Raw genomic sequence first — 66,698 nt, forward strand, 5'->3', positions numbered from 1 at the left:
AGAGTTATTATAAAGTCCAGCTATAGAGTTAGCATACTGCCCAGCTATAGAGTTACCATAAAGCCCAGCTATAGAGTTACCATAAAGCCCAGCTATAGGCCCCACTGAGGTGAACTGAGTTACCATAAAGCCCAGCTACAGAGTTACCATAATGCCCAGCTATAGAGTTACCATAATGCCCAGCTATAGAGTTACCATAATGCCCAGCTATAGAGTTACCATAATGCCCAGCTATAGAGTTACCATAATGCCCAGCTATAGAGTTACCATACTGCCCAGCTATAGAGTTACCATAATGCCCAGCTATAGAGTTACCATAATGCCCAGCTATAGAGTTACCATAAAGCCCAGCTATAGAGTTACCATAAAGCCCAGCTATAAGCCCCACTGAGGTGAACTGAGTTACCATAAAGCCCAGCTATAGAGTTACCATAATGCCCAGCTATAGAGTTACCATAATGCCCAGCTATAGAGTTACCATAATGCCCAGCTATAGAGTTACCATAATGCCCAGCTATAGTTACCATAATGCCCAGCTATAGTTACCATAATGCCCAGCTATAGAGTTACCATAATGCCCAGCTATAGAGTTACCATACTGCCCAGCTATAGAGTTACCATAATGCCCAGCTATAGAGTTACCATAATGCCCAGCTATAGAGTTACCATAAAGCCCAGCTATAGGCCCCACTGAGGTGAACTGAGTTACCATAAACCAGCTATAGAGTTACCATAAAGCCCAGCTATAGAGTTACCATAAAGCCCAGCTATAGAGTTACCATAATGCCCAGCTATAGAGTTACCATAATGCCCAGCTATAGAGTTACCATAATGCCCAGCTATAGAGTTACCATAAAGCCCAGCTATAGGCCCCACTGAGGTGAACTGAGTTACCATAAAGCCCAGCTATAGAGTTACCATAAAGCCCAGCTATAGAGTTACCATAAAGCCCCGCTATAGAGTTACCATAAAGCCCCACTATAGAGTTACCATAATGCCCAGCTATAGGCCCCACTGGGGTGAACTGAGTTACCATAAAGCCCAGCTATAGAGTTACCATAAAGCCCAGCTATAGGCCCCACTGAGGTGAACTGAGTTACCATTCTGCCCAGCTATAGAGTTACCATAATGCCCAGCTATAGAGTTACCATAATGCCCAGCTATAGAGTTACCATAATGCCCAGCTATAGAGTTACCATAATGCCCAGCTATAGAGTTACCATACTGCCCAGCTATAGAGTTACCATAATGCCCAGCTATAGAGTTACCATAATGCCCAGCTATAGAGTTACCATAAAGCCCAGCTATAGGCCCCACTGAGGTGAACTGAGTTACCATAAAGCCCAGCTATAGAGTTACCATAATGCCCAGCTATAGAGTTACCATAAAGCCCAGCTATAGAGTTACCATAAAGTCCAGCTATAGAGTTACCATACTGCCCAGCTATAGAGTTACCATAAAGCCCAGCTATAGAGTTACCATAAAGCCCAGCTATAGGCCCCACTGAGGTGAACTGAGTTACCATAAAGCCCAGCTACAGAGTTACCATAATGCCCAGCTATAGAGTTACCATAATGCCCAGCTATAGAGTTACCATAATGCCCAGCTATAGAGTTACCATAAAGCCCAGCTATAGAGTTACCATAAAGCCCAGCTATAGAGCTACCACAAAGCTCAACTATAGAGTTACCATAAAGCCCAGCTATAGAGTTACCATAAAGCCCAGCTATAGGCCCCACTGAGGTGAACTGAGTTACCATAAAGCCCAGCTATAGAGTTACCATAAAGCCCAGCTATAGAGTTACCATAAAGCCCAGCTATAGAGTTACCATAAAGCCCAGCTATAGGCCCCACTGAGGTGAACTGAGTTACCATAAAGCCCAGCTATAGAGTTACCATAAAGCCCAGCCCCCACTATAGAGTTACCATAAAGCCCAGCTATAGAGTTACCATACTGCCCAGCTATAGAGTTACCATAATGCCCAGCTATAGGTACCATAATGCCCAGCTATAGAGTTACCATAAAGCCCAGCTATAGAGTTACCATACTGCCCAGCTATAGAGTTACCATAATGCCCAGCTATAGAGTTACCATAATGCCCAGCTATAGAGTTACCATAAAGCCCAGCTATAGAGTTACCATACTGCCCAGCTATAGAGTTACCATAATGCCCAGCTATAGAGTTACCATAATGCCCAGCTATAGAGTTACCATACTGCCCAGCTATAGAGTTACCATAATGCCCAGCTATAGAGTTACCATAATGCCCAGCTATAGAGTTACCATAAAGCCCAGCTATAGAGCTACCACAAAGGTCAACTATAGAGTTACCATAAAGCCCAGCTATAGAGTTACCATAAAGCCCAGCTATAGAGTTACCATAAAGCCCAGCTATAGAGTTACCATAAAGCCCCACTATAGAGTTACCATAAAGCCCCACTATAGAGTTACCATAATGCCCAGCTATAGGCCCCACTGGGGTGAACTGAGTTACCATAAAGCCCAGCTATAGAGTTACCATAAAGCCCAGCTATAGGCCCCACTGAGGTGAACTGAGTTACCATAAAGCCCAGCTATAGAGTTACCATAAAGCCCAGCTATAGAGTTACCATAAAGCCCAGCTATAGAGTTACCATACTGCCCAGCTATAGAGTTACCATAATGCCCAGCTATAGAGTTACCATAATGCCCAGCTATAGAGTTACCATAATGCCCAGCTATAGAGTTACCATAATGCCCAGCTATAGAGTTACCATAATGCCCAGCTATAGAGTTACCATAATGCCCAGCTATAGAGTTACCATACTGCCCAGCTATAGAGTTACCATACTGCCCAGCTATAGAGTTACCATAATGCCCAGCTATAGAGTTACCATAATGCCCAGCTATAGAGTTACCATAAAGCCCAGCTATAGAGTTACCATAATGCCCAGCTATAGAGTTACCATAATGCCCAGCTATAGAGTTACCATAAAGCCCAGCTATAGGCCCCACTGAGGTGAACTGAGTTACCATAAAGCCCAGCTATAGAGTTACCATAAAGCCCAGCTATAGAGTTACCATAAAGCCCAGCTATAGAGTTACCATAAAGCCCCGCTATAGAGTTACCATAAAGCCCCACTATAGAGTTACCATAATGCCCAGCTATAGAGTTACCATAATGCCCAGCTATAGAGTTACCATAATGCCCAGCTATAGAGTTACCATACTGCCCAGCTATAGAGTTACCATAATGCCCAGCTATAGAGTTACCATAATGCCCAGCTATAGAGTTACCATAAAGCCCAGCTATAGGCCCCACTGAGGTGAACTGAGTTACCATAAAGCCCAGCTATAGAGTTACCATACTGCCCAGCTATAGAGTTACCATAAAGTCCAGCTATAGAGTTAGCATACTGCCCAACTATAGAGTTACCATAAAGCCCAGCTATAGAGTTACCATAAAGCCCAGCTATAGGCCCCACTGAGGTGAACTGAGTTACCATAAAACCCAGCTACAGAGTTACCATAATTCCCAGCTATAGAGTTACCATAATGCCCAGCTAGAGTTACCATAATGCCCAGCTATAGAGTTACCATAATGCCCAGCTATAGAGTTACCATAATGCCCAGCTATAGAGTTACCATAATGCCCAGCAATAGAGTTATCATACTGCCCAGCTATAGAGTTAGCATAATGCCCAGCTATAGAGTTACCATAATGCCCAGCTATAGAGTTACCATAAAGCCCAGCTATAGAGTTACCATAAAGCCCAGCTATAGAGTTACCATAATGCCCAGCTATAGAGTTACCATAATGCCCAGCTATAGAGTTACCATAAAGCTCAACTATTGAGTTACCATACAGCCCAGCTATAGAGTTACCATACTGCCCAGCTATAGAGTTACCATAAAGTCCAGCTATAGAGTTACCATACTGCCCAGCTATAGAGTTACCATAATGCCCAGCTATAGAGTTACCATAAAGCCCAGCTATAGAGTTACCATACTGCCCAGCTATAGTTACCATACTGCCCAGCTATAGTTACCATACTGCCCAGCTATAGAGTTACCATAATGCCCAGCTACAGAGTTACCATAAAGCCCAGCTATAGAGTTACCATACTGCCCAGCTATAGAGTTACCATACTGCCCAGCTACAGAGTTACCATAAAGCCCAGCTATAGAGTTACCATAATGCCCAGCTATAGAGTTACCATACTGCCCAGCTATAGAGTTACCATAATGCCCAGCTATAGAGTTACCATACTGCCCAGCTATAGAGTTACCATAATGCCCAGCTATAGAGTTACCATAATGCCCAGCTATAGAGTTACCATAATGCCCAGCTATAGAGTTACCATAATGCCCAGCTATAGAGTTACCATACTGCCCAGCTACAGAGTTACCATACTGCCCAGCTATAGAGTTACCATACTGCCCAGCTATAGAGTTACCATACTGCCCAGCTATAGAGTTACCATAATGCCCAGCTATAGAGTTACCATAATGCCCAGCTACAGAGTTACCATAATGCCCAGCTACAGAGTTACCATACTGCCCAGCTATAGAGTTACCATAATGCCCAGCTATAGAGTTACCATAATGCCCAGCTACAGAGTTACCATACTGCCCAGCTATAGAGTTACCATACTGCCCAGCTATAGAGTTACCATAATGCCCAGCTACAGAGTTACCATAAAGCCCAGCTATAGAGTTACCATACTGCCCAGCTATAGAGTTACCATACTGCCCAGCTATAGAGTTACCATAAAGCCCAGCTATAGAGTTACCATACTGCCCAGCTATAGAGTTACCATAATGCCCAGCTATAGAGTTACCATAAAGCCCAGCTATAGAGTTACCATAATGCCCAGCTATAGAGTTAACATACTGCCCAGCTATAGAGTTACCATACTGCCCAGCTATAGAGTTACCATAATGCCCAGCTACAGAGTTACCATAATGCCCAGCTATAGAGTTACCATAATGCCCAGCTATAGAGTTACCATAATGCCCAGCTATAGTTACCATAATGCCCAGCTATAGTTACCATAATGCCCAGCTACAGAGTTACCATAATGCCCAGCTACAGAGTTACCATAAAGCCCAGCTATAGAGTTACCATAATGCCCAGCTACAGAGTTACCATGCTATACTGCATAATTCCAAGCCCATCTCCTTACCTTGATTTTAAACTCCAGTTGGGAGTTGATGGTATACATCATCTCTGTTCTCTCCATGGTACGGGCCCCTTCGTTACACTGACGCACCACCTAACACACACACACACACACACACACACACACACACACACACACACACACACACACACACACACACACACACACACACACACACACACACACACACACACACACACACACACACACACACACACACACACACACAGCATGTGACTGTACTTACATGCAGGCTCACATACATAGACCAAAGGGAAACACAGGCTCTTCATGGAGCTCATGTTGAGATGGGCTTTGACATGGCATCAGTTTGGGTTTGACCCCCCAGTTGACCTCTTACCTTGCTGACTGATTGGAGGGCTTTCTTACAGGTCTCATACTGGGCAGAGTCCTTAGGAGCCTTCTGACAAATGACCTGGAACAGAGAGAGGGGTCAGGGGTCAGAGCAGATCACACACCCAGGAAAGAGTGTACTTTATCAAATGTAATAAAGTATTCTGTGTACACAGAGTATGATGAAGAAAGGCTGTGAGACAAGCTAGGGTTAACCACTTCGTTAATCTTGGGAGAGGCTTCTAGAACACATCTCTCTCACGCTAATGTCACGCACAAGTACACACACACATAGTGTGGTTGGAAGCAGTAAGTATCAACAAAACTTTCTCAGGACTCAAAAGCCCCCTACTTCATGGCCTAATATCCTGCCTTAAACCTCAGCCTCAAGGGAACATCTAAACTAGAGAACTAGAGAGAAGAGCAGAGAGATAGAACTGTAAGTGAAACCAACAACAACAAAGTAATTCTCCTTCCACAATAACTATAAATGAAGGCTAGTACAGTAGATGAAGGCTATTATAAATTAAGGCTACAGTAGTGTGTGTGTGTGTGTGTGTGTGTGTGTGTGTGTGTGTGTGTGTGTGTGTGTGTGTGTGTGTGTGTGTGTGTGTGTGTGTGTGTGTGTGTGTGTGTGTGTGTGTGTGTGTGTGTGTGTGTGTGTGTGTGTGTGTGTATGTTTGTGTGTGTGTGTGTGTGTGTGTGTGTGTGTGTGTGTGTGTGTGTGTGTGTGTGTGTGTGTGTGTGTGTGTGTGTGTGTGTGTGTGTGTGTGTGTGTGTGTGTGTGTGTGAGCTATAATAAAACGTATTAAAAGATTAGAGATCAGTAACACATGACAAGCTATTCCAGTTCAGCAAGACTGGAGGAGAGAGAGGAGAGGGGGAGAGAGAGGAGAGAGCAGTGGGAGGAGAGAGGAGAGGGAGGAGGAGAGAGAGAGAGGGAGGAGAGAGAGAGAGGGAGGAGAGAGAGAGAGAGGAGACGGTGGAGAGAGAGGAGACGGTGGAGAGAGAGAGAGGAGAGAGGAGAGGGAGGAGAGAGGGTGAGAGAGAGAGGGAGGAAGAGAGGGAGAGAGGGGGAGAGAGGAGAGAGAGTAGAGAGAGGAGAGACAGAGATGAGATAGAGGAGAGGGAGGGGAGAGAGAGGAGAGGGGGAGAGAGAGGAGAGGGAGGGGGGAGAGGAGAGGGGGAGAGAGAGGGGGAGAGAGGAGAGAGAGGAGAGAGGAGAGAGAGAGAGAGAGAGAGAGAGAGAGGAGAATGAGAGAGAGAGAGGAGAGAGAGGAGAGGAGAGGAGAGGAGGAGAGAGAGGAGAGGGAGGAGAGCGAGAGAGGAGAGAGAGAGCAGAGGGGGACTAACAGTGTGAGAACGAAAGTAATAGAAATAATAAACGCATGAGAGAATGAAGGGGGAGGGAGAAAGGAGGAAACAAGAGGCTGGTTTAGTGTAATCAATCTTCAGTGTTATGTAAGAGACAAAGTCCTTCAGAGAGTGAGAGTCATAAACAGACAAGGTGTGTGTGTATGTTCCTGCATGGTTATATACAGTACATTCAGACAGTATTCTGACCCCTCGACCTTTTCACACATTTTGTTACATTACAGCCTTATTCTAAAATGGATTATATTGCTTTTTTCCCCCTCCTCAATCTACACACAATACCTCATAATAACAAAGCAATAACCATGTTTTTTGAATTGTTCACCTCCCTGACCAAGGCCCTTCTCCCCTGATTTCTCTGTTTGGCCGGGTGGCCAGCTCTAGGAAGAGACTTGGTGGTTCCAAACTTCTTCCATTTAAGAATGATGGAGGACACTGTGTTCTTGGGGACCTTCAATGCTGCAGAAATGTTTTGGTACCCTTCCCCAGATCTGTGCCTCAACACAATCCTGTCTCAGAGCTCTACTGACAATTCCTTCTACCTCATGGCTTGGTTTTTGCTCTGACATGCACTGTCAACTGTGGGACCTCATATAGACAGGTGTGTGCCTTTACAAATCATGTCCAATAAAATTAATTTTACCACAGGTGAACTCCAATCAAGTTGTAGAAACATCTCAAGGATGATCAATGGAGACAGGATGGACCTGAGCTCAATTTAGAGTCTCATAGCAAAAGGTCTGAATACTTACATACATAAGGTATTTGTTTTATTATATTTAATATATTTGCAAAGTGTTCAGTATATGAGTGTCCAGTATATGAGTGTCCAGTATATGAGTGTCCAGTATATGAGTGTCCAGTATATGAGTGTTCAGTATATGAGTGTCCAGTATATGAGTGTTCCGTATATGAGTGTTCAGTATATGAGTGTTCAGTATATGAGTGTTCAGTATATGAGTGTCCAGTATATGAGTGTGTTAGATGAGTGTCCAGTATATGAGCATTAGATGTGTCCAGTATACGAGTGTTAAATGAGTGTCCCATATACAAATGTTCAGTATACGAGTGTTAAATGAGTGTCCCAAAAATGAGTGTCCAGTATACGAGTGTTAAATGAGTGTCCCATAGATGAGTGTCCAGTATGAGTGCATTAAATGTGTCCAGCATATGAGTGTCCAGCATATGAGTGTGTTAGATGTGCGTCTAGTGTATGAGTGTCCAGTATATGAGTGTCCAGGATATGAGTGTCCAGGATATGAGTGTCCAGTATATGAGTGTCCAGTATATGAGTGTCCAGTATATGAGTGTCCAGTGTATGAGTGTCCAGTGTATGAGTGTCCAGTGTATGAGTGTCCAGTATATGAGTGCCCAGGATATGAGTGTCCAGTATATGAGTGCTGTCTTACGTCCATCAGCAGAGGCAGGCGTGTGACTCTCTGCATCGGCAGGATCAGGAAGGAAATCATTGGGAGGTTCCTGCAGTCTGGGTGGCCCTCAATACGAGTCAACACCTCCTTAAACACTGGACTCTTACTACTTCTGCGACACACAGACAGAGAGACATAGAGAGAGACAGGCAGACACAGTGAGACAGACAGAGAGACAGAGGTCAGTCAGTCACAGTTCAAAGTTGACTTGTGTGTGCACGCATGCATGCGTATACAGTGGGGCAAAAAATTATTTAGTCAGCCACCAATTGTGCAAGTTCTCCCACTTAAAAAGATGAGAGGCCTGTAATTTCCATCATAGGTACACTTCAACTATGACAGACAAAATGAGGAAATGAGGAAAAAAATCCAGAAAATCACAATGTAGGATTTTTAATGAATTTATTTGCAAATTATGGTGGAAAATAAGTATTTGGTCAAACAACAAACTACAAACAAGCAGGATTTCAAGCAGGATTTCTGGCTCTCACAGACCTGTAACTTCTTCTTTAAGAGGCTCCGCTGTCTTCCACTCTTTACCTGTATTAATGTCACCTGTTTGAACTTGTTATCAGTATAAAAGACACCTGTCCACAACCTCAAACAGTCACACTACAAACTCCAATATGACCAAGACCAAAGAGCTATCAAAGGACACCAGAAACAAAATTGTAGACCTGCACCAGGCTGGAAGACTGAATATGCAATAGGTAATCAGCTTGGTTTGAAGAAATCAACTGTGGGAGCAATTATTAGGAAATGAAAGACATACAAGACCACTGATAATCTTCCCCGATCTGGGGCTCCACGCAAGATCTCACCCCGTGGGGTCAAAATGATCACAAGAACGGTGAGCAAAAATCTCAGAATCACACGGGGGGACCTAGTGAATGACCTGCAGAGAGCTGTGACCAAAGTAACAAAGCCTACCATCAGTAACACACTACGCCGCCAGGGACTCAAATCCTGGGGTGCCAGACGTGTCCCCCTGCTTAAGCCAGTACATGTCCAAGGCCGTCTGAAGTTTGCTAGAGTGCATTTGGATGATCCAGAAGAAGATTGGGAGAATGTCATATGGTCAGATGAAACCAAAATATAACTTTTTGGTAAAAACTTTGGAGGACAAAGAATGCTGAGTTGCATCCAAAGAACACCATACCTACTGTGAAGCATGGGGGTGGAAACATCATGCTTTGGGGCTGTTTTTCTGCAAAGGGACCAGGACGACTGATCCATGTAAAGGAAAGAATGAATGGGGCCATGTATTGTGAGATTTTGAGTGAAAACCTCCTTCCATCAGCAAGGGCATTGAAGATGAAACGTGGCTGGGTCTTTCAGCATGACAATGATCCCAAACACACCACCCGGGCAACGAAGGAGTGGCTTCGTAAGAAGCATTTCAAGGTCCTGGAGTGGCCTAGCCAGTCTCCAGATCTCAACCCCATAGAAAATCTTTGGAGGGAGTTGAAAGTCTGTGTTGCCCAGCAACAGCCCCAAAACATCACTGCTCTAGAGGAGATCTGCATGGAGGAATGGGCCAAAATACCAGCAACAGTGTGTGAAAACCGTGTGAAGACTTACAGAAAACGTTTGACCTCTGTCATTGCCAACAAAGGGTATATAACAAAGTATTGAGATAAACTTTTGTTATTGACCAAATACTTATTTTCCACCATAATTTGCAAATCAATTCATAAAAAATCCTACAATGTGATTTTCTGGATGTTTTCTCTCATTTTGTCTGTCATAGTTGAAGTGTACCTATGATGAAAATTACAGGCCGCTCTCATCTTTTTAAGTGGGAGAACTTGCACAATTGGTGGCTGACTAAATACTTTTTTGCCCCACTGTATATATATATATATATATATATATATAAAAACAATGCCCCACTGTATGTATATATGTATGTATGTATGTATATATATATATATATATATATATATATATGATGTGTGTGTGTGTGTGTGTACACTCACACTAGCTTCTGTAGGGTCCTCTGCTGATAAACCTCATTGGAGCAGTAGGTGATGTAGGGGTCAAAGTTGGACTGGGCGTGTCTGAACACGACGTCACTGATGTCATCTATAACAATGTTCTGCTGGTGTATATCCTCTAACTCTTTAAAGAACCTAACGAGGGAGAGGGAGAGGGACAGAGAGAGACAGAGACAGAAAGGGAGAGTGATAAAGTGGAAGATGGAGGCGGGGAGAGATCGAGATTGAGTTTTGATAAGGCTTTGTGCAATCAAAGAGGTTTATTCTCATGTACACAGAGATCAGTGGGAAATCAACAAGCACACTAGACCAGGGTTGTCAAACTCATTCCATGAAGGGCCTAATGTCTGCTGGTTTTTGTTTTTTCCTTTCAATTAAGACCTAGACCACCAGGTGAGGGGAGCTCCTTACTAATTAATCAATCAAGTCCACTGGAGGAGTGAAAACCTGCAGACACTCTGTAGAATGAGTTGGATTCCTGATCTAGAGCAATGCTTTACAAACAGGTTTTTTTTAAGGAACTCAGTCCAGCTTTAAACTTACTCTTGAAAGTTGTAATAGTAGAATGCATGGCAAAATGTATAGAATTGCACAAAAATTTGCTTCAAAACTGAAAAATGTTATCTGGATGATCTGCCTGTTTTAGTCATCTCATACACTCTCACAAACACAAACACACGCACAAAGGCAGGAAGTGTCTCTGACACCTGTCCCAGCCTCACCATATCATCACAGGAGAGAAACTCCCGGACTGCCTAAATTAGCTCGGTGGAATCATTAGCAGGTAACACACAGGGCTTCCTCTTCCTGTCAGCCTGGGGCAGATGGCCTCTAACAGCAGACCTGGTTTCCACGGTGATACACAGGAAACTGTCATACAGCCACAGGAAGTTGACCTCAACCAGTTAGCCCTTGTTTCAACTCATCTGCAGATCCACCTACAGTGACCTACCCCAGCCGCTGACACATTTCACACACACGATAGGCATCTGAAATAATTTCACTATTCAAATAATCCCATGACATTTTATTGGATATCCAGATCATCGAAATACATGCAAAAACAAATAACTTGGTTTAAACTTGGGTACAGCCTGCCCTGCAGCCGGACCGGGGAGGGGGCCGGTCCGTGTGACACAAGGGAGGGGGCCGGTCCGTGTTCCAGAGGGGAGGGGGCCGGTCTGTGTGACACAAGGGAGGGGGCCGGTCTGTGTGACACAGGGGAGGGGGCCGGTCTGTGTGACACAAGTGAGGGGGCCGGTCTGTGTGACACAGGGGAGGGGCCGGTCCGTGTGCCACAGGGGAGGGGGCCGGTCTGTGTGACACAAGTGAGGGGGCCGGTCCGTGTGCCACAGGGGAGGGGGCCGGTCTGTGTGACACAAGTGAGGGGGCCGGTCTGTGTGACACAGGAGAGGGGGCCGGTCTGTGTGACACAGGAGAGGGGGCCGGTCTGTGTTCCAGAGGGGAGGGGGCCAGTCTGTGTGATACAGGGGAGGGGGCCGGTCTGTGTGACACAAGGGAGGGGGAGTAGCGCTGACTCGGACTAGTTAGACAAACTTGTAGATGCCAGAGGTTATCAAATCAAATCAAATTTTATTTGTCACATACACATGGTTAGCAGATGTTAATGCGAGTGTAGCGAAATGCTTGTGCTTCTAGTTCCGACAATGCAGTAATAACAAGTAATCTAGCTAACAATTCCAAAACTACTGTCTTGTACACAGTTTAAGGGGATAAAGAATATGTACATAAGGATATATGAATGAGTGATGGTACAGAGCAGCATAGGCAGGATACAGTAGATGGTATCGAGTACAGTATGTACAAATGAGATGAGTATGTAAACAAAGTGGCATAGTTTAAAGTGGCTAGTGATACATGTATTACATAAGGATACAGTCGATGATATAGAGTACAGTATATACGTATGCATATGAGATGAATAATGTAGGGTAAGTAACATTATATAAGGTAGCATTGTTTAAAGTGGCTAGTGATATATTTACATCATTTCCCATCAATTCCCATTATTAAAGTGGCTGGAGTTGAGTCAGTGTCAGTGTGTTGGCAGCAGCCACTCAGTGTTAGTGGTGGCTGTTTAACAGTCTGATGGCCTTGAGATAGAAGCTGTTTTTCAGTCTATCGGTCCCAGCTTTGATGCACCTGTACTGACCTCGCCTTCTGGATGATAGCGGGGTGAACAGGCAGTGGCTCGGGTGGTTGATGTCCTTGATGATCTTTATGGCCTTCCTGTGACATCGGGTGGTGTAGGTGTCCTGGAGGGCAGGTAGTTTGCCCCCGGTGATGCGTTGTGCAGACCTCACTACCCTCTGGAGAGCCTTACGGTTGAGGGCGGTGCAGTTGCCATACCAGGCGGTGATACAGCCCGCCAGGATGCTCTCGATTGTGCATCTGTAGAAGTTTGTGAGTGCTTTTGGTGACAAGCCGAATTTCTTCAGCCTCCTGAGGTTGAAGAGGCGCTGCTGCGCCTTCTTCACGATGCTGTCTGTGTGAGTGGACCAATTCAGTTTGTCTGTGATGTGTATGCCGAGGAACTTAAAACTTGCTACCCTCTCCACTACTGTTCCATCGATGTGGATAGGGGGGTGTTCCCTCTGCTGTTTCCTGAAGTCCACAATCATCTCCTTAGTTTTGTTAATGTTGAGTGTGAGGTTATTTTCCTGACACCACACTCCGAGGGCCCTCACCTCCTCCCTGTAGGCCGTCTCGTCGTTGTTGGTAATCAAGCCTACCACTGTTGTGTCGTCCGCAAACTTGATGATTGAGTTGGAGGCGTGCGTGGCCACGCAGTCGTGGGTGAACAGGGAGTACAGGAGAGGGCTCAGAACGCACCCTTGTGGGGCCCCAGTGTTGAGGATCAGCGGGGAGGAGATGTTGTTGCCTACCCTCACCACCTGGGGGCGGCCCGTCAGGAAGTCCAGTACCCAGTTGCACAGGGCGGGGTCGAGACCCAGGGTCTCGAGCTTGATGACGAGCTTGGAGGGTACTATGGTGTTGAATGCCGAGCTGTAGTCGATGAACAGCATTCTCACATAGGTATTCCTCTTGTCCAGATGGGTTAGGGCAGTGTGCAGTGTGGTTGAGATTGCATCGTCTGTGGACCTATTTGGGCGGTAAGCAAATTGGAGTGGGTCTAGGGTGTCAGGTAGGGTGGAGGTGATATGGTCCTTGACTAGTCTCTCAAAGCACTTCATGATGACGGATGTGAGTGCTACGGGGCGGTAGTCGTTTAGCTCAGTTACCTTAGCTTTCTTGGGAACAGGAACAATGGTGGCCCTCTTGAAGCATGTGGGAACAGCAGACTGGTATAGGGATTGATTGAATATGTCCGTAAACACACCGGCCAGCTGGTCTGCGCATGCTCTGAGGGCGCGGCTGGGGATGCCGTCTGGGCCTGCAGCCTTGCGAGGGTTAACACGTTTAAATGTCTTACTCACCTCGGCTGCAGTGAAGGAGAGACTGCATGTTTTCGTTGCAGGCCGTGTCAGTGGCACTGTATTGTCCTCAAAGCGGGCAAAAAAGTTATTTAGTCTGCCTGGGAGCAAGACATCCTGGTCCGTGACTGGGCTGGATTTCTTCCTGTAGTCCGTGATTGACTGTAGACCCTGTCACATGCCTCTTGTGTCTGAGCCGTTGAATTGAGATTCTACTTTGTCTCTGTACTGGCGCTTAGCTTGTTTGATAGCCTTGCGGAGGGAATAGCTGCACTGTTTGTATTCGGTCATGTTACCAGACACCTTGCCCTGATTAAAAGCAGTGGTTCGCGCTTTCAGTTTCACACGAATGCTGCCATCAATCCACGGTTTCTGGTTAGGGAATGTTTTAATCGTTGCTATGGGAACGACATCTTCAACGCACGTTCTAATGAACTCGCACACCGAATCAGCGTATTCGTCAATGATGTTATCTGACGCAATACGAAACATCTCCCAGTCCACGTGATGGAAGCAGTCTTGGAGTGTGGAGTCAGCTTGGTCGGACCAGCGTTGGACAGACCTCAGCGTGGGAGCCTCTTGTTTTAGTTTCTGTCTGTAGGCAGGGATCAACAAAATGGAGTCGTGGTCAGCTTTTCCGAAAGGGGGGCGGGGCAGGGCCTTATATGCGTTGCGGAAGTTAGAGTAACAATGATCCAAGGTCTTTCCACCCCTGGTTGCGCAATCGATATGCTGATAAAATTTAGGGAGTCTTGTTTTCAGATTAGCCTTGTTAAAATCCCCAGCTACAATGAATGCAGCCTCCGGATAAATCGTTTCCAGTTTGCAGAGAGTTAAATAAAGTTCGTTCAGAGCCATCGATGTGTCTGCTTGTGGGGGGATATATACGGCTGTGATTATAATCGAAGAGAATTCTCTTGGTAGATAATGCGGTCTACATTTGATTGTGAGGAATTCTAAATCAGGTGAACAGAAGGATTTGAGTTCCTGTATGTTTCTTTCATCACACCATGTCACGTTGGCCATGAGGCATACGCCCCCGCCCCTCTTATTAATCATCCCATCTGGTTGTGCCGGTCTGCTTGCTAAGACAGCCGGCTAGCAAGGCTAGTTCTGCTCTCCCCGTCCTCGTCTACAACAAGGCTAGCTTAGGCTGTGTTGCTGTGCTCCCCGTCCTCGTCTACAACAAGGCTAGTTCAGGCTGTGTTGCTGCGCTCCCCGTCCTCGTCTACAAGGCTAGTTCAGGCTGTGTTGCTGCGCTCCCCGTCCTCGTCTACAACAAGGCTAGTTCAGGCTGTGTTGCTGCGCTCCCCGTCCTCGTCTACAACAAGGCTAGTTCAGGCTGTGTTGCTGCGCTCCCCGTCCTCGTCTACAACAAGGCTAGTTCAGGCTGTGTTGCTGCGCTCCCCGTCCTCGTCAACAACAAGGCTAGTTCAGGCTGTGTTGCTGCGCTCCCAGTCCTAGTCTACAACAAGGCTAGTTCAGGCTGTGTTGCTGCGCTCCCCGTCCTCGTCTACAACAAGGCTAGTTCAGGCTGTGTTTCTGTGCTCCCTGTCCTCGTCTACAACAAGGCCAGTTCAGGCTGTGTTGCTGTGCTCCCCGTCCTCGTCTACAACAAGGCTAGTTCAGGCTGTGTTGCTGCACTACCCGTCCTCGTCTACAACAAGGCTAGTTCAGGCTGTGTTGCTGCGCTCCCCATCCTCGTCTACAACAAGGCTAGTTCAGGCTGTGTTGCTGCGCTCCCAGTCCTCGTCTACAACAAGGTTAGTTCAGGCTGTGTTGCTGCGCTCCCAGTCCTCGTCTACAACAAGGCTAGTTCAGGCTGTGTTGCTGCGCTCCCAGTCCTCGTATACAACAAGGCTAATTCAGGCTGTGTTGCTGCGCTCCCCGTCCTCATCTACAACAAGGCTAGTTCAGGCTGTGTTGCTGTGCTCCCCGTCCTCGTCTACAACAAGGCTAGTTCAGGCTGTGTTGCTGTGCTCCCCGTCCTCGTCTACAACAAGGCTAGTTCAGGCTGTGTTGCTGCGCTCCCCGTCCTCGTCTACAACAACTCCATTTAGATGAAACAACAGTCTACCTGTTGGTGGGTGTTGTCTAGTCCTTCTCATTAAGGTAATGTCATTCTGTCATTTTAATTCCATTTTGCATTGATTACAAACATCCCAGTTCACCTGCTGGGCTGTGGAGCCTCTGACTGTAGTGCCACTTTGATTGGCCGACAACAACAAGCTCCACGCGTGTGGAGGCTATGTATGGTACGTATTTTTATTGGGCCGCATGGAAAAAAAATAAATAACACAAAAAAAGACATTCAAAAGTTTGTTGTTTTATTAAATTAAGAATTTCAAATGTCATGGTATGTTGTAATTGATAAAATAGACCTATAATATACATTTCTTCAGAAAAAGTAGTCGACTAATCGAATACTAACGTCCGTTCAGATATTGGAATAAAGAAACATCTGAATAACCACAGCCATCCCTATACGCCTCTCTAACACAGCCATCCCTATACGCCTCTCTAACACAGCCATCCCTATACGCCTCTCTAACACAGCCATCCCTATACGCCTCTCTAACACAGCCATCCCTATACGCCTCTCTAACACAGCCATCCCTATACGCCTCTCTAACACAGCCATCCCTATACGCCTCTCTAACACAGCCATCCCTATACGCCTCTCTAACACAGCCATCCCTATACGCCTCTCTAACACAGCCATCCCTATACGCCTCTCTAACACAGCCATCCCTATACGCCTCTCTAACACAGCCATCCCTATACGCCTCTCTAACACAGCCATCCCTATACGCCTCTCTAACACAGCCATCCCTATACGCCTCTCTAACACAGCCATCCCTATACGCCTCTCTAACACAGCCATCCCTATACGCCTCTCTAACACAGCCATCCCTATACGCCTCTCTAACACAGCCATCCCTATACGCCTCTCTAACACAGCCATCCCTATACGCCTCTCTAACACAGCCATCCCTATACGCCTCTCTAACACAGCCATCCCTATACGCCTCTCTAACACAGCCATCCCTATACGCCTCTCTAACACAGCCATCCCTATACGCCTCTCTAACACAGCCATCCCTATACGCCTCTCTAACACAGCCATCCCTATACGCCTCTCTAACACAGCCATCCCTATACGCCTCTCTAACACAGCCATCCCTATACGCCTCTCTAACACAGCCATCCCTATACGCCTCTCTAACACAGCCATCCCTATACGCCTCTCTAACACAGCCATCCCTATACGCCTCTCTAACACAGCCATCCCTATACGCCTCTCTAACACAGCCATCCCTATACGCCTCTCTAACACAGCCATCCCTATACGCCTCTCTAACACAGCCATCCCTATACGCCTCTCTAACACAGCCATCCCTATACGCCTCTCTAACACAGCCATCCCTATACGCCTCTCTAACACAGCCATCCCTATACGCCTCTCTAACACAGCCATCCCTATACGCCTCTCTAACACAGCCATCCCTATACGCCTCTCTAACACAGCCATCCCTATACGCCTCTCTAACACAGCCATCCCTATACGCCTCTCTAACACAGCCATCCCTATACGCCTCATCTAACACAGCCATCCCTATACGCCTCTCTAACACAGTATTCTGAGACCTGACTATTTCTAGCAAACATTGCTATGGTGGAAATGATGACGACCCTCATCAGGATAAAACCCAGGCACTATAACCCTTCCCAAACCCAGGCACTATAACCCTTCCCTAAACCCAGGCACTATAACCCTTCCCTAAACCCAGGCACTATAACCCTTCCCTAAACCCAGGCACTATAACCCTTCCCTAAACCCAGGCACTATAACCCTTCCCTAAACCCAGGCACTATAACCCTTCCCTAAACCCAGGCACTATAACCCTTCCCTAAACCCAGGCACTATAACCCTTCCCTAAACCCAGGCACTATAACCCTTCCCTAAACCCAGGCACTATAACCCTTCCCTAAACCCAGGCACTATAACCCTTCCCTAAACCCAGGCACTATAACCCTTCCCTAAACCCAGGCACTATAACCCTTCCCTAAACCCAGGCACTATAACCCTTCCCTAAACCCAGGCACTATAACCCTTCCCTAAACCCAGGCACTATAACCCTTCCCTAAACCCAGGCACTATAACCCTTCCCTAAACCCAGGCACTATAACCCTTCCCTAAACCCAGGCACTATAACCATTCCCTAAAGCCAGGCACTATAACCCTTCCCTAAAGCTGTCCTCTGCCCCACACTCTTCTCAATTTACATCAACAACATAGCTCAGGCCGTAGAAAGCTCTCTCATCCATTTATATGCAGATGATACAGTCTTATAATCAGCTGGCGCCTCCCCGGATTTTGTGTTAAATGATCTACAACAAAGCTTTCTTAGTGTCCAACAAGCTTTCTCTACCCTTAACCTTGTTCTGAATACCTCCAAAACAAATCATGTGATGTGGTTTGGTAAGAAGAATGCCCCTCCTCCCACAGGTGTGATTACTACCTCTGAGGGTTTAGAGCTTGAGGTAGTCAGCAGGCAAGGGTGCTCTCGAGCGACTAGATGTTCTTTACCATTCGGGCCATTAGATTTTCCACCAATGCTCCTTATAGGACACATCATTGCACTCTATACTCCTCTGTAGACTGGCCATCTCTGTATACCCGTCACAAGACCCACTGGTTGATGCTTATTTATAAAACCCTGTTAGGCCTCACTCCCCCCTATCTGAGATATCTACTGCAGCCCTCATCCTCCACATACAACACCCGTTCTGCCAGTCACATTCTGTTAAAGGTCCCCAATCACAGACATCTCTGAATCGCTCCTCTTTTCAGTTCGCTGCAGCTTGCGACTGGAACGAGCTGCAACAAACACTCAAACTGGACAGTTTTATCTCAGGCTCTTCACTCAAAGACTCAATCATGGACACTCTTACTGACAGTTGTGGCTGCTTTGCGTGACGTATTGTTGTCTCTACCTTCTTGCCTTTTGTGCTGTTGTCTGTGCTCAATGTTTGTACCATGTTTTTTGCTGCTACCATGTTGTGTTGCTACCATGTTGTTGCCATGTGGTGTCGTTACCATGCTGTTGTCATTTTGAGGTGCTACCATGTTGCCATGTTGAGGTGCTACCATGTTGTTGCCATGTTGTGGTGCTACCATGTTGTTGCCATGTTGTGTTGCTACCATGTTGTTGCCATGTTGTGTTGCTACCATGTTGTTGCCATGTTGTGTTGCTACCATGTTGTTGTCAAGTTGTGTTGCTACCATGTTGTTGCCATGTTGTGTTGCTACCATGTTGTTGCCATGTGTTGCTACCATGTTGTTGCCATGTTGTGTTGCTACCATGTTGTTGTCAAGTTGTGTTGCTACCATGTTGTTGTCATGTTGAGTTGCTACCATGTTGTTGTCAAGTTGTGTTGCTACCATGTTGTTGCCATGTTGAGGTGCTACCATGTTGTTGTCAAGTTGTGTTGCTACCATGTTGTTGTCAAGTTGTGTTGCTACCATGTTGTTGTCAAGTTGTGTTGCTACCATGTTGTTACCATGTTGAGTTGCTACCATGTTGTTGTCAAGTTGTGTTGCTACCATGTTGTTGCCATGTTGAGTTGCTACCATGTTGTTGCCATGTTGAGTTGCTACCATGTTGTTGCCAAGTTGTGTTGCTACCATGTTGTTGCCATGTTGAGTTGCTACCATGTTGTTGCCATGTTGAGTTGCTACCATGTTGTTGTCATGTTGAGTTGCTACCATGTTGTTGTCAAGTTGTGTTGCTACCATGTTGTTGCCATGTTGTGTTGCTACCATGTTGTTGCCATGTTGAGTTGCTACCATGTTGTTGTCAAGTTGTGTTGCTACCATGTTGTTGCCATGTTGTGTTGCTACCATGTTGTTGCCATGTTGAGTTGCTACCATGTTGTTGTCAAGTTGTGTTGCTACCATGTTGTTGCCTTGTTGAGTTGCTACCATGTTGTTGTCAAGTTGTGTTGCTACTAGGGCTGGGCGATATGATATATATTGTGTGACGATAGACGTTTTTCTATCGTTTCATATTATGCTCATATTGTTTATTTCATTGTGTTGCAAATCACACTCTTTATGGCAAAATGTTTAGTCAATTGGACAACGCTTTGCAACACAAACCAACGTGGAAGAGAGTGAGAGTGTCACGACATGGAGCTCCTACCTAAAAGAGGGGCTACTTCGGTCGCATGGACGTGGTTAAGGTTTGAAGTCTGACACCGACCAGAAAACCGTCCTCTGTAAAACATGCCGCAGGCCGGTCCAGACAACACGCTCAAACACCACTAACTCTTTTACCACCTACGCAGGAGTCATGTGGAACAGGCCGGTCCTGACAACAGGCTCAAACACCACTAACTCTTTTACCACCTACGCAAGAATCATGTGGAACAGGCCGGTCCCGACAACAGGCTCAAACATCACTAACTCTTTTACCACCTACGCAAGAATCATGTGGAACAGGCCGGTCCCGACAACAGGCTCAAACATCACAAACTATTTTACCACCTACGCAAGAATCATGTGGAACAGGCCGGTCCCGACAACACGCTCAAACACCACTAACTCTTTTACCACCTACACAAGAATCATGTGGAACAGGCCGGTCCCGACAACACGCTCAAACACCACTAACTCTTTTACCACCTACGCAGGAGTCATGTGGAACAGTACGGAGAGAGTCTACGGGTGAGACCCAAAAAAGTAGAGTCGAGTGCTCAAAACAAACCCCCGACTCAGACGTTGAAGAGGCTTTTGTCCTTGTCACAGTATATAGGAGGGTCAAAGAACCATGAAGATGGAAGGAGATATATGGCAAAGAACCATGAAGATGGAAGGAGATAACAGCTGCAGTTACAACTTACATCTGCAAAGACATGGCCCCAATTTACACGGTCCAGAAACAGGGGTTTCGTGAGATGGTCCTAACACTCGACCCAAGGTACCAAATGCAAATTGACATGTGTATTAATGGCAAAATAACATGAAAAACAGGCAAGCCCCCCTAAAATATATATATTTCAAGGCCTATATTTATTTTGTTTGAAACTTTAGTTGAAGTGTTTTACATTTACCTTTAGGTTCTATAGATTAACATTTTATATTTTGTTACATGCTTAATTTAACATTTGCACAGGTTCTAAACAAAATAAATAATCAAATATGAGTAAACACTTTTTAATTTGTTGAGTATAATTAAAACTGTAATAAGAAATAGGCCTTTACATAAACTATTTATTCATTGAATTTACAAACAAATGTGTATATCGTGATATGTATCGCTATCGGGGATCTCAAGTGGTGCAGCGGTCTAAGACACTGCATCCCAGTGCAAAAGCTGTCCCTCCTAAAGATGTCCCCTGTCCCTCCTAAAGATATAAAGCTGTCCCCTGCCCCTCCTAAAGCTGTCCCCTGCCCCTCCTAAAGCTGTCCCCTGCCCCTCCTAAAGATGTCCCCTGTCCCTCCTAAAGATGTCCCCTGCCCCTCCTAAAGCTGTCCCCTGCCCCTCCTAAAGCTGCCCCCTGCCCCTCCTAAAGCTGTCCCCTGCCCCTCCTAAAGCTGTCCCCTGCCCCTCCTACTAAAGCTGTCCCCTGCCCCTCCTACTAAAGCTGTCCCCTGCCCCTCCTACTAAAGCTGTCCCCTGCCCATCCTACTAAAGCTGTCCCCTGCCCCTCCTACTAAAGCTGTCCCCTGCCCCCCCTACTAAAGCTGTCCCCTGCCCCTCTTACTAAAGCTGTCCCCTGCCCATCCTACTAAAGCTGTCCCCTGCCCCTCCTCCTAAAGATGTCCCCTGCCCCTCCTAAAGATGTCCCCTGCCCCTCCTAAAGATGTCCCCTGCCCCTCCTAAAGATGTCCCCTGACCCTCCTAAAGATGTCCCCTGACCCTCCTAAAGATGTCCCCTGACCCTCCTAAAGATGTCCCCTGCCCCTCCTAAAGATGTCCCCTGACCCTCCTAAAGATGTCCCCTGACCCTCCTAAAGATGTCCCCTGACCCTCCTAAAGATGTCCCCTGACCCCCCTAAAGCTGTCCCCTGCCCCTCCTAAAGATGTCCCCTGCCCCTCCTAACGATGTCCCCCGTCATTCCTAAAGCTGTCCCCTGCCCCTCCTACTAAAGCTGTCCCCTGCCCCTCCTAAAGCTGTCCCCCGTCATTCCTAAAGCTGTCCCCTGACAACTGGCCTGCCAGGACACACCAGTTACCAGGTTCAGATCACACACACTGTACTGGAGGACACTGCTGCAGGGGACGGTCTGACTGACCCAGATAAACACCAATCAGAGAGGAGACTGTGCTGCAGGGGACGGTCTGACTGACCCAGATAAACACCAATCAGAGAGGAGACTGTGATGCAGGGGACGGTCTGACTGACCCAGATAAACACCAATCAGAGAGGAGACTGTGCTGCAGGGGACGGTCTGCCTGACCCAGATAAACACCAGTCAGAGAGAACACTGTGGTGAAGAACAGGGGGAAGGGGTGATGAGGGAAGAGGAAGGAGAGGAGAGGGTGGAGGACAAGGTTTCCACTGGAGCCAGAGAGAGAGAGAGCCCAGAACAGAGAAGAGCTCATGGTTAGAGGTCAATTTGTTTTGTTTGTTTGAGTGCATGGAGAAGAGACATTAATATTGTTCAACCAGAGAGAGAAGACTGGTGGATCGAGGCAGGTTTAAACATTCTGTTCAACCAGAGAGAAGACTGGTGGATCGAGGCAGGTTTAAACACCCTGTTCAACCAGAGAGAAGACTGGTGGATCGAGGCAGGTTTAAACATCCTGTTCAACCAGAGAGAGAAGACTGGTGGATTGAGGCAGGTTTAAACACCCTGTTCAACCAGAGAGAAGACTGATGGATCGAGGCAGGTTTAAACATCCTGTTCAACCAGAGAGAGAAGACTGGTGGATCGAGGCAGGTTTAAACATCCTGTTCAACCAGAGAGAGAAGACTGGAGGATCGAGGCAGGTTTAAACATCCTGTTCAACCAGAGAGAAGACTGGTGGATCGAGGCAGGTTTAAACATCCTGTTCAACCAGAGAGAAGACTGGTGGATCGAGGCAGGTTTAAACATCCTGTTCAACCAGAGAGAAGACTGGTGGATCGAGGCAGGTTTAAACATCCTGTTCAACCAGAGAGAGAAGACTGGTGGATCGAGGCAGGTTTAAACATCCTGTTCAACCAGAGAGAAGACTGGAGGATCGAGGCAGGTTTAAACATCCTGTTCAACCAGAGAGAGAAGACTGGTGGATCGAGGCAGGTTTAAACATCCTGTTCAACCAGAGAGAGAAGACTGGTGGATCGAGGCAGGTTTAAACATCCTGTTCAACCAGAGAGAAGACTGGAGGATCGAGGCAGGTTTAAACATCCTGTTCAACCAGAGAGAAGACTGGTGGATCGAGGCAGGTTTAAACATCCTGTTCAACCAGAGAGAAGACTGGTGGATCGAGGCAGGTTTAAACATCCTGTTCAACCAGAGAGAAGACTGGTGGATCGAGGCAGGTTTAAACATCCTGTTCAACCAGAGAGAGAAGACTGGTGGATCGAGGCAGGTTTAAACATCCTGTTCAACCAGAGAGAGAAGACTGGTGGATCGAGGCAGGTTTAAACATCCTGTTCAACCAGAGAGAAGACTGGAGGATCGAGGCAGGTTTAAACATCCTGTTCAACCAGAGAGAGAAGACTGGTGGATCGAGGCAGGTTTAAACATCCTGTTCAACCAGAGAGAAGACTGGAGGATCGAGGCAGGTTTAAACATCCTGTTCAACCAGAGAGAAGACTGGTGGATCGAGGCAGGTTTAAACATCCTGTTCAACCAGAGAGAAGACTGGTGGATCGAGGCAGGTTTAAACATCCTGTTCAACCAGAGAGAAGACTGGTGGATCGAGGCAGGTTTAAACATCCTGTTCAACCAGAGAGAGAAGACTGGTGGATCGAGGCAGGTTTAAACATCCTGTTCAACCAGAGAGAAGACTGGTGGATCGAGGCAGGTTTAAACATCCTGTTCAACCAGAGAGAAGACTGGTGGATCGAGGCAGGTTTAAACATCCTGTTCAACCAGAGAGAAGACTGGTGGATCGAGGCAGGTTTAAACATCCTGTTCAACCAGAGAGAAGACTGGTGGATCGAGGCAGGTTTAAACATCCTGTTCAACCAGAGAGAGAAGACTGGTGGATCGAGGCAGGTTTAAACATCCTGTTCAACCAGAGAGAGAAGACTGGTGGATCGAGGCAGGTTTAAACATCCTGTTCAACCAGAGAGAGAAGACTGGTGGATCGAGGCAGGTTTAAACATCCTGTTCAACCAGAGAGAGAAGACTGGTGGATCGAGGCAGGTTTAAACATCCTGTTCAACCAGAGAGAAGACTGGTGGATCGAGGCAGGTTTAAACATCCTGTTCAACCAGAGAGAAGACTGGTGGATCGAGGCAGGTTTAAACATCCTGTTCAACCAGAGAGAAGACGGGTGGATCGAGGCAGGTTTAAACATCCTGTTCAACCAGAGAGAAGACTGATGGATCGAGGCAGGTTTAAACATTCTGTTCAACCAGAGAGAAGACTGGTGGATCGAGGCAGGTTTAAACATCCTGTTCAACCAGAGAGAGAAGACTGGTGGATCGAGGCAGGTTTAAACATTCTGTTCAACCAGAGAGAGAAGACTGGTGGATCGAGGCAGGTTTAAACATCCTGTTCAACCAGAGAGAAGACTGGTGGATCGAGGCAGGTTTAAACATCCTGTTCAACCAGAGAGAGAAGACTGGTGGATTGAGGCAGGTTTAAACATCCTGTTCAACCAGAGAGAGAAGACTGGTGGATCGAGGCAGGTTTAAACATCCTGTTCAACCAGAGAGAAGACTGGTGGATTGAGGCAGGTTTAAACATCCTGTTCAACCAGAGAGAGAAGACTGGTGGATCGAGGCAGGTTTAAACATCCTGTTCAACCAGAGAGAAGACTGGTGGATCGAGGCAGGTTTAAACATCCTGTTCAACCAGAGAGAGAAGACTGGTGGATCGAGGCAGGTTTAAACATCCTGTTCAACCAGAGAGAAGACTGGTGGATTGAGGCAGGTTTAAACATCCTGTTCAACCAGAGAGAGAAGACTGGTGGATCGAGGCAGGTTTAAACATCCTGTTCAACCAGAGAGAAGACTGGTGGATTACTTTTGTTTCTCTCAGTCACCTTCCTCTAGACCAGGGGTGTCAAACTCATTCCATGAAGGGCCTAGTGTCTGCTAGTTTTTCCTTTCAATTAAGACCTAGACCACCAGGTGAGGGGAGTTCCTTACCAATTAGTGACATTAATTAATCAATCAAGTCCAATGGAGGAGTGAAAACCTGCAGGCACTCGGCCCTCCATAGAATGAGTTTGACACCTGTGCTCTAGATCCTTCAAACGCAACTCTGGACCACCAAGCCAGTTCCACTGCATTGTTTCATTGTTCCCCTCTAACAAGGGACTGATTTAGTCTTGGGACACCAGGTTTCCCTCTAATCAGGGACTGATTTAGGCCTGGGACACCAGGTTTCCCTCTAATCAGGGACTGATTTAGACCTGGGACACCAGGTTCCCCTCTAATCAGGGACTGATTTAGACCTGGGATACCAGGTGGGTGCAATTATCAGGTAGAACAGAGAAACAGCAGGCTTTGGACCTCGTAGGGTAACAGGTGAATACCCATGTTCCAGACACTCAACACACCTGACACGTGAGATATGCAGTTTTAATAAAGGTTCTGTACTGATGTACTCCAAATACTAATGTGGTGGGGTTACCTGTAGGGTGGGGTTACCTGTAGGGGTTACCTGTAGGGTGGGGTTACCTGTAGGGGTTACCTGTAGGGTGGGGTTACCTTTAGAGTGGGGTTACCTGTAGGGGTTACCTGTAGGGTGGGGCTACCTGTAGGGGTTACATGTAGGGGTTACCTGTAGGGTGGAGTTACCTGTAGGGGTTACCTGTAGGGTGGGGTTACCTGTAGGGTGGGGCTACCTGTAGGGGTTACCTGTAGGGTGGGGTTACCTGTAGGGTGGGGCTACCTGTAGGGGTTACCTGTAGGGTGGGGCTACCTGTAGGGTGGGGCTACCTGTAGGGTGGGGCTACCTGTAGGGTGGGGTTACCTGTAGGGGTTACCTGTAGGGTGGGGTTACCTGTAGGGGTTACCTGTAGGGTGGGGTTACCTGTAGGGTGGGGTTACCTGTAGGGTGGGGTTACCTGTAGGGTGGGGCTACCTGTAGGGGTTACATGTAGGGGTTACCTGTAGGGTGGGGTTACCTGTAGGGGATACCTGTAGGGGTTACCTGTAGGGTGGGGTTACCTGTAGGGTGGGGTTACCTGTAGGGTGGGGCTACCTGTAGGGGTTACCTGTAGGGTGGGGCTACCTGTAGGGGTTACCTGTAGGGTGGGGTTACCTGTCGGGTGGGGTTACCTGTAGGGTGGGGTTACCTGTAGGGGTTACCTGTAGGGTGGGGTTACCTGTAGGGTGGGGCTACCTGTAGGGTGGGGCTACCTGTAGGGGTTACCTGTAGGGTGGGGCTACCTGTCGGGTGGGGTTACCTGTCGGGTGGGGTTACCTGTCGGGTGGGGTTACCTGTAGGGGTTACCTGTAGGGTGGGGTTACCTGTCGGGTGGGGTTACCTGTCGGGTGGGGTTACCTGTAGGGTGGGGTTACCTGTAGGGTGGGGTTACCTGTAGAGTGGGGTTACCTGTAGAGTGGGGTTACCTGTAGGGGTTACCTGTAGGGTGGGGCTACCTGTCGGGTGGGGTTACCTGTAGGGGTTACCTGTAGGGTGGGGCTACCTGTCGGGTGGGGGTGGGGTTACCTGTAGGGGTTACCTGTAGGGTGGGGCTACCTGTAGGGTGGGGTTACCTGTAGGGGTTACCTGTAGGGTGGGGTTACCTGTCGGGTGGGGTTACCTGTAGGGGTTACTTGTAGGGTGGGGCTACCTGTCAGGTGGGGTTACCTGTAGGGGTTACCTGTAGGGTGGGGCTACCTGTAGGGGTTACCTGTAGGGTGGGGCTACCTGTAGGGGTTACCTGTAGGGTGGGGCTACCTGTCGGGTGGGGTTACCTGTAGGGTGGGGTTACCTGTAGGGGTTACCTGTAGGGTGGGGTTACCTGTAGGGTGGGGCTACCTGTAGGGTGGGGCTACCTGTCGGGTGGGGTTACCTGTAGGGTGGGGTTACCTGTAGGGTGGGGTTACCTGTAGGGTGGGGCTACCTGTAGGGTTGGGCTACCTGTAGGGTGGGGCTACCTGTAGGGGTTACCTGTAGGGTGGGGTTACCTGTCGGGTGGGGTTACCTGTAGGGGTTACCTGTAGGGTGGGGTTACCTGTCGGGTGGGGGGGGGGGATTACCTGTCGTATGGGGGGAGGATTACCTGTCGTATGGGGGGGAGTTACCTGTCGGGTGAGGGGGGGGTTACCTGTAGGGTGGGGGGGGTTTCCTGTCGTATGGGGGGGTTACCTGTCGGGTGGGGGAGGGGTTACCTGTCAGGTGGGGTTACCTTTAGGGTGGGGGTTACCTGTCGGGTGGGGGAGGGGTTACCTGTCGGGTGGGGTTACCTGTCAGGTGGGGGGGTTACCTGTCGTATTGGGGGGCGGGGGTTACCTGTGAGGTGGGGGAGGGGCTACCTGTGTCACACACAAGTTCGGACCTCAGGAATGAGAGGGGGATGGGAAGATCACACACACACAGAAACAGACATGCACACAGCTGCCAGCATGAGCTAACCCAGGAGACTGTCACAGACATGAACACACTGTTCCAGAGAAACAGAGGGTTGTGTGTGTTTATGAGAGAGCAGTCAGCCACAGCTCTCTCACACACACAGGTCACACACACACACACACAGGTCTCTCTCACACACACACAGGTCTCTCACACACACACACACACACACACACAGGTCTCTCACACACACACACAGGTCTCTCTCACACACACACAGGTCTCTCACACACACACACACACACAGGTCTCTCACACACACACAGATCTCTCACACACACACAGGTCTCTTACACACAGGTTTGGGTTGTGGTGTATTAAGCCGGGCATGATGACAGGAAGAGGATCCAGGGGTCAAGGAACACACACACGGTCGGGTCGGGTCTGGTCTGGTCTGGTCTGGTCTGTCTGTCTGTCTGTCTGTCTGTGTTCTCCAGTTACATAAGCTGTGAGGACCATTGAACACAACCATGTTCAGCAGTCTCCATGCTCTAATGACAAACTTGCATCACCTCTAGTCCAGCCACACCGATGTTCTCTACAGAAAACTCACAATTGTATGCACACACAGACGCTCATAGATCACTGGGTGAAATCTAGTCAGGGAGGGCCACTGTTGACTCTCTCTGTTCAAACACACACAGCCCTGCCTCTGTTTTCAAGCCCACAGACTACACAGCATGTTTGTGCTCATAAAGGAACAGGGACTATGATACAGTGTGAAGTTTGTGTTCTGTTTGTAGTTTAGCTGCAGTTTCTCTCTCTCTTTCATTAGCTATGTGTCTGTCTGGAACATCAATTACAATACCTACAATACCCCTTTCTCTAGCTAAGGCAAGCGTACACTCTCACACACACACACACACACACACACACACACACACACACACACACACACACACACACACACACACACACACACACACAGGACCTACTTCTTGCTGGCCTCACACACGTCTGTGATGTTGGAGAAGAGGTGGTGGTGCTCGGTCTTGGTCATGGTGTCACTGAGCTCTGCTGAGTTCTGAAACATCCGGATCAGAACCTCCAGACTGTGGAGGTAGGAGTGTTCTGACGATATCAACTCAAATATGGCCTGACAGAGAGAACGAGAGAGAGAGAGAGAGAGAGAGACAGAGAGAGAGAGACAGAGAGAGAGAGAGAGAGAGAGAGAGAGAGAGACAGAGAGACAGAGACAGAGAGAGAGACAGAGAGAGAGACAGAGAGAGAGACAGAGAGAGAGACAGAGAGACAGAGAGAGAGACAGAGAGACAGAGAGAGAGAGAGAGACAGAGAGAGAGAGAGAGACAGAGAGAGAGAGAGAGACAGAGAGAGAGAGAGAGAGAGAGACAGAGAGAGAGAGAGAGACAGAGAGAGAGAGAGAGACAGAGAGACAGAGAGAGAGAGAGAGAGAGAGAGAGAGAGAGAGAGAGAGAGAGACAGAGAGAGAGAGTGAGAGAAAGAGAGAGAGAGACAGAGACAGAGAGAGAGACAGAGAGAGAGACAGAGACAGAGAGAGAGAGACAGAGACAGAGAGAGAGAGAACACGATAGAGAGAGAACGAGAATGATAGAGAGAGAGACAGAACGAGAGAACGATAGAGAGAGAGAATAAGAGAACGATAGAGAGAGAGAATGAGAGAACGATAGAGAGAGAACGAGAGAACGATAGAGAGAGAGAACGAGAGAACGATAGAGAGAGAGAACGAGAGAACGATAGAGAGAGAACGAAAAAGAGAGAGAGAACGAGAGAACAAAAGAACGAGAGAGAACAAGAGAACAAAAGAACGAGAGAGAACAAGAGAACAAAAGAACGAGAGAGAGAGAGAACGAGAGAGAGAGAGAGTAATTACAGGGATGCTAACTGGTGAGGGCTCAAAAATGACACACTTTTTTTTGCACAGAAGCAAGTGAAAAATCTATGTAAACTGCCAGAAAATGTGGCTATTTTCAACTGGTATGATCAACATTGTGATACCAGGCCTAATATCAGGATATCAAGAAGTATCGTGACAGCACTGTGTCTTCCCTGCCATTGGGCTCGTTTTTCTCCTCTATGGCAGTGGTACTCAGAGGCTGAATGACAGAGAAGCCAAGTCCCATCTGGAGAGAATAAACATACCTATCCACTCCAATAACTAAACACATGTAACAACAGAAACCTCATCCCTGTCTGCTCACCTCATCCCTGTCTACACCCCAGCTCCTCATCCCTGTCTACAACCCAGCTCCTCATCCCGGTCTACACCCCAGCTCCTCATCCCTGTCTGCTCACTTCATCCCGGTCTACACCCCAGCTCCTCATCCCGGTCTACACCCCAGCTCCTCATCCCTGTCTGCTCACCTCATCCCGGTCTACACCCCAGCTCCTCATCCCTGTCTGCTCACCCCAGCTCCTCATCCCTGTCTGCTCACCTCATCCCGGTCTACACCCCAGCTCCTCATCCCTGTCTACTCACCTCATCCCTGTCTACACCCCAGCTCCTCCTCCCTGTCTACAACCCAGCTCCTCATCCCTGTCTACACCCCAGCTCCTCATCCCTGTCTGCTCACCCCAGCTCCTCATCCCTGTCTACACCCCAGCTCCTCATCCCTGTCTACACCCCAGCTCCTCATCCCTGTCTACAACCCAGCTCCTCATCCCAGTCTACAACCCAGCTCCTCATCCCAGTCTACACCCCAGCTCCTCCTCCCTGTCTACAACCCAGCTCCTCATTCCTGTCTGCTCACCCCAGCTCCTCATCCCTGTCTACACCCAAGCTCCTCATCCCTGTCTACACCCAAGCTCCTCATCCCTGTCTACACCCCAGCTCCTCATCCCTGTCTACAACCCAGCTCCTTATCCCTGTCTGCTCACCTCATCCCGGTCTACACCCCAGCTCCTCATCCCGGTCTACACCCCAGCTCCTTATCCCTGTCTGCTCACCTCATCCCGGTCTACACCCCAGCTCCTCATCCTGGTCTACACCCCAGCTCCTCATCCCTGTCTGCTCACCCCAGCTCCTCATCCCCGTCTGCTCACCTCATCCCTGTCTACACCCCAGCTCCTCATCCCGGTCTACTCACCTCATCCCGGTCTACAACCCAGCTCCTCATCCCTGTCTACACCCCAGCTCCTCATCCCTGTCTACACCCCAGCTCCTCATCCCTGTCTGCTCACCCTAGCTCCTCATCCCTGTCTACACCCCAGCTCCTCATCCCTGTCTACAACCCAGCTCCTCATCCCTATCTACACCCCAGCTCCTCATCCCTGTCTACAACCCAGCTCCTCATCCCTATCTACACCCCAGCTCCTCATCCCTGTCTGCTCACCCCAGCTCCTCATCCCTGTCTGCTCACCCCAGCTCCTCATCCCTGTCTGCTCACCCCAGCTCCTCATCCCTGTCTGCTCACCCCAGCTCCTCATCCCTGTCTGATCACCCCAGCTCCTCATCCCTGTCTGATCACCCCAGCTCCTCATCCCTGTCTGCTCACCCCAGCTCCTCATCCCTGTCTGCTCACCCCAGCTCCTCATCCCTGTCTACAACCCAGCTCCTCATCCCTGTCCACACCCCAGCTCCTCATCCCTGTCTACACCCCAGCTCCTCATCCCTGTCCACACCCCAGCTCCTCATCCCTGTCCACACCCCAGCTCCTCATCCCTGTCTACACCTCAGCTCCTCATCCCTGTCTACACCCCAGCTCCTCATCCCTGTCCACACCCCAGCTCCTCATACCTGTCTACACCCCAGCTCCTCATCCCTGTCCACACCCCAGCTCCTCATCCCTGTCTACAACCCAGCTCCTCATCCCGGTCTACACCCCAGCTCCTCATACCTGTCTACACCCCAGCTCCTCATCCCAGTCTGCTCACCTCATCCCTGTCTACACCCCAGCTCCTCATCCCTGTCTACACCCCAGCTCCTCATCCCTGTCTACACCCCAGCTCCTCATCCCTGTCCACACCCCAGCTCCTCATCCCTGTCTACACCCCAGCTCCTCATCATGGTCTACACCCCAGCTCCTCATCACGGCTAAATAACATTTTAAAACTGATGGAGATATGCAGAAAGAACAGAGAGAGAAGCCCCTGAGTGGGGTAATGGCTGGTTAGAGGATGAGGCTACTCACAGCTGGCACACATGATATTGGGTAAAACACTCATTCTGATGTGACATTTCTGCCATCACTCTGAACTCTGATATTCTATTAGTAGGACATGTAGACAATAATTATGTGCTCAGTCATTCATTTAGAGAGAGAAGGTAGTGATCACACCGGGAGAAGAGCTGTTCACACCTCTTATAGCTCCATTTTGATTTATTTTACCTTTATTTAACTAGGCAAGTCAGTTTCAGAACAAATTCTTATTTACAATGACAGCCTACCCCCGGCCAAACCCGGACGACGCTGGGCCAATTGTGCGCCGCCCTATGGGACTCCCAAATCGGTGATACTCTCCATCTGCACACTTCTCTAGACACGTATTTGCTGAGACATCCATGCTATGAATTCATATGTCCCTCAACATCAACTGGTTAACTTGTCTATGGTCCATATTTTCAAGCCCTCCCCTTTAAGAAGGGTTTACTGTTTGCTATGGAAAAGGTTACGGGGAGAGGAGTTTAGGCATGGTTTGTTAGAGTGCAACGGGGGGCTACAGTAAGTGACCTGTCTGTGTGTGTGTCTGTGTGTGTGCATGCATCCTAACCATTCTGGGTCCAGTCTGCTTGACCCTTTGTTGAAACTGTCTCTGTATGAAGGGGTCACACACACACACACACACACTAAGGCTGTTGTTACCTCTTGTCTCTTCCGCTCCTCCTGGCTGAGTTTATCAGAAACACCACTCTTCTTTACCTGCAGGACAAACACAGGTTTCAGTAACAACATCAGGAAGAAAACACACACACACAAACACACACACACACACACACACACACACACACACACACACACACACACACACACACACACACACACACACACACACACACACACACACACACACACACACACACACACACACACACACACACACACACACACACACACACACACGTCTACTGGCTATATTTGCCAACTGTTAGCAAAACAAAACAGTCGCACAACTTTAGGAATGAAAGGAATTGTTTAGAGGTGAGGCATACCTCTGTATCCATCACAGTGTAAACTCTCAGGTGTCTGCTTTTAGAGGAATTAGGGCTAATGTGTGTTCAGCTGTCTGTGGCAGCACACACACATTTTCTGTCTGTGAAAGCAGCAAGACAGACACACACTGTCCATGACTCCACCACAGGAGTAGTTCTCATAACAGACCTGTAGACCTGTATGAGCTGAATAAAGACCTGTAGGAGCTGAATAAAGACCTGTAGACCTGTAGGAGCTGAATAAAGACCTATAGACCTGTAGGAGCTGAATAAAGACCTGTAGACCTGTAGGAGCTGAATAAAGACCTGTAGGAGCTGAATAAAGACCTGTAGACCTGTAGGAGCTGAATAAAGACCTGTAGACCTGCAGGAGCTGAATAAAGACCTGTAGGAGCTGAATAAAGACCTGTAGACCTGCAGGAGCTGAATAAAGACCTATAGACCTGTAGGAGCTGAATAAAGACCTGTAGACCTGTAGGAGCTGAATAAAGACCTGTAGGAGCTGAATAAAGACCTGTAGACCTGTAGGAGCTGAATAAAGACCTGTAGACCTGCAGGAGCTGAATAAAGACCCGTAGACCTGTAGGAGCTGAATAAAGACCTGTAGGAGCTGAATAAAGACCTGTAGACCTGTAGGAGCAGAATAAAGACCTGTAGACCTGTAGGAGCTGAATAAAGACCTGTAGGAGCAGAATAAAGACCTGTAGACCTGTATGAGCTGAATAAAGACCCGTAGGAGCTGAATAAAGACCTATAGGAGCTGAATAAAGACCTGTAGAGCTGTAGGAGCAGAATAAAGACCTGTAGACCTGTAGGAGCTGAATAAAGACCTGTAGACCTGTAGGAGCTGAATAAAGACCTGTAGGAGCTGAATAAAGACCTGTAGACCTGTAGGAGCTGAATAAAGACCTGTATGAGCTGAATAAAGACCTGTAGACCTGTAGGAGCTGAATAAAGCCATGTAGACCTGTAGGAGCTGAATAAAGACCTGTAGGAGCTGAATAAAGACCTGTAGACTTGTAGGAGCTGAATAAAGACCTGTAGGAGCTGAATAAAGACCTGTAGGAGCTGAATAAAGCCATGTAGACCTGTAGGAGCTGAATAAAGACCTGTAGGAGCTGAATAAAGACCTGTAGACCTGTAGGAGCTGAATAAAGACCTGTAGGAGCTGAATAAAGACCTATAGGAGCTGAATTAAGACCTGTAGGAGCTGAATAAAGACCTATAGGAGCTGAATAAAGACCTGTAGAGCTGTAGGAGCTGAATAAAGAGCTGTAGGAGCTGAATAAAGACCTGTAGGAGCTGAATAAAGACCTGTAGACCTGTAGGAGCTGAATAAAGACCTGTAGGAGCTGAATAAAGACCTATAGGAGCTGAATTAAGACCTATAGGAGCTGAATTAAGACCTGTAGGAGCTGAATAAAGACCTATAGGAGCTGAATAAAGACCTGTAGAGCTGTAGGAGCTGAATAAAGAGCTGTAGGAGCTGAATAAAGACCTGTAGGAGCTGAATAAAGACCTGTAGACCTGTAGGAGCTGAATAAAGACCTGTAGGAGCTGAATAAAGACCTATAGGAGCTGAATTAAGACCTATAGGAGCTGAATTAAGACCTGTAGGAGCTGAATAAAGACCTATAGGAGCTGAATAAAGACCTGTAGAGCTGTAGGAGCTGAATAAAGACCTGTAGGAGCTGAATAAAGACATGTAGACCTGTAGGAGCTGAATAAAGACCTGTAGGAGCTGAATAAAGACCTGTAGGAGCTGAATAAAGCCATGTAGACCTGTAGGAGCTGAATAAAGACCTGTAGGAGCTGAATAAAGACCTGTAGAGCTGTAGGAGCTGAATAAAGACCTGTAGGAGCTGAATAAAGACCTGTAGACCTGTAGGAGCTGAATAAAGACCTATAGACCTGTAGAGCTGTAGGAGCTGAATAAAGACCTGTAGACCTGTATGAGCTGAATAAAGCCCTGTAGGAGCTGAATAAAGCCCTGTAGGAGCTGAATAAAGCCCTGTGGGAGCTGAATAAAGCCCTGTGGGAGCTGAATAAAGACCTGTGGGAGCTGAATAAAGCCCTGTAGGAGCTGAATAAAGCCCTGTGGGAGCTGAATAAAGCCCTGTGGGAGCTTAATAAAGACCTGTAGGAGCTGAATAAAGACCTGTAGAGCTGTAGGAGCTGAATAAAGACCTGTAGGAGCTGAATAAAGACCTGTAGGAGCTGAATAAAGACCTGTAGACCTGTAGGAGCTGAATAAAGACCTGTAGGAGCTGAATAAAGACCTGTAGAGCTGTAGGAGCTGAATAAAGACCTGTAGACCTGTAGGAGCTGAATAAAGACCTGTAGGAGCTGAATAAAGACCTGTAGGAGCTGAATAAAGACCTGTAGACCTGTAGGAGCAGAATAAAGACCTGTAGACCTGTATGAGCTGAATAAAGACCTGTAGGAGCAGAATAAAGACCTGTAGACCTGTATGAGCTGAATAAAGACCTGTAGGAGCTGAATAAAGACCTGTAGGAGCTGAATAAAGACCTGTAGGAGCTGAATAAAGACCTGTAGGAGCTGAATAAAGCCATGTAGGGGCTGAATAAAGCCCTGTAGGAGCTGAATAAAGCCCTGTGGGAGCTGAATAAAGCCCTGTAGGAGCTGAATAAAGACCCCAGTGTGCTAGTTTAGAGAAAGAAAGGTTCCTTTCAGGGGAGTCTGGGTGTATGCACAGGATAGCTTACGTTGTTGTGTGTGTGTGTGTGTGTGTGTGTGTGTGTGTGTGTGTGTGTGTGTGTGTGTGTGTGTGTGTAGTATCCCCCCTCCTCTAGAAACATCTGCCACTGACACAAGGCAGCATTAGAGCCAACATGTCTCCATCGCCCACTGCTTCAATCCCTGCTCCCTACCAATACTTCTCCACACCCGGTCCTTTGTCATCTTCCCCAAGCACCCTTCCACTCCTCCATGAATCAATCATTACAAGCAACCTGAATGGGAGAGAGCTGGAAATATTTTTCAAATACATTGAGGAACTATTGTAATTCAGGAATTGAGGAACTATTGTAATTCAGGAATTGAGGAACTATTGTAATTCAGGAATTGAGGAACTATTGTAATTTAGGAATTGAGGAACTATTGTAATTCAGGAATTGAGGAACTATTGTAATTTAGGAATTGAGGAACTATTGTAATTTAGGAATTGAGGAACTATTGTAATTTAGGAATTGAGGAACTATTGTAATTTAGGAATTGAGGAACTATTGTAATTTAGGAATTGAGGAACTATTGTAATTTAGGAATTGAGGAACTATTGTAATTTAGGAATTGAAGAACTATTGTAATTTAGGAATTGAATAACTATTGTAATTCAGGAATTGAGGAACTATTGTATACAGTACCAGTCAGTAGTTTGGACACACCTACTCATTCAAGGGTTTTTCTTTATTTTTACTATTTTCTACATTGTAGAATAATAGTGAAGACATGAAAACTATGAAATAACACATATGGAATCATGTAGCAACCAAAAAAAGTGTTAAACAAATCTCTCAACCATCTTCATGAGGTAGTCACCTGGAATGCATTTCAATTAACAGGTGTGAATTTCTTTCCTTCTTAATGCGTTTTAGCCAATCAGTTGTGTTGTGACAAGGTAGGTGTGGTATACAGAAGATGGTCTATTACCAAATAGGGCTAAGTCCATATTATGGCAAGAAGAGCTCAAAAAAGAAAAGAGAAACAACAGTCCATCATTACTTTAAGTCATGGTCAGAAAATATGGTCAGAAAATATGGTCAGACGCAAAAACCATCAAGCGCCATGATGAAACTGGCTCTCATGAGGACCAACACAGGAAAGGAAGACCCAGAGTTACCTCTGCTGTAGAGGAGAAGTTAGAGTTACCAGCATCAGAAATTACAGCCCAAAAAAATGTTAGATTAGAGTTCAAGTAACAAACACATGTCAACATCAACTGTTCAGAGGAGACTGTGCGAATCAGGCCTACATGGTCGAATTGCTGCAAAGAAACCACTACAAAAGGACACCAATAAGAAGAAGAGACTTGCTTTGGCCAAGAAACATGAGCAATGGACATTAGACCGGGGGAAATCTGTCCTTTGAGTCCAAATTTGAGATTTTTTGTTCCAACCACCATGTCTTAGTGAGACGAAGAGTAGGTGAACGGATGATCTCTGCATGTGTGGTTCCCACCATGAAGCATGGAGGAGGAGGTGTAATGGTGTGGGTGTGCTTTGCTGGTGACAATGTCTGTGATTTATTTTGCATTCAAGGCACACTTAACCAGCATGGCTACAACAGTATTGTACGCTTAATGGAACTATAATTGAATTATCAACAGGACAATGACCCAACACACCTCCAGGCTGTGTAAGGGCTATTTGTCCAAGAAGGAGAGTGATGAGTGCTGCATCAGATGACCTGGCCTCCACAATCACCCAACCTCAACCCATTTGAGATGGTTTGGGATGAGTTGGACCGCAGACTGAAGGAAAAGCAGCCAACAAGTGCTCAGCATATGTGGGAACTCCTTCAAGACTGTTGGAAAAGCATTCCAGGTGAAGCTGGTTGAGAGAATGCCAAATAGGACTATCTTCTGAATACCACCCCTACCTTGTCACGACACAACTGATTGGCTCAAATGCATTAAGGAAAGAAATTCCACAAATTAACAAGGCACACCTGTTAATTGAAATGCATTCCAGTTGACTACCTCATGAAGCTGGTTGTCAGAATGCCAAGAGTGTGTGAAGCTGTCATCAAGGCAAAGGGTGGCTACTTTGAAGAATCTCAAATATATTTTAATTTGTTTAACACTTTTTTTGGTGACTACATGATTCCATGTGTTATTTCATAGTGTTGATGTCTGCATTATTATTGTACAATGTAGAAAATAGTAAAAATAAAGAAAAACCCTTGAATGAGTAGGTGTGTCCAAACTTTTGACTTGTACTGTTTATGTTACTGCTCGACTAAAACAATCTCAGTCGACCAACAGCCTAAAGACCAAACAATGGACCAGTCGACTAAATGGGGTCAGGCCGACTAGGGTTGTCATGATACCAGGATGGCGATACTACAATACCTGATTTTCCATGGCAACAAGGAAAACACGATGCAGACTATACTCTCTGGTCCTTTTACACCTGCATTGCCTGCTGTTTGGGGTTTTAGGCTGGGTTTCTGTACAGCACTTTGAGATATCAGCTGATGTACGAAGGGCTATATAAATTAATTTGATTTGATTTGATTTGAAACCCTGCTGTAAGTAACATATAGTGGGTTAAAGCAAGCAAAACAAACGTGATTTGGGGTGAAACACTTCAGGCTGCTTGTTACTAACATTATGACTGTTTTCCTCAGGAAACGGAGTCTGCTTCATCTTTTCTTTCCTTGCTGCGATACCTCGGAGTATTGTGATACTGGTATCGTGACAAACCTAATGGAGACCTTTGCAAACACATCCAGACTAGGATACAAAACAAACAAGCCAACAGCCAAACCAATACAGCCAAAATGCCAACAGCTTGCCAAGTTTGTGCTATTGTGCAAGATAAATTCCCTTTAAAAGGCAATCAACTTCTATTTATCTATCTACGGCCTTGCAGGTCCTTAGTGTCCTAGCAACCACCTTCCCGCCACGACAACTGAACTTTGCCCTGCTTTTGGAGTTTCCCTGAGAACACAGAGGGACAGGTGTAACCGTGACAACAGAAACGCAGTATTCACTCAAAAGGGAGTGGTTGAGGTAAGAGGTTGACCGTAGGCATAAATCTATCATTGTCTTACCCTTACTCCCCTGTCCTACCCTTAACCGGGGGGGTTAAGCCTCTCATCTAAGAGTATGGTGTCAACACTCTTAGATACACCACTTCCCCCTGTCCCTACGGTTACTGGAAACTAGAGACTTCTAGGAAACAGAGTCTGACCTTACAGGTGTTACTGGAAACTAGAGACTTCTAGGAAACAGAGTCTGACCTTACAGGTGTTACTGGAAACTAGAGACTTCTAGGAAACAGAGTCTGACCTTACAGGTGTTACTGGAAACTACAGACTTCTAGGAAACAGAGTCTGACCTTACAGGTGTTACTGGAAACTAGAGACCTCTAGGAAACAGAGTCTGACCTTACAGGTGTTACTGGAAACTAGAGACCTCTAGGAAACAGAGAGTCTGAACCAAAGCGGTAGCTGTCAGTCTGGGAAGGGAAGTGTGATAGTAGGAACAGGTTCTGTCAGTTTGGGAATGGAAGTGTGATAGTAGGAACAGGTTCTGTCAGTTTGGGAAGGGAAGTGTGATAGTAGGAACAGGTTCTGTCAGTTTGGGAAGGGAAGTGTGATAGTAGGAACAGGTTCTGTCAGTTTGGGAAGGGAAGTGTGATAGTAGGAACAGGGTATGTCAGTCTGGGAAGGGAAGTGTGATAGTAGGAAAAGGTTCTGTCAGTTTGGGAAGGGAAGTGTGATAGTAGGAACAGGTTCTGTCAGTTTGGGAAGGGAAGTGTGATAGTAGGAACAGGTTCTGTCAGTTTGGGAAGGGAAGTGTGATAGTAGGAACAGGTTCTGTCAGTCTGGGAAGGGAAGTGTGATAGTAGGAACAGGTTCTGTCAGTTTGGGAAGGGAAGTGTGATAGTAGGAACAGGTTCTGTCAGTTTGGGAAGGGAAGTGTGATAGTAGGAACAGGTTCTGTCAGTTTGGGAAGGGAAGGGTGATAGTAGGAACAGGTTCTGTCAGTCTGGGAAGGGAAGTGTGATAGTAGGAACAGGTTCTGTCAGTTTGGGAAGGGAAGTGTGATAGTAGGAACAGGTTCTGTCAGTTTGGGAAGGGAAGGGTGATAGTAGGAACAGGTTCTGTCAGTCTGGGAAGGGAAGTGTGATAGTAGGAACAGGTTCTGTCAGTCTGGGAAGGGAAGTGTGATAGTAGGAACAGGTTCTGTCAGTCTGGGAAGAGAAGTGTGATAGTAGGAACAGGTTCTGTCAGTTTGGGAAGGGAAGTGTGATAGTAGGAACAGGTTCTGTCAGTTTGGGAAGGGAAGTGTGATAGTAGGAACAGGTTCTGTCAGTTTGGGAAGGGAAGTGTGATAGTAGGAACAGGTTCTGTCAGTTTGGGAAGGGAAGTGTGATAGTAGGAACAGGTTCTGTCAGTCTGGGAAGGGAAGTGTGATAGTAGGAACAGGTTCTGTCAGTTTGGGAAGGGAAGTGTGATAGTAGGAACAGGTTCTGTCAGTTTGGGAAGGGAAGTGTGATAGTAGGAACAGGTTCTGTCAGTCTGGGAAGGGAAGTGTGATAGTAGGAACAGGTTCTGTCAGTTTAGGAAGGGAAGTGTGATAGTAGGAACAGGTTATGTCAGTTTGGGAAGGGAAGTGTGATAGTAGGAACAGGTTCTGTCAGTCTGGGAAGGGAAGTGTGATAGTAGGAACAGGTTCTGTCAGTTTGGGAAGGGAAGTGTGATAGTAGGAACAGGTTCTGTCAGTCTGGGAAGGGAAGTGTGATAGTAGGAACAGGTTCTGTCAGTTTGGGAAGGGAAGTGTGATAGTAGGAACAGGTCCTGTCAGTTTGGACATTGATGCCACTTTTGTCCATCCGTTAAACATCAGATCATTCTCTCATTTCCAGGAGGGTGGATTTTTCTGCTCCTTCAGAGAATGAAGATACGGAAACCTCCAGGTTACTTACCATCAGTTACTGACCAGGAGAAACAGCAGAACATCCAACTACTATAAAACACTACAGCCTGCCCTGTCACAGTGTAAACAGCAGAACATCCAACTACTATAAAACACTACAGCCTGCCCTGTCACATGTTATGGCCCATAGACCTTCCATCTGGCATCAAACACAGGACTGGGACAGGACTCCTCTCATTGGAAATATCTGGATAAGTCAACTTTGTTTGAATATTTTGATCAGAACTAACTGTCCCCTACAGTACTGTCCCCCACCGTCTCTACAGTACTGTCCCCTACAGTACTGTCCCCTACAGTACTGTCCCCCACCGTCTCTACAGTACTGTCCCCTACAGTACTGTCCCCTACAGTACTATTCCCTACAGTCTCTACAGTACTATTCCCTACAGTACTATTCTCTACAGTACTATTCCCTACAGTACTATTCCCTACAGTACTGTCCCCTACAGTCTCTACAGTACTATTCTCTACAGTACTATTCCCTACAGTACTATTCCCTACAGTACTGTCCCCTACAGTCTCTACAGTACTATTCTCTACAGTACTATTCCCTACAGTACTATTCCCTACAGTACTGTCCCCTACAGTCTCTACAGTACTGTCCCCTACAGTACTATTCCCTACAGTACTGTCCCCTACAGTCTCTACAGTACTATTCTCTACAGTACTATTCCCTACAGTACTATTCCCTACAGTACTGTCCCCTACAGTCTCTACAGTACTATTCTCTACAGTACTATTCCCTACAGTACTATTCCCTACAGTACTGTCCCCTACAGTCTCTACAGTACTATTCTCTACAGTACTATTCCCTACAGTACTATTCCCTACAGTACTGTCCCCCACTGTCTCTACAGTACTGTCCCCTACAGTACTGTCCCCCACTGTCTCTACAGTACTGGTCTCTACAGTACTGGTCTCTACAGTACTGGTCTCTACAGTACTGGTCTCTACAGTCTCTACAGTACTGGTCTCTACAGTCTCTACAGTACTGGTCTCTACAGTCTCTACAATACTGGTCCCTATAGTACTAGTCCCTACAGTACTGGTCTCTACAGTGCTGGTCTCTAGAGTACTGGTCTCTACAGTCTCTACAGTACTGGTCTCTACAGTACTGGTCTCTACAGTCTCTACAATACTGGTCCCTTCAGTACTGGTCTCTACAGTACTGGTCTCCTACAGTACTGGTCTCCTACAGTACTGGTCTCCTACAGTACTGGACTCCTACAGTACTGGTCTCCTACAGTACTGGTCTACTACAGTACTGTCTCCTACAGTCTCTACAGTACTGGTCTCCTACAGTACTGGTCTCCTACAGTACTGGTCTCCTACAGTACTGGTCTCTCTCTCCCTCAGCCCTTCTTGAGCAGCTCCAGATAAGAGTAAACATCAACAAGGAGAACAGAACACCTAAGTGGAAAACAGCATTTGCCCCCCTCCTTTCCCCCCGTTCCTCTCCTACCATTCTGGTCTCTACAGTACTGTTCCCTCCTTTCCCCGTTCCTCTCTCCTACCATTCTGGTCTCTACAGTACTGTCCCCTCCTTTCCCCCGTTCCTCTCCTACCACTCTGGTCTCTACAGTACTGTTCCCTCCTTTCCCCCCGTTCCTCTCCTACCATTCTGGGCCCAAACTGGATCCCGTCACAACGTACTCCAGGGAGAACATATTGTCGCCATGCCGGGTGGTGCTCTCAGTCTGCTGCCCCAGATCTTTCTCCCTTCCTCTCCTCCTCTCAGTCTGCTGTCCCAGATCTTTCTCCCTTCCTCTCAGTCTGCTGTCCCAGATCTTTCTCCCTTCCTCTCCTCCTCTCAGTCTGCTGCCCCAAATCTTTCTCCCTTCCTCAGTCTGCTGCCCCAGATCTTTCTCCCTTCCTCTCCTCCTCTCAGTCTGCTGCCCCAGATCTTTCTCCCTTCCTCTCCTCCTCTCAGTCTGCTGCCCCAGATCTTTCTCCCTTCCTCTCCTCCTCTCAGTCTGCTGCCCCAGATCTTTCTCCCTTCCTCTCAGTCTGCTGTCCCAGATCTTTCTCCCTTCCTCTCCTCCTCTCAGTCTGCTGCCCCAGATCTTTCTCCCTTCCTCTCCTCCTCTCAGTCTGCTGCCCCAGATCTTTCTCCCTTCCTCTCCTCCTCTCAGTCTGCTGCCCCAGATCTTTCTCCCTTCCTCTCAGTCTGCTGTCCCAGATCTTTCTCCCTTCCTCTCCTCCTCTCAGTCTGCTGCCCCAGATCTTTCTCCCTTCCTCTCCTCCTCTCAGTCTGCTGCCCCAGATCTTTCTCCCTTCCTCTCCTCCTCTCAGTCTGCTGCCCCAGATCTTTCTCCCTTCCTCTCCTCCTCTCAGTCTGCTGCCCCAGATATTTCTCCCTTCCTCTCCTCTTCTCAGTCTGCTGCCCCAGATCTTTCTCCCTTCCTCTCCTCCTCTCAGTCTGCTGCCCCAGATCTTTCTCCCTTCCTCTCCTCTCAGTCTGCTGCCCCAGATCTTTCTCCCTTCCTCTCAGTCTGCTGTCCCAGATCTTTCTCCCTTCCTCTCAGTCTGCTGCCCCAGATCTTTCTCCCTTCCTCTCCTCCTCTCAGTCTGCTGCCCCAGATCTTTCTCCCTTCCTCTCCTCCTCTCATTCTGCTGCCCAAAATCTTTCTCCCTTCCTCTCCTCCTCTTAGTCTGCTGCCCCAGATCTTTCTCCCTTCCTCTCCTCCTCTTAGTCTGCTGCCCCAGATCTTTCTCCCTTCCTCTCCTGCTGTCCCAGATCTTTCTTCCTTCCTCTCCTGCTCCCTCCCTCACCCCCCCTTCCTCTCCTGATCCCTCTCTCACCCTCCCCTTCCTTTCATGCTCCCTCCCTCACCCTCCCAAACCTGCTCCCTCACCCTCCCCTTCATTTCCTGCTCCCTCACCCTCCCTCTTCCCTCCCTATCCCTGTTTTAATTCCCTATCTAGACCAAGAGTAATGAAGAGACAGAGAGAGACATAAAGAGACAGAGAGAGAGAGAGAGACAGACAGTCACAGACAGAGTAGGAGAAGGAGAGAGAGAGATGGAGGATGGGTAAGGATCGCAGCCAGACCAGATGTGACAACATCCCTCACAGCCCTGGCAGTCCATTTCCCAACAAGGCCCTGTGTTTGTCTCTGTACTCTATGAGAGGCACTGCACCACAATTCACTGTGTGCGTGTGCGTGTGTGTCTCACCACACTGAGTTGGCTCCAGGAGGTGCGTATGGGTCTGTACTGCATCACGATGCGGTCATCAGGTTTGGCCTCTCTGGACTGGTCCTCATCAGAGTCATTGTGAAGAGCTTTCTCCTGGTAGTTCTGATACAGTTCCTCCTCTGGATCACACCACAGACAGACAGGTTGAGGGTGGATCACACCACAGACAGACAGACACAGGTTGAGGGTGGATCACACCACAGACAGACAGACAGGTTGAGGGTGGATCACACCACAGACAGACAGACAGGCTGAGCGTGGATCACACCACAGACAGACAGACACAGGTTGAGGGTGGATCACACCACAGACAGACAGACAGGTTGAGGGTGGATCACACCACAGACAGACAGACAGGTTGAGGGTGGATCACACCACAGACAGACAGACAGGTTGAGGGTGGATCACACCACAGACAGACAGACAGGTTGAGGGTGGATCACACCACAGACAGACAGACACAGGTTGAGGGTGGATCACACCACAGACAGACAGACACAGGTTGAGGGTGGATCACACCACAGACAGACAGGTTGAGGGTGGATCACACCACAGACAGACAGACAGGTTGAGGGTGGATCACACCACAGACAGACAGACAGGTTGAGGGTGGATCACACCACAGACAGACAAACAGGTTGAGGGTGGATCACAATAGTACAGTCCCCATTGACAGCAAGACCTCAACCATGTGTACAGAAAGTCACAGTCATCACCAGTTCATATACATGACTAAGACAGAGAAGTGGCACTCACCTTCACTGTCAAATGTCCTCTGTGTGATCAGTCCTGGCTTCTTATCAGGACTCTGGGAGACAGAACAAGACCCCATGTCACTATTAATAACAGACCCAGGATCAGCTCTCCCTGCCCCAGCCATACTACTATATCAACACTATGAACTGAAACTGTCACTAGATCTGTTATCATGAGCAGTCAGCACAATATCCGAAATGATGCTTTATTAGGCAAATCTGGTTATGAATGACATTATAAACACACATCTGTCAGGTTCTAAATGACAAGTGTTAGTAGGTCTCCCCTGGGACCTGCTCTTGACCCCTGACCTCCCTAATTACAGAGCAGTGGACTGAAGTGTGTTGTAATCATAGGCCTTCACTATTAGTAGGACTTCAACACAAGCGTCTCCTGACAATGTTCCAACTTCAAGCTAGCTGTGTACTTTGGTCCTGATCTGAACTTCAGGAGAATAATTAATCAAACATGAATCCATAAGGCAGATGAGTGTTAATTAAAGTAAGAGACAGTAATATCCAGGCACATGGGGCAAAGCATGGAGAGAATGGTATCATGACATAGCAGTTAATAGGAATGACAATTTCCTGGACAATAATGGGTGAATACATGTCTTCCTACCTTGTTCTTCTTCCCAGGGCTGGTCGGTCTCTCCTTGACCTCCTGTAGTCCTTTGAGCACAGGTTGGGACAGATGATGGCTCTTTGGGTCTACAGGTTGGGACAGACGATGGCTCTTTGGGTCTACAGGTTGGGACAGACGATGGCTCTTTGGGTCTACAGGTTGGGACAGACGATGGCTCTTTGGGTCTACAGGTTGGGACAGACGATGGGTCTTGAGGTCATCAGATGGTATTTCCATTTCCACTCCACTTACCACTGCTCTCCTGTACGAGGTAGACCTCAACCCTCTCTTCAGAGTCTCAGTGCTCTCATCCTGGTCTGTCCCCCCTCCCCCGGACCCTACGCCAGTGGAGAAGAAGGATCCAGTCTCCACCATGCTGAGGGCTCGCAGGGCCCGCTTGGTAGGATCCAGGCCCAGCAGACCCCCCATGCCGTGGCTCTGTACCCCAGCAGGAGAGGCCTTGCTCAGGGACGCTAGCCCTTTGGGGATCAGCTGCTGTGTGCCCTTCTTCAGGGCAGCTGCACTGTGGGTGCTGAGGACAATGGAGGGAGGAGGAGATAGAGAGATGTAGGGAGAGAGGGTGGGAGTGGGGGAATGAGAGGGGGAAGGAGAGGGGGCAGACATGTCAGCAGAGGAGGGGCTGTGGGGTGTGGGGAGGTCAGAAGGGGTGGAGATGAGGGAAGAGAGGGAGTTGATACTGGAGGTGGAGCTGTGGGATGGGGTAGGGGTGTTGAGACTAGGGGTGGAGGGGCTGGGGTTAGGGGGAGAGGGGCTGGGGTTACGGGGAGAGGGGACAGGAGTTAAGGGGTGGTAGGAAGAAGGGGAGGTCAGGTCATGTTGGTGGTTATTGGGGGAGGCAGGGGGAGAGGGGTGTTTGGAGGAGGCAGAGTCCAGCGGTGAAGGGCTCGTCCCAAACACTATCTGGTCCCTGTGAGCGGTGAGGGTGAACGGGCTGGATAGTCGATTCTGGGTGTCCAGCAGAGGCTTGTCTGACCACACATTATCAACACTCCCACCGTGGCATGCCTTACTGTTCAACGACAGCGACTTATCATCCTCCGACTTGAACTTGGACAGAGAGAAACGTCCTTTGGACAGATGTCCAATACTTATACTCCTGACTACCCGTGTTTTCCTGGTGGGTTGGTTGAGAACGTGCTTCAGAATGACCGTCCCTCCTCCCGGCGTGGCCACCAGTCTCTCTGCAGGCTGGCTCAGGGTAAAGCTGCACTTGTTGTCCTCTACGGGGAAGTCAGTCATGTGGACTCCGTCTATCTGGTAGCTGAGGGGCCGGGCCTTTAGCTTGCTGGGGCCAGTGTGATTGGCTGAGCGCCGCTTCCATAGCGGGGTGATGTTACTGTTGGACAGATCCACATCGTTCCCGCCCTCCATGGTGCGTCAATCACTCGTCTTTTCTTTGTCACTGAGGAGTCTCTCGTCTGACCCAACTGGTCCAACCCAGAAGAGAACTGCAATAACCCCTGGTTGTAAACACACAGAGAGCGAGATCTATCAAAATCAAAGCTGGAGGGTTATTAGGATAAGTCCTGACTTTTCAGGGTTAGGTCTGTCTGTGAGGTCACAAGTTGGGTCATTCCTTAGCTCTTGAAAACTCTAGGCAGCATTCTGCCTTACAGTTCTCAGTCATTCGCTTTGCCCATGACAGCCTCCTGTGAACTACAATTCCGACTCTGTTTTAACGTTTCGAAACGTTGTTAATTAATAATCGCTTGCCTATGGATTTCGAAACATTTATCTTTAATCAGCGAGAAGGAATCCTTAAAATATATTTTTTAAATACACGTTTTGCACAGATCCATACAGCAATGGGCGTCTCCATCCAATGAAACGACACTTTCCACGTTATGCTTACACACAGGTGGTCGCCTCGTCTTCCGGTTGTTTTCCGCAAACAAGCGCTGTAACGCGGAGACATGTCAGCGTGGGAACCAGTGCTTGACCTGGGCCAGAGCGACCTACCAGCACTTCTCATTTTGGGGGAATTGCGTACCGGCTCCTCTTTAAAACAAAGTAGCCTAAATTAGCCCAGATTGACGCGCAAAAAACATTGAAGGCGAGAACTGCACTGAATAGCAATTGAGAGTGGGCATTAATAGTCTGATTCCGCTTTGTTCACGTTTATTTGCCGCTAGTCTGTGAGTGACCGTAGCCTGTTCCAGATTGCGCAGATTGAAAATATACCAGACTGAATGCTCATGATGCACTATTCCAAATTGTCAAACGAGGGTTTATAAAGTCATGGAAATTGGTTTCATAATGTTTGTTAATGTAATTTATGAAGGCACACTTAAATAGTATCAATCACTTAAATCGACATATCATCCATTATCATAAACGGTGCGTGTCTGTGCGCGCCAGTGAGATGTTGCCTGAGGGGAGAGAACTGGACATTTCACAGCAGGTATAAAATAATGACAGACAGCAGACTAACTAGATAGCCAATTCAAAACATAACTTGTTGGCAGTTATCTTGCTAGTTAACTATAGCTAACTAAGCATTCATGTCTTTGTCGCCTTTCCACCGGTACTGTAGAGCCTAAATACATCTGCACCATTGGCAACCTGGGATTCACCTCTATTAAATAGCAGCCATGTCATTGTGAGATCGTTAGAAACAGCATAAATGACAAATAACTTGCTGTGCCTAGATCTCCCCTAAAACACGAATATTAGAGCCATATATATATATATATATATATATATAAACATGTCTAGTTAGATACCTTGCTTTGATCCATGATTAATTGAATGAGGGAATAATTGTATAAAGACAAAAGTATTTGGTTGTAATGTTGCAATATTTTATATCAAGGATGGCAACCATCCTCCAGGATAGCTACTGGGTGTGCAGGCATTTGTTCTTGTCCTGGTCTAACCACATCTTAGCCTAAACATTAGCTGCTCAAGGAACTTGATAAGCAGACTCAGGTCTGGATAAAAAGCCTGCACACACCCAGGAGCTCTCCAGATGGAGGGTTGACCACGTTGACAAACAGCAGTGGTGTAAAGTACTGAAGTAGTTGTTTTTTGGGGTATCTGTACTTTACCATTTATATATATTTTTTGACAAATTTTACTCCACTACATCTCATATGTATATACTGTATTCTATACTATGCTCTCATTCACTTTAATAATGTTTACATATCTTGCATTACTCATCTCATATGTATAATCTCCTTTTCTATACTATTCTACTGTATTTTAGTCCATTCCACCCAGACATCACTTGTTCATATGTATATAGTCTTAATTCATGTCTACTTAGATTTGTGTGTATTGGGTATATGCTGTGTAATTTGTTAGATATTACCTGTTAGATATTACTGCACTGTCGGAGCTAGAAACACGAGCATTTCGCTACACCTGCAATAACATGTGCTAATGACATGTATGTGACCAATACAATTGGATCTACATTCCTAAAGAAAATAATGTACTTTTTACTCCTTACATTTTCCCTGAAACCCAAAAGTACTCGTTACATGTTTAATGCTTAGCAGGACAGGAAATTGTCTAAATCACACACTTATCAAGAGAACATCCCTGGTCATCCCTACTGCTTCTGATCTGACAGACTCACTAAACAGAGAACATCCCTGGTCATACCTACTGCTTCTGATCTGACAGACTCACTAAACAGAGAACCTCCCTGGTCATACCTACTGCTTCTGATCTGACAGACTCACTAAACAGAGAACATCCCTGGTCATACCTACTGCTTCTGATCTGACAGACTCACTAAACAGAGAACCTCCCTGGTCAAACCTACTGCTTCTGATCTGGAGGACTCACTAAACAGAGAACCTCCCTGGTCATACCTACTGCTTCTGATCTGACAGACTCACTAAACAGAGAACATCCCTGGTCATACCTACTGCTTCTGATCTGACAGACTCACTAAACAGAGAACATCCCTGGTCATACCTACTGCTTCTGATCTGACAGACTCACTAAACACAAATGCTTCATTTGTGAATTTTGTCTGAGTGTTGAACTGTGCCCCTGTCAATCTGTAAATTTAAAAAACTAGAAAATCATGTCTGTTTTGCTTAATATAAAGAATTTGAAACTATTTGTACATTTACTTTTGAAACTTAAGTATATTTAAAACCAAATACTTTTACACTTTTACTCAAATAGTATTTTACTGGGTGACTTTCACTTTTACTTGAGTCATTTTCTTTTAAGGTATCTTTACTTTCCCTCAGGTATGACAATTGGGTACTTTTCCACCACTGATTAACAGTGGATTTGTACTTTGTGGGGAGTTAAGTGCCTCGATCGAGGCAACAATGGCAGGAGATGGTAGGTCTACATAGGGTCAGTCACTGCAGCATTCCAGTGTCAATAATGCTTACTTTTCCCATCTAGGCTATAATAATAGTCATGAACAATTGATTAAAAGTCAAGGTAAATTTGTATAACCCCTTAATTGAATAATCAGAGGTCTCTATAGCATAATGTTATTTGTGAATTTCGGTGAACATAGTCTAATGGACTGAATTGGAAAAAGACACCTGCACTTATTTCATCCCAAACCAAGCGCTGGTGGGAACACTACCCCTAACTCTATCAATGTGTGTGGATCAATTTAACTTATTACTAAATTATTTCTCACTGATATGAAAGACAAGGTCCTAATTCTTCCGAAACCATACCGCAAGCGATGCAAGTTAATGTTCAGACCGAGCGTCGGGGGGTCTTAACGCTCCCCCTACAGAACAAGCCTTCATCCACTGACTCTAACTGTAATGGAACTGGGTCAAGGGCTATGTCGTTCCTTTACCACTGCACCACTAGCCGAATAACCATGAAAAGTATCGGACCACATGAACCCTGATACAGTATGGTTAGAGGACCAACCAGTGACAGACATGCATGTCGTCAGCGGAGTTTGTCCTAAATTATTTAAAAAAGGTCCAAAACGAGTTAAGGTCTAGTTAAAAACTATGCATCAGAACACGTTCAGACAACACATTGGAAAAGTGTCTATGCAGAGAAGTGGCTACAGGGAGAAACAATGTTGCCAGCGAGTTCCCACATTGAGCTATAAAATAACTGCTCCTTCAGCGCACCGAGTCTTCCAGTAACCCGTGATGGATAACAGACTTACTTTCTATTGATTCGTGGTTTCCCTGTAAAACCTCGCCATGGTGCCTGTGTCCTGGAGTTCTCAATATAATAAGGCAACGTTTTCCTGTTGTTTGAAAGTTTATGCTTGAGGTAAACGGTTAATTTTGTGCAAAAAATCGTTGCCCCATCAGTAGTCCGGTGACCATCGGCTGTCTTCACCGTGTCTCGAACTCCGATATGTCATTGTGTTCTCTCCGGGAGTGTTGTGTGTTTAGCAGGAGACTGATAGAGAGGAGGAGGAATGCCGATTGCCAAACAGCACAGAAGCCTACCCAAATTCACGTGACGTTAAGCGCACTACAATTCAACCGAGTTGAACTTTTCACCATGTCAACTACAGAGAAGCAATAGCCCTGCGCCTAAACATTCTAGGACAAAAAAAAGGACAAGAAAACGTCCTAAATGATGTAGACTTGTAGCTCAACAAAATCAGTGTCCATTTGGAGAAAAAATGATCTACATTTGGGAGTAGTTTGTAAAGTGAAGTGTGGGACTAGTTCACAATCTGGCGCCTCCCCGTGGTTCTTTAGAGTGAAGCCACAGTAGACTACAAGATGTCTAGAGTAGACATGTTTTTTATTTATTTTTATTTTATTTCACCTTTATTTAACCAGGTAGGAAAGTTGAGAACAAGTTCTCATTTACAATTGCGACCTGGCCAAGATAAAGCAAAGCAGTTCGACAGATACAACGACACAGAGTTACATGGAGTAAAACAAACATACAGTCAATAATACAGTATAAACACGTCCATATACGATGTGAGCAAATGAGGTGAGATAAGGGAGGTAAAGGCAAAAAAAGGCCATGGTGGCAAAGTAAATACAATATAGCAAGTAAAACACTGGAATGGTAGATTTGCAGTGGAAGAATGTGCAAAGTAGAAATAGAAATAATGGGGAATGTGCATGTGTTTCTACTACTACAAAACTACACAACTTTGTCTACACAGATTCCAATGACAATGGTAACTCAATACTTCTGAGTGACAAATATATGTTAAATCTTATCTAATATGCGTTTGAAATAGTGTAGGCAAGACCTATACTAGCTCTCGAGAACCCAAGGGGGGCTGTCATGCCAAATTGTGTCCCCCTCTTAATTAAAGGGAAAGGGGGATGCCTAGTCTGTTGTACAACTGAATGCCTTCAACTGAAATGTGTCTTCCTGTTTAACCCAACCCCTCTATCACGTTTTATTTGCCATTTCCCGAAACGTAGCAGCGTGGATTTAACAAGATACCAGTTGAATAAGTTTATTTTATTTTCATGTTTACCAATACCTGTTACAGTTTGAGTCCTGTGTAATTCTTTCTGCAAGCGTTTCAATAGCCAGTGCAAACAAGAGGGAGAGAGGGAACATCCCGGTCTTGTGCCCCTTTCCAACGCAATTTAATCAGATAATGTATTATTTGTGTATATTTTTGCTTTACAGTTTGGGTCCTGTGAAGTTACTTCAGCTGGAATGTTTAAAGCTTCCACAGTTTTGAATATATTGCATATTGTATTAAACTGAAACATGTTTTTGTATTTGTTTAAGTGTCTTGTTTTTAATAAAACCCTATTTGATTGATATGTACCAAGTCTGGTAAGACTTTTGCCATTCTAGTGGTAATAAGTGTCACGCCCTGGCCAAAGAGAGGCTTTTATTCTCTATTTTGGTTAGGTCAGGGTGTGACTAGGTTGGGCATTCTATGTTCATTTTCTATGTTTTGTATTTCTTTATTGTTTGGCCGGTGTGGTTCTCAATCAGAGCTGTCTATCGTTGTCTCTGATTGAGAACCATACTTAGGTAGCTTTTTCCCACATGGGTTTTTGTGGGTTGTTGATTTCTGTTTAGTTTTTTTTTTCAACTTTCAGGACTGTTTCGGTTATTACCTTTGTTATGTTTGTATTTAGTGTTCAGTGTCATTAAACAAACATGAACACGTACCACGCTGCACCTAGGTCCTCACCTTCTTCCACCAACAGTAAGATTTATTATTTTACTGTCACAATGGGTCTGTAATCAGCAGGGGATTTTCCTGGTTTTAATAGAACTGAAATAGCTGTTTGATACATGGAACTAGGAGGTATTGAAAAGAGTGACATGTTTGTTGTCATTACAGTAAAGAGTGGGGCTACTTTGTCCCAAAATGTTGAATAGAATTCTGTGTCACACCCTGATCTGTTTCACCTGTCTTTGTGATTGTCTCCAACCCCCTCCAGGTGTCACCTATCTTCCCCATTATCCCCTGTGTATTTAGACCTGTGTACTCTGTCTGTTGCCAGTTTGTCTTGTTTGTCAAGTCAACCAGCGTTTTAGGTCTCAGCTCCTGCTTTTCCCAGTTTCTCTTTTTCTCACCCTCCTGGTTTTGACCCTTGCCTGTCCTGACTCTGAGCCCGCCTCCCTGAACACTCTGCTTGCCTGCCGACCTGTACCTTTGCCACATTTCTGGATTATTGACCTCTGCCTGCCTGCTGTCCGGTAGCGTTGCCCCACCTCTGGTTTACTGACCCCTGGCTGCCTTGACCTGTCTATTGCCTGCCCCTGTTGGACTATTAAATCATTGTTAACGCGACGTTGTCTGCATCTGGGTCTTACCTTCATACCTGATAGTATGAACTGGCCATGACTAACCCAGCAGACCTGGACCAGCTGTGCAACGCCATCTCCTCCCAAGCAGCCTCCAGCACAAAAAAATTGCTTTGTGGTCTGATGGAGAGGGTCCAAATGTTGGCTGAGCGCCATGACCTGGCGTTGAATATGCTGCTTGATCGATTCCGCGGGTTGTCTAGGGGGCAGCCTGCCACGGTGGTAACCCCATCGCCCCTTCAGTAACTTGGTGGTTAGCAGCACCGGCCACTCCACCTTCCCGGGAGCCCAGTTTACCTCCCCGGAACACTTTAATGGAGAGCCACGCACCTGTCGGGCATTTTTTTTAACTCCGTGTGCCTCATTTTCGAGCTTCAGCCCTCCTCCTTCCCCTCGGATCGCTCCAAGATAGCCTACCACATAATTCCGGATGTCTGGGAGGGCCTTCACCTGGGCTACCACCGTATGGAAACAACAGCCAATGTGCGTGAGTCTGGAGGGGTTTGTGGAAGAGGTGAGGAAAGTTTTTGATGCCCCGTTCTGCGGGAGAGAAGCAGCCCGGAAGCTAATCCAGCGCCGGCAGGATGCCCACAGTATGGCAAGTATGTTGGAAGCGGAGAGTGCATGGAACCAGGAAGCACTGTTCGACATGTTCCTGTACTGCGTCTCGGAGGAGGTTAAGAACGAGCTTGCTGCTCGGGAGTTACCCAGGGATCTGGACTCCCTCATCGCTTTGACCATCCGCATCGATGGGCGATTGCTGGAATGACGGATGGAGAGGATATTTGATATTGCTCATATGGGCAGGGATTCCAACTTGCCTCCGCGTCATCCCGGGAAGTCCCCGACGGTCCCATTCCCAAAAGCACCCAAGGTTCCCGACCTTCCTCGTGAGTCACCGAAGACGGCTGAGGCACTGTTTCCCGAGACTATGCAACTAGGCAGAGCTGGGCTGTCGCCAGCTGAACGGCAACACAGGATCAACACGAGGAGCTGTCTCTATTGCGGGACTTTTGGTCATTTTGTGTCCTCATTGACTCTGGGGCCGACGAGAGCTTTTTGGACGCCACACTGGCTTCTGAGCTGAACATCGCCACTCAGCCTCTCTCCATTCCCATGGATGTTAGAGTGCTGGACGGGCGCTCTACAGGTTGGGTCACCCATAACACCACTCCCATCAACCTACGTGTGTCAGGGAATCACAGCAAGACAATTCAATTCCTGCTCATCAAGTCCCCACAGATTCCTGTGGTTTTGGGATTCTCCTGGCTCCAGCGACACAATCCCCTCATTAACTAGTCTACGGGCGCTATCATGGGCTGGAGTCCGTTCTGCCGCGCACATTGTCTGAAGTTGGCGCAAACCGCCCCGGAATGTCTTCCTGGGGGCTGGAAATTGGCGGAGTACCAGGACCTCCTGTTCAACAATTTCCTGGCCACTTCCCTTCCACCGCACCACCCTTATGACAGCGGGATTGATCTTCTCCCTAGCACCACGCCGCCCCGGGGACGTCTGTACTCTGTCGGGACCAGAGACCAAGGCTATGGAGACCTACATGGGGGACTCCCTAGCTGCAGAACTTATCTGTCCCTCTCCCGGTGACGCAGGTTTCTTCTTCTTGGAGAAAAAGAACAAGACCCTGTGCATTGACTACTGGGGACTCAATGACATTACTGTGAAGAATCGTTATCCGCTACCACTCATTTCCTCGTCCTTCGAGCCGCTCCAGGGGGCCACTGTTTTCTCCAAGCCTGATCTACGATATGCCTACCACCTGGTGTGGATCCGAGAGGGGGACGAGTGGAGGGTAAAACTAACCTGTCTCACGACGGTCTAACCCCAGCTCACGTTCCCTATTAGTGGGTGAACAATCCAACGCTCGGCTTCTACGAATATCTCGTCATGCCCTTTTGGCCTCACCAACGCACCTGCCGTGTTCCAGGCTCTGGAGAATGATATTCTCTGCGACATGCTGAGCCGGTTCGGCTTCATCTATATTGATGACATCCTCGTTTTCTCCGCTCTTCCTCGAGCAAGAGGAGGAAGTCAGCGATCCCTCTGCCCAGAATTTCATCCGCCGCTGTCGCCGTACCTGGAAGACGGCCCGGGCCGCTCTGTGGAAAACCTCTTCCCGGGCCGCTCTGTGGAAAACCTCTTCCCGGGCCGCTCTGTGGAAAACCTCTTCCTGGGCCGCTCTGTGGAAACCTCTTCCAGGTATAGGTGACAAACTGATCGCTATTGGGAAAGCCATCCATTCCTGGTGCTTTTTTCTCTGCGACTGTTTTAACGGTTGGGTCATTTCTTCTTTGTCTGTTGAAAATTGCTTCAGAGTTGTTGAGTCTAAGAAGGCTATAGGAGCCGTCCAATAGGAGCCATGCAATAGGATCCGTCCAATTGTTTAATTCTGATTTTATTGTATATACATTTTCATAGAAGCTTTTAAAATGGTAATTCATCGCTTTGTTTCTAATTATCACTTTTGAATCTTTCTAATAAAATGATACCTGCTTTAGCATGCGTTGGTTCTGTGAGAGCTACCAGGTTTATTTTAGCATGCGTTGGTTCTGTGAGAGCTACCAGGTTTATTTTAGCATGCGTTGGTTCTGTGAGAGCTACCAGGTTTATTTTAGCATGCGTTGGTTCTGTGAGAGCTACCAGGTTTATTTTAGCATGCGTTGGTTCTGTGAGAGCTACCAGGTTTATTTTAGCATGCGTTGGTTCTGTGAGAGCTACCAGGTTTATTTTAGCATGCGTTGGTTCTGTGAGAGCTACCAGGTTTATTTTAGCATGCGTTGGTTCTGTGAGAGCTACCAGGTTTATTTGCCAATAAGGATTATTCCTTATTTGCGTTTAACCTGTAGTTGTTGGCTCTCTTCAAAAGTAAATTATCGTCTTCCGAAATTGTATTTACTTCTTTACATTGCAAAGATTTTCTATGGGCTTTTTCTAAGATATTTAGATTTTTGTATTTTTTATTACTAAGATGTAACTTTAGCTGAGTATGAGTTTATCAACCATCCATTGTGCAGTAAAGGCTTCACAAATTCTATCTGGTCAGCTTTTCTGTCTACATTTATAATGGAAAAGGTTTTTAAACATTTGTTTACATATTTAATACATTTCGGTTGCAGAATGTGATTTGTTCATTCCCCAAAGTGTATTTTCTATTGGTCTAATTAAACATGATAGGATGAGCAGATATCATGTTTATTTTATCCAGTAAATTGTTCAGTGCATTTTAGGAAATAATGTTATCATTTCTTGAATCTTTTCTTACTTTTTAAGGAGACAAAGACTTTAGTTGGGGATAATAATATCCAGGTGTCCTGTCAGTCATTTGTAGAGATGAACATGTTCTGCATCTTTGGAGACTCCCTACCTTAGGTGTTACTACGTCTGTCAATCTCATCGACTGTCTGATTTTAGTTCACCTGCTATAATACTTCCTGTCTGGGTTTGATCTCAGGGCTGTATCACCGCCTGGTACGGCAACTACTCCGCCCACAACCGCAAGACTCTGCAGAGGGTGGTGCGGTCTGCACAACGTATCACCGGGGGCAAACTACCTGCCCTCCATGACACCTACACCACCTGATGTCACAGGAAGGAAAAAAAGATCATCGACAACAACCACCTGAGCCACTGTTTGTTCACCCCGCTATCATCCAGAAGGCGAGGTCAGTACAGGTGCATCAAAGCGGGGACCAAGGGCCAGAAGCTGTTTTTCAATCTCAAGGCCATCAGACTGTTAAACAGCCATCCCTAACATTGAGTGGCTTCTGCCAACCTACAGACTCAACTCCAGCCACTTTAATAATTAGTAATTGGATGTAATAATTAGTAATTGGATGTAATAAATGTATCACTAGTCACTTAAACAATGCCACTTTAAATCATGTTTACATACCATACATTACTCATCTCATATGTATATACTGCACTCTATACCATCTACTGCATCTTGTCTATGCTGTTCGTCCATCGCTCATCCATATATTTATATGTACATATTCTTAATCATTCCTTTACACTTGTGTGTATAAGGTAGTTGTTGTGAAATTGTTAGATTACTTGTTAGATATTACTGCACGGTCGGAACTAGAAGCACAAGCATTTCGCTACACTCACATTAACATCTGCTAACCATGTGTATGTGACAAATAAAATTTGATTTGATTTGAGAACACCAGATGTGCCTCTGGTGAGATATACATTGAAATCAATGTATATTTTTCACCATGTAAGGTACAATTCAACATTTAGAAAACTGCCTTCATAGTCCATGTGCTGGAATATAATGGGAAATGGTGTATTCTTATTTATCAGGATGCCTACACCTCTGCTGTTACTACAGTAGGTGGCAGCATATGCCTCTCCAACTCAGCTCCTCTTTAAATGATTTTTTTTAAATAAATGTAACTCTTGCCAGAAATCCACATCTGCTGACCATCTCTAAGTGTTTGAGAACCATATGCTCCCCCACCCTCCATGGAGCTAGTGGACATTCCATGTCTGTAGTTTACTTGTATAGAATCAAAGTTAGACAGAACGTATAAGGTTATCGTTAAAGAACCAAGTAGCACATTTCAGCAGATATGACATATGAGGGGGGTGGGCATTCCATAGAATGGGAGGATCATAGTATAAATATATATTTATTGTATACATTACATATATAGAATATGTGAGCAGACATTTAACAATAAAACACATTGACATTCCTACATTGTACATACATTTCTACATGCATTGTACCTATATTTCTACGTTGTACATGCATTGTACCTATATTCCTACATACATTTGAAGAAAGACTGCCTGTTAAGTATTGTGGATGTTTGTATTACCTTATCAATGAAATGAAAGTATAGTGGCTGGTGGGTGTCTACTTGGGGTGGGTCCCTCCAAGAGACTGAAATGGGATGAGTGGAGGATCCTCTCACCTCATAAGTGTCTGAGGGCCTCCCATCATATCGCCCTTCTCCTTTCTCACCAATAAGCACCATTTAAATCTTAGTTGTAAACGACAAACAAGGATTAATAATGATTCAACATTCTTTCCTACTCATTTTACAACCGATTTTACAAGTCATAAAAAATATAAATACAATTACATTGTAGTATATTTAATTCCTTCCTTCTCTCTCTCTCTCTCTCCACCCCCCCTCCCTTATTCTCTAAGACATTTACACCCCTCTATATACAGTGCATTGCGAAAGTATTCGGCCCCCTTGAACTTTGCGACCTTTTGCCACATTTCAGGCTTCAAACATAAAGATATAAAACTGTATTTTTTTGTGAAGAATCAACAACAAGTGGGACACAATCATGAAGTGGAACGACATTTATTGGATATTTCAAACTTTTTGAACAAATCAAAAACTGAAAAATTGGGCGTGCAAAATTATTCAGCCCCCTTAAGTTAATACTTTGTAGCGCCACCTTTTGCTGCGATTACATCTGTAAGTCGCTTGTGGTATGTCTCTATCAGTTTTGCACATCGAGAGACTGACATTTTTTCCCATTCCTCCTTGCAAAACAGCTCGAGCTCAGTGAGGTTGGATGGAGAGCATTTGTGAACAGCAGTTTTCAGTTCTTTCCACAGATTCTCGATTGGATTCAGGTCTGGACTTTGACTTGGCCATTCTAACACCTGGATATGTTTATTTTTGAACCATTCCATTGTAGATTTTGCTTTATGTTTTGGATCATTGTCTTGTTGGAAGACAAATCTCCGTCCCAGTCTCAGGAATTTTGCAGACTCCATCAGGTTTTCTTCCAGAATGGTCCTGTATTTGGCTCCATCCATCTTCCCATCAATTTTAACCATCTTCCCTGTCCCTGCTGAAGAAAAGCAGGCCCAAACCATGATGCTGCCACCTGCCACATGCTGCCATATTTGACAGTGGGGATGGTGTGTTCAGCTGTGTTGCTTTTACGCCAAACATAACGTTTTGCATTGTTGCCAAAAAGTTCAATTTTGGTTTCATCTGACCAGAGCACCTTCTTCCACATGTTTGGTGTGTCTCCCAGGTGGCTTGTAGCAAACTTTAAACAACACTTTTAATGGATATCTTTAAGAAATGGCTTTCTTCTTGCCACTCTTCCATAAAGGCCAGATTTGTGCAATATACGACTGATTGTTGTCCTATGGACAGAGTCTCCCACCTCAGCTGTAGATCTCTGCAGTTCATCCAGAGTGATCATGGGCCTCTTGGCTGCATCTCTGATCAGTCTTCTCCTTGTATGAGCTGAAAGTTTAGAGGGACGACCAGGTCTTGGTAGATTTGCAGTGGTCTGATACTCCTTCCATTTCAATATTATCGCTTGCACAGTGCTCCTTGGGATGTTTAAAGCTTGAGAAATCTTTTTGTATCCAAATCCGGCTTTAAACTTCTTCACAACAGTATCTCGGACCTGCCTGGTGTGTTCCTTGTTCTTCATGATGCTCTCTGCGCTTTTAACGGACCTCTGAGACTATCACAGTGCAGGTGCATTTATACGGAGACTTGATTACACACAGGTGGATTGTATTTATCATCATTAGTCATTTAGGTCAACATTGGATCATTCAGAGATCCTCACTGAACTTATGGAGAGAGTTTGCTGCACTGAAAGTAAAGGGGCTGAATAATTTTGCACGCCCAATTTTTCAGTTTTTGATTGGTAAAAAAGTTTGAAATATCCAATAAATGTCGTTCCACTTCATGATTGTGTCCCACTTGTTGTTGATTCTTCACAAAAAAATAAAATTTTATATCTTTATGTTTGAAGCCTGAAATGTGGCAAAAGGTCGCAAAGTTCAAGGGGGCCGAATACTTTCGCAAGGCACTGTATTTATATATAGTTCCTCATCCATTCTCCTTCATGAACATATATTTACCCTATCCTCCACACACCCATTCACTCCCGCCGTTCTATTCATATTCACACCCCCCACCCACATATACACCCCCCCCCACACACAAACAATTATTGTCTTACACAATATATTTCGCCTTTTATATTCGCAGTTTAAATTGCTTGAATATTAGTCCATGACAAAGTGTTGTGGAAAACAAAACATTCCTTCCATACCAGCCACCCTACAGCAGCTACCCTACAGCAGTGGTCCTACAGCAGTGGCCTACAGCAGTGGTCCTACAGCAGTGGCCCTACAGCAGTGGCCCTACAGCAGTGGCCCTACAGCAGCTACCCTACAGCAGTGGCCCTACAGCAGTGGCCCTACAGCAGTGGCCCTACAGCAGCGGCCCTACAGCAGCCGCCCTACAGCAGTGGCCCTACAGCAGTGGCCCTACAGCAGTGGCCCTACAGCAGTGGTCCTACAGCAGTGGCCCTACAGCAGTGGTCCTACAGCAGTGGCCCTACAGCAGTGGCCCTACAGCAGTGGCCCTACAGCAGTGGTCCTACAGCAGTGGCCCTACAGCAGTGTCCCTACAGCAGCCGCCCTACAGCAGTGGCCCTACAGCAGTGGCCCTACAGCAGTGGCCCTACAGCAGTGGACCTACAGCAGTGGCCCTACAGCAGTGGACCTACAGCAGTGGACCTACAGCAGTGGTCCTACAGCAGTGGTCCTACAGCAGTGGTGCTACAGCAGTGGTCCTACAGCAGTGGCCCTACAGCAGTGGTCCTACAGCAGTGGCCCTACAGCAGTGGTCCTACAGCAGTGGTCCTACAGCAGTGGCCCTACAGCAGTGGTCCTACAGCAGTGGCCCTACAGCAGTGGCCCTACAGCAGTGGCCCTACATCAGTGGCCCTACAGCAGTGGCCCTACATCAGTGGCCCTACAGCAGTGGCCCTACAGCAGTGGCCCTACAGCAGTGGCCCTACATCAGTGGCCCTACAGCAGTGGTCCTACAGCAGTGGCCCTACAGCAGTGGTCCTACAGCAGTGGCCCTACAGCAGTGGTCCTACAGCAGTGGCCCTACAGCAGTGGTCCTACAGCAGTGGCCCTACAGCAGTGGCCCTACAGCAGTGGCCCTACAGCAGTGGTCCTACAGCAGTGGCCCTACAGCAGTGGCCCTACAGCAGTGGTCCTACAGCAGTGGCCCTACAGCAGTGGTCCTACAGCAGTGGCCCTACAGCAGCCACCCTACAGCAGCCGCCCTACAGCAGACACCCTACAGCAGTGGCCCTACAGCAGCCATCCTACAGAAGTGGCCCTACAGCAGCCATCCTACAGCAGCCACCCTACAGCAGCCACCCTACAGCAGCCACCCTACAGCAGCCACCCTACAGCAGTGGCCCTACAGCAGCCGCCCTACAGCAGTGGCCCTACAGCAGTGGCCCTACAGCAGCCACCCTACAGCAGTGGCCCTACAGCAGTGGCCCTACAGCAGCCACCCTACAGCAGTGGCCCTACAGCAGCCACCTTCCAGCAGTGGCCCTACAGCAGTGGCCCTACAGCAGCCATCCTACAGAAGTGTTCCTACAGCAGTGTCCCTACAGCAGTGGCCCTACAGCAGTGGCCCTACAGCAGCCATCCCACAGCAGTGGCCCTACAGCAGTGACCCTACAGCAGTGGCCCTACAGCAGCCATCCTACAGAAGTGGCCCTACAGCAGTGGCCCTACAGCAGTGGCCCTACAGCAGCCGCCCTACAGCAGTGGCCCTACAGCAGCCATCCTACAGCAGCCGCCCTACAGCAGTGGCCCTACAGCAGCCATCCTACAGCAGCCATCCTACAGCAGTGACCCATTGCAAGCAAGCGCTCTTCAGCTCCCCAGCTTGATGCGATTGTGGTCTAAATTCATGGAATGCTTCTGCGTAATCATATTGCACAATGTGTTCCGCTCCCATGCTTTAACACTCCCTTTCAAAACAGACTCAAAACAAAACAATCACATTTTTATGGATTTCAATTAAGCTGACCGCTTGACAACAAAACATATTTTGTCGCCCTCTTAAGTCATTTTTCTGCTTCCCAGTCCCGTTACAATATGCCATTTTAGAATGTGAAACCCTACCAGGGCCACGTTCAGTTTTCAAACGTTATCGAAGTTGCAAATATAAAAGCTATGCATACACCGATGTAGTTCATTATTCGAGGTGTCTATCTGAACGTTCCAAAACGTTGCATCCTGCTGAACCCGCCCAAGTTGAATTGTCTTTGACCCTACATGCCTGACAGTTTGCTGTAGCCTCCACTAAGTGGCGCCATTTGTCTTGTCTATTGCTAAACATCACATGCACCTCTCAATTGGGTGATGGGTGGACCCGCAGGAGCATGCTAAACAACAATCGTTTAAAAAACATATCCAGACAAAATAATTGACATGAATTATAATACAAAAAATGTATAATTAATTTCCATGTATTGTGATAAACACTTGTCACTCCCTCTTCAACCCAGCTACCCAACAACCACCCCAGGGCCAGTACACCTGCCTTCCTCCAGCAGTCACCCTCAGGACAGGCCGGGGCTTTAGATGTGGTGGGGTGCAGGAGGGGCAGAGGGAAGGTATCTGATCTGGGAAGAAGAGGAGACGGGGGGACAGAGGGGACAGAGGGAGGGGTAATTGAGACAAATGATCCCAAACACACTTTGATGAATGCAAGGTCGTGAGTCTTCATTGTGAGAGAGGGGGATCAAAAGGAATCATAAGTGTTGAGAAGAGAAGCCTGCCCCCCCCCTCCCCCCCATAAGGGGACGAGTTGAGGAGACAAGCCTACCCTCCTCCCCCCCATAAGGAGACAGGTTGAGGAGACAAGCCTACCCCCCTCCCCCCCATAAGGAGACAGGTTGAGGAGACAAGCCCCCCCCCCAAACCCCCCCACCCATAAGGAGGCAGGTTGAGGAGACAAGCCCCCCCCTCCCCCCCCATTAGGGGACGAGTTGAGGAGACAAGCCTGCCCCCCCTCCCATTAGGGGACGAGATGAGGAGAGAAGCCTGTCCCCCCCTCCCATAAGGAGATGAGTTGAGGAGAGAAGCCTGCCCCCCCTCCCATTAGGGGACGAGATGAGGAGAGAAGCCTGTCCCCCCCTCCCATAAGGAGATGAGTTGAGGAGAGAAGCCTGTCCCCCACCCCCTCCCATAAGGAGATGAGTTGAGGAGAGAAGCCTGCCCCCCCCCCCCCCCCTCCCATAAGGAGATGAGTTGAGGAGAAGCCTGTCCCCCCCTCCCATAAGGAGATGAGTTGAGGAGAGAAGCCTGTCCCCCCCCTCCCTTTAGGGGACGAGTTGAGGGGAGAAGCCCCCCTCCCTGCCTTTAGGGGATGAGTTGAGGGGAGAAGCCCCCTCCCCGGATACAGAGAGGAGACAGAGGAGCCGGATACAGAGAGGAGATGGACACAGTGAGGAGACAGAGAGGAGACAGAGAGGAGACGGATGCAGAGAGGAGACGGATACAGAGAGGAGCCGGATACAGAGAGGAGCCGGATACAGAGAGGAGCTGGATACAGAGAGGAGACAGAGGAGACGGATATAGAGAGGAGATGGACACAGAGAGGAGACAGAGAGGAGCGGTATACAGCGAGGAGACGGATACAGAGAGGAGACGCACACAGAGAGGAGACGGATACAGAGAGGAGACGGATACAGAGAGGAGACGGAGACAGAGAGGAGACAGATGCAGAGAGGAGACGGATACAGAGAGGAGACGGATACAGAGAGGAGACAGAAGAGACGGATACAGAGAGGAGACAGAGGAGCTGGATACAGAGAGGAGATGGACACAGTGAGGAGACAGAAAGGAGACAGAGAGGAGACGGATGCAGAGAGGAGACGGATACAGAGAGGAGACAGATACAGAGAGGAGCCGGATACAGAGAGGAGCCGGATACAGAGAGGAGACAGAGGAGCCGGATATAGAGAGGAGATGGACACAGTGAGGAGACAGAGAGGAGCGGTATACAGAGAAGAGACGGATACAGAGAGGAGACAGATACAGAGAGGAGACGGAGACAGAGAGGAGACAGATGCATAGAGGAGACGGATGCAGAGAGGAGACGGATGCAGAGAGGAGACGGATACAGAGAGGAGACGGATACAGAGAGGAGCCGGATACAGAGAGGAGACAGAGGAGCTGGATACAGAGAGGAGATGGACACAGTGAGGAGACAGAGAGGAGACAGAGAGTAGACGGATTCAGAGAGGAGACGGATACAGAGAGGAGACGGATACAGAGAGGAGCCGGATACAGAGTAGAGCCGGATACAGAGAGGAGCCGGATACAGAGAGGAGACAGAGGAGATGGATATAGAGAGGAGATGGACACAGTGACGAGACAGAGAGGAGACAGAGAGGAGACGGATAGAGAGAGGAGACAGATACAGAGAGGAGACGAATGCAGAGAGGAGACGGATGCAGAGAGGAGACGGATGCAGAGAGGAGACGGATACAGAGAGGAGAGGGATACAGAGAGGAGACAGAGGAGACGGATACAGTGAGGAGACAGATACAGTGAGGAGACAGATACAGAGAGGAGACGGATACAGAGCAGTTTGATGCTGAGGGAAGTGTTTTACTGTTGCTTTATTTAGTCTTTCTAATGTCAACGCTCTTTCAGTGTACTCTTCATACATTGGACAATCACAATGCCAGTTCTCTCAATCAACCTTGTTATGACTTTGTGTAATAATGTTTTCATTGTCCAAATAAATAATCAGTGTTTAATCATCATTATAAAATGCAGCAGCACCACCACCTACCTACCTGATATTCATCATCATCATAATTTACCAGACACTCCAGAGCAATTAGGTTAATCGCCTTGCTCTAGTCAGCTTGGGGATTCGAACCAACAACCTTTCGGTTACTGGCACAACACTCTTAACCGCTAGGCTATCAATGATTTCCATGTGTTGATAATGTGATCATTTGCGTTGATAATGTGATCATGTGTTGATAATGTGATAATGTGTTGATAATGTGATAATGTGTTGATAATGTGATAATGCGATAATAATGTGATAATGTGTTGATAATGTGATAATGTGTTGATAATGACCATATGCTGTACAGTTCCATCAGTGTGAGTCACCAGTGTACCCCATGCAGAGGGGAGTCCAGTGTTCTCCCTCCTGTCCTGCTCTATGGGCTAAAGCCTTATACTGTACATGTCCTCTGCTTTAATACAGGAAACATCTCCTCCTCACGTGTTGATACAGGAGAATCGCACACACATCAGGCACTCATGTACGAGCACACACTAAATCCTTTTTCTACATCTTTACCCGGTTAATAAACCCAACTAAACCTGCTACCTCTATTCTCTGTCACCACAGAAGAAGATAAATCGACTTTCATCACTGCCGTGCTCCATATGAAGAGGAGCTTCATGTGTGTGATCAGACAGTCAGCGACGGCTGCTATCTGAAAGGTGGATGAAACAAAGTCTTCTTCCCAGGAAAAACGTTGAGAGTAAAAGATGAATACATTTGGAGAGGAGGCAGAGTTAATTTAAGCAATAAGGCAAGAGAGGGTGTGGTATATGGCCAATATACCACGTCTAAGGGCTATTCTCACGCACGACACAACGCAGAGTGCCTGGATACAGCGATTAGCCGTGGTATATTAGCCATATACCACAAACCCCCGAGGTGCCTTATTGCTATTATGAACTGGTTACCAACGTAATTAGAGCAGTTAAAATAAATGTTCAATTGAAGTCAGAAGTTTACCTGTGGATGTAGTTCAAGACCTACCTTCAAACTCAGTGCCTCTTTGCTCGGCATCATGGGAAAATCAAAAGTAATCAGCCAAGACCTCAGCAACAAACAAAAAAAGTCTGGTTCATCCTTTGGAGCAATTTCCAAATGTCTGAAGGTACCACATTAATCTGTACAAACAATAGTACGCAGGTATAAACATCATGGGACCAGGCAGCCGTCATACCACTCAGGAAGGAGACGTATTCTGTCTCCTAGAGATGAAGGTACTTTGGTTCTGGTCAATCCCAGAACAACCGCAAAGGAACTTGTGTCAGGAATTGTGAAAACTGAGTTTAAATGTATTTGGCCAAAGTGTATTTAAATGTCAGACTTCACCTGTATTCCCGTGGTATACGGTCTGATATACCACGGCTGTCAGCCAACCAGCATTCAGGGCTTGAACCACCCAGTTTAAAATGTACTATAATATTACTGCAGAGACTGGGGGGGAGAAGGTGGTCTACAGTCTGTAGTGGTAGTGATATATTATGTTACAAAACAGTAACATATTCTGTAGTAGAGAACTTAGTCTCAGTCATTTACAGGACGGATGATCAGAGAGTCATTATCATTAAAACTAAAGAAGCAGGGGTAGAGTCCCTCAGTGATTTACAGGACAGATGATCAGAGAGTCATTATCATTAAAACTAAAGAAGCAGGGGGTAGAGTCCCTCAGTGATTTACAGGACAGATGATCAGAGAATCATTATCATTAAAACTAAAGAAGCAGGGGGTAGAGTCTCTCAGTGATTTACAGGACAGATGATCAGAGAGTCATTATCATTAAAACTAAAGAAGTGAGGGGTAGAGTCCCTCAGTGATTTACAGGACAGATGATCAGAGAGTCATTATCATTAAAACTAAAGAAGCAGGGGGTAGAGTCCCTCAGTGATTTACAGGACAGATGATCAGAGAATCATTATCATTAAAACTAAAGAAGCAGGGGGTAGAGTCTCTCAGTGATTTACAGGACAGCTGATCAGAGAGTCATTATCATTAAAACTAAAGAAGCAGGGGTAGAGTCCCTCAGTGATTTACAGGACAGATGATCAGAGAGTCATTATCATTAAAACTAAAGAAGTAAGGGTAGAGTCTCACAGTGAAAGAGTAGATACGGGACCTGGCCTCCACATTGTAAAATGAGACCTCCCCTTCTTCATAATCCACATAAACCACAAACACCCCCACCTTCTGGGGCTTCTCTCTCAGGTAGAGGTTCATCCAAAACTCTGTAGTCATCCCCATTCCACAGGCCTACAGCTCAGTGTCCATTCTCAGAACTACTTGTAAGAATTCCACTCCTGTTGATGGAATTGAGTGACCTTCTTCTCACCCGTAGAATCCATCCATCCAGCCTTACCATTTTAATTGTTCATTAGAAAACTGTTTCGCAATTATGTTA

At 47.0% G+C, this 66,698-nt stretch overlaps 1 protein-coding gene across 1 annotated transcript; it reads right to left on the bottom strand.

Annotated features, from left to right (window-relative positions):
• Positions 1-5,166: 5,166 nt before the first annotated feature.
• On the bottom strand, positions 5,167-46,803 carry LOC139397355 (rho guanine nucleotide exchange factor 26-like; the record flags this gene model as incomplete). Its single annotated transcript, XM_071144114.1, has 10 exons — positions 46,789-46,803; positions 44,913-46,396; positions 44,292-44,343; positions 43,515-43,654; positions 32,308-32,364; positions 28,462-28,622; positions 10,301-10,453; positions 8,301-8,433; positions 5,525-5,599; positions 5,167-5,256 (listed from the first exon to the last, which is right to left on the bottom strand). Coding segments are annotated over exons 2-10 (2,256 nt in total), but the record flags the coding sequence as incomplete, so codon positions are not given.
• Between the last annotated feature and the right edge of the window lie 19,895 nt (positions 46,804-66,698).

Source organism: Oncorhynchus clarkii, unplaced genomic scaffold, assembly GCF_045791955.1.
Source record: "Oncorhynchus clarkii lewisi isolate Uvic-CL-2024 unplaced genomic scaffold, UVic_Ocla_1.0 unplaced_contig_13490_pilon_pilon, whole genome shotgun sequence".
Classification (NCBI taxonomy): domain Eukaryota; kingdom Metazoa; phylum Chordata; class Actinopteri; order Salmoniformes; family Salmonidae; genus Oncorhynchus; species Oncorhynchus clarkii.